Source organism: Chinchilla lanigera, unplaced genomic scaffold, assembly GCF_000276665.1.
Source record: "Chinchilla lanigera isolate Chin_1 unplaced genomic scaffold, ChiLan1.0 scaffold00069, whole genome shotgun sequence".
Lineage (NCBI taxonomy): Eukaryota > Metazoa > Chordata > Mammalia > Rodentia > Chinchillidae > Chinchilla > Chinchilla lanigera.
The window spans coordinates 6,504,714-6,576,053 of NW_004955470.1; the positions used below are offsets into that span (position 1 = coordinate 6,504,714).

The 71,340-nt window shown below is 44.8% G+C and overlaps 2 protein-coding genes and 1 pseudogene across 2 annotated transcripts; all 3 read left to right on the plus strand.

Moving 5' to 3' along the window:
• The first annotated feature begins 631 nt into the window (after positions 1–631).
• Positions 632–12,251, plus strand: Nms (neuromedin S). The gene is made up of 10 exons (XM_005400757.2): positions 632–909; positions 2,908–2,963; positions 3,273–3,320; positions 6,454–6,477; positions 6,573–6,626; positions 7,853–7,927; positions 8,961–8,996; positions 9,613–9,654; positions 10,672–10,720; positions 12,109–12,251. Exons 1-10 carry the CDS (start codon positions 837–839, stop codon positions 12,186–12,188), a joined length of 537 nt encoding a protein of 178 aa, XP_005400814.1. The 5' UTR covers positions 632–836; the 3' UTR covers positions 12,189–12,251.
• Positions 12,252–48,736: 36,485 nt separating this feature from the next.
• On the plus strand, positions 48,737–59,101 carry Pdcl3 (phosducin-like 3). The gene is made up of 6 exons (XM_005400758.1): positions 48,737–48,970; positions 50,966–51,095; positions 52,918–53,008; positions 53,300–53,443; positions 54,519–54,727; positions 58,727–59,101. The coding sequence occupies exons 1-6, from the start codon at positions 48,761–48,763 to the stop codon at positions 58,870–58,872; spliced, it is 930 nt and encodes a 309-aa protein (XP_005400815.1). The 5' UTR covers positions 48,737–48,760; the 3' UTR covers positions 58,873–59,101.
• A 2,459-nt stretch (positions 59,102–61,560) lies between these two features.
• On the plus strand, positions 61,561–64,369 carry LOC102016371 (annotated as a pseudogene).
• Positions 64,370–71,340: the final 6,971 nt, after the last annotated feature.

Below are 71,340 nucleotides of genomic sequence, written 5' to 3' on the forward strand. Positions count from 1 at the left end.
TCATAAAATTAAGGTAATAGCACTTCCAGTGTGTGTTTTCTTTGAGAACTGCATGGATAACCCACGTGAAATGACTAAAACAGACTCAACATGTAGGAGCTCAGTAGATGAAGCTTATTTATTTTTAACTATTATTATTAAGCAACAACATTGTCATGCATTCTTGACTGCTGACTTAACTTGAAATATTTAATTTGTTCATAGAACTGAATTTGGAAAAGCCTCAAGGAGGCTGATTTCCATCCATCATAAGAAAAATAACAGAACTCTACTTGAATTTTGGGTTTCTTGTCATGTTATATCTAGGACTCCAAATTTTGTTCTTCCCAAACTGCACCACAGGCTAAAATATATCTTTTGTTAACGGTGGAAAAGAACCAGGTTCTTAGGAAGCAAGACATCATCATGCAAGATTTATGTCCAATTCTTTGATTAAAATAGATTTACACCCCATTTTTTGATTAAAAAAGAGAAAAGGTCTTTCCTGAGTCAGAAGTGTTCCTCACACCATTATAGAATAACAATTATGACTCTCCACTTTTATTGTTATTGCTGGATTGAAAAAGATGACTTTCTATAATGCTTACACCAGGAAGATATTATTCTACAAATAAGGGCCCAGCATGACATTTATGAGAAAGCCAGGGGCGTCCTGCGCAAAGGTGATTGGTGCTCCGCCATGGACTCAAGGACGCTGCCAATAAAAGCACCTACTGCTCTGGGCTGGCCAGACACAGAGCTGAGGGTTGCCTTTGCCTGTGGGACTTGGGGAAATGCTCAACCCTACTCCTCGCAACACACATCTGTGAGCAGCAAAGAGAAACCAGACTCTGAGGATGAAACATCTTCCCCAATTTCCTTCCGTCTTGGCCATGTGCTGCTTCTGCACGATACAGATTCCCTCCTCAGGTAAGGCGGCTGAGGTGTATCCCTCCATCTACCCATTTCTACCCTCTTGCTTTCTGGCTTCTCATTAGTTTCTAACCCATTAAGGAAGAGTGGACGCAGCTGGGTACTGCAGACGCTTACGAAGTGAGACTTTCCCCGGTGGGACTGTCTTTAAACACCAGTTGCACCAGAAATGCCCTGTTTTGCTGAAATTGTGAAGGGCGAGGCACGGCCCTGGTGTGAGTCCCAGCCGTTTGTGGTTCAGGACTCTCAAGAAAAGGGAACAGAGTTGATAAAACTGGGCGTCCCGAAGCAGGCTGCAGAGCACAGTGTGGCCTGGAGGGTCAATCTTCAGGGTCCGGGTACTGTCCGCGGTGCTGACCTCGCTAGACTTTCCCTTCGGCAATTTCAGAGAACCAGCGCGGTCTGAAGAAACCCGAAGGTTTGGCAAGGGTCAGCAGTTCAAATCCATCCTCATCAATAGAAGTAATTTACCCTAAGATGCGGGGAAGGGTGCCATAGCAGAAAAACTATGATTGGAAACCGAGTATTTCAAAATTTGAATTTTTCCCATTAGAATTTTTTTCCATTAGGAAATTTTTGAGAAATTTTTCAAAGAGAAATTATTCCAAACAGTATGTGTGTTTTGTCACATCATTACAAAACCTGGGAATTGCAAGAAGCTGTGGAGATCATCGAACTTAAACTCACAGAGTGCAGGGTTCTCTGGATTCTCGCAGGTCTTTGAGATGCTGGGTACTTTCAGTGACCTCCAACTCACTGACAGCCGAAGATAGCCAGCGGCTGTCTCTTCTGGGCTACTAGAGAATCCTATTTATTTTACATGTTTGGAAACTTGTTAATACTTTGTATTTAACTGTGTATATAGTCATATGCAACCTTTCTTTTTCCTATTTGATTTTATGTTCTCTGAGGTTAAGGTCACTATAGTCTTCACCTTTGTATGCTCACGGAACCTCTCAGTACATCCTTGTGGGACTGGCTTGTGTTACTTGATGGGACTGGCTTGTGTTACTCTGCATTATTGAATGACTGCAATCATCGGAGGAAACTTCTTTACACTGAGTTGAAATCTGATCACATGTAACTTCTGGCCGTAAGCCTTAGTCGTGTTCTTGGGGATGCATAGAATAAGACTAATATTCCTTACTTGAGATTGTTCTTAAAGTAATTCAAGGCAATTAACATGCACTTCCTAATTTTGCTCTTTTCAGAGAAAACTATGGTCAGTGACTTTAACTCAACCTATCAAACTATTAAAAGAAAGAATGCAGGAAATATAATTCTGCTCAAGTCTATGTTTAAAAACTGTAACTACCCTTGAGCCATATTTTCCCTGCCTCAGATTGCAAAAAATCCAGATGCAGGGTTTTGTATTTATCCCTGAACTATAGGTTGCTCCTTCAAGTGTTGCATCACATGTAAATGAGAGGATGGGCTCATTTAAATCAGAAAAGGGTTGGCAAGGTCCAGCTGCATGCTGGGACACCTTTGCCTTGAACTTCACCCCTGGAGTCTCTAGAGGGGCAGAGACAGGTGGCTGCATATCTTAAAAGTGCCAAGGGTGATTCTGGTGCACAAATTTTTTGACACCAGTATGATATCACATTTGTTACCTAGATAATATTCTCTTCTTTCCTGATTTGCAAACATCTGTGCTGGAAACTCCTGGTAAATTAAAAACATATTTTTTTGGTAGTTCTGGGAATTGAACCAGGGCCTTTGCCCTGAGCTGCATCCCCAACTGTTTTTTTAAAAACATTTTTTATAATTAATTTTAGTATAAATTTCAGTCAGGTCGCAGTAGGTAGATGTGTGCTTTCTTTGCAAATTCTCTTAACAGCATTGCATCTATCTTACTGTCTCATTGGCCTCTTCATATGGCTCGTGGATGGTTCATAGTTCTACTAGAATCTCTATGCTTTTCCCAGTAAAGATAGGAAGAGAGTGTTATGACCTCTTTTCTCTAATTGATGCTTTTCTACTTTCTCGCTGTAGGATTCCCTCAACCTTTAGTCCATCCTCCAGATGGCTCAGACATTGTGCAGCTTGAGGTAAGTTATTGCTCAGTCCTGTGAGATTTTTATTTAGCCTAGGCCTTGAAAATATCATGTGGATGATGCTCACTTAAAACTATTTTAAGATCAGAGTTTTGGCTGCAGTAGATATTCGCTGTTGCCATGTTCATGGCCTCATTTAAGGCATCCTCAGAGCTGTGCTGAAAGCCACTGACATTGTGTAAAGAGATAATTCAAGGTTCACAAATGGAACAATTTTAGAATTTTAAATATGTTATTATGGAATTCTATTGACTGAGGAATTTATTCTTATCTTTGAGTTATTTTCCTTATTCTCTTTTTCAGCAGCTGGCATACTGCCTGAATAAGTGGATGCTTTCTAAACAACCTAAGGTAAAAAAAAAAAAATGTATATATGGCCATTCTTGTTGGTGGAACAGTGCAATGTTAACAGCATAATTTATGCATTTAATAAATATGCTCTTTTGCTACATGTAGAAGAATACTGTATGTGAAAATGTGTGTATGTGTGTATTTCTGTGTGTGTGTGTAGGGAGTAGACATTTAGGAAATATCTAGTTTCTCTGTTAAGTGTAAATTATCATAAAATATTAGAGGTTCATGTGTTTCCTTAGAAATATCATTGTCATATAGCTATATCATCATAAAATTAATGACGCGTCATGATATATCATATTGTACATTATAGCTTTTCTGCTATGATATAGAAGTTCTGCAGATCAACAAATCTCATATGAAAGACCTAACAGTAGCTACAGTAACCAGAGAAGAAACAGTTCCACAGATTTAAAGTGAACGTGAGTGTAATTGCCAGGACATGGGGTGGTCTCAGGATATTCCATGATCTTGGCAGAGCCCCCTGCTTTCACCTGGAGCCACATCTCCGCCTGCTTGCTCACATTCCCTGTCCAAAGCACGCTGGGTTCCATCCACACTGAACCTCTCACTGTTCCTCTGGTATCTTTTCACAATCTTTCCCTTAGTCAGAAATGCCTTTGCCTTCTTCTCAGACAGAGGTAGTAGCCCAAATTCTAAAACCACACTACCTGAGTTCATATCCAGCTCTATTCACCTTGGGCAGTTTCTTAATGACCCTCAGTTTTCTCATCTGTACACTGGGGATAATAGCTATACTAGCCCCATAATGAAAGTTGATGGGTTTAATATTTGGGAAGTGCTTTCAATGTTGTGTAGAGCATGGTAAACAGCAGCCATTAAGTATTAGCTGTTACTATTGCCTCTTGATGCAAATAATTCTCAAACTTCTAGACTGAACTGTAACTTTCTTTCTCAAACTTAAGCATAGCATTCCTGTTTCTTCTCCTTTTCAGTTTACTATCATGCATATATTTTTTACTTAATTGTCATAATAATCTTTCATAGACTGGGTCCCTAGGGCAAAAATCTAAGGTAAAACCCTAAGTTCTTTATTTCTCCCTACTGTCTCCCCACCTTTCCCTAAAGGGGCTGTGAGGACAGGAAGGGGGACTGTCCCATGTGCCACCTGCAATATGAATTGCATTGTGGGGGTACCAAGTACAAGGACCCACTGGGAATGAATTCCCTTCCACCTTGTCCATTTCCCCAAAGCCAATTTCATCCAATGTTTCCAATTGCAGAAGACTAAGATGTTGTTCAGTCAGTGCTGGTATCAATGTTTTCAAGCTACAAATAGAATGGCTCTTCCCAGCCTTATGGCTGCTCCCAAATGTGACCTTCAGCCTTTCACTTCCTCTCCGGGGCCTTTGGTTCTCTCAGCCGCCCAAAGATCACAGGGTTCACTGAGCACTACATCCATTCTCTTCTGGTCTCCAGAAGAGGCCAGGTCTGTGACTCCAGGGGACTTTTATTCTAAGGTCATTCATAAAACAGTTACATTGTCTGCAGATACATGTCATCTGCAGAAACTCTTCATATTTCAGGTTTTTGCTTACTTCACGGGATCTGAAGAAGTTCAGATGGGAAAGGCCAATGGATCCTTGTGAACAGAGCTCTACTATACATTCATTCATTCATTCACTAAAATATATTTTTTAAAAAAGATATTTCTTTCGAGCTTGCCACATGTCAGGTGTCAGGAATACAGAAGTGGCCCAAACAAGCAAAACCACCAGCTCTCATGGAATGTGTGTTTTAGTAGAGCAAATGTGTAAGAAATAAGATATATGAGTAAAATTGTGTATATTTTTTCATGAAAAGACAAAAATAAAGCAAGAAATGTGCATATGAAGTATGGAGAGGGCTGATTAGCACCAGGAAAAAACATCTTCCTACATAACTTTTTGACCTGAAAAGTAAAAGTAGCAGTATAAAGCTTATAGATGTGGTAAAAAAAAAAATTCATTTGCTTAATGAGGGCCTCTGCCCCTCACTGCTGTGGATGGAGGTTGACAAGAAGACCAAAAACTGTGTTTCCTGTGGGTTTAGAGATGGTGACTATAAGGAAATGGAGAGTTAATTCCCACAGGGCCTCTGCTCTTAGTAATGTTGAATGATTAAGGTATGTTTTAGGGGCTGGGGATTTAGCTCAGCAGCACAGTGCCTGCCTGGCAAGCGCAAGGTCGTGAATTCAGTTCCCGGTACTGGAAAAAAACAAAAACAAAAAAAAGGTTTATTTTGTGTGCCTACATCCATGTGCACATGGGCACACATTCGTCTGTGGCAGGGGAGGGAGAGAAAGGATGCATTGGCATCACCTGCTTCCACCCAAGAAAGTCTCCACAGAGTTTGCGGGAGGACATGATTGTATTCACTGCAGTAAAATCAGAAATGTTACTAGCAGGTTTAATTTCTGTTTTGATTGAGGTTTAAGCTGATTCAAGAATGTTTAAATGTGAATGGAACAATCCACTCCCGTATTTAAGACAGTTCACAGTAATCATCTCTAGCAATTTAATAAATATGGATGTGAAAACTTACCCTTTTTTGTTTAGTAAGGTGCCGTCTTTCCCAGCATCTCCTTGATCAGATGTGCTTTGTGTCCAGCTGCCAGCCCTGTAGACAAGGGTGGGCTGGAGCGCTAACGAGGATTCAAAAATAAAAAGCTGTGCTTTCTGGAAGAACAGTGGATTCATGTAGGAAGCTTTCGAAAGAAAAAAAAAAAAGTTTGGTTAATCTGAATCAACCCTAAAAAACTGCTACTAGGATACACCCAGCAGCAGATGAAGTATTGCCATAGTTATTTTACTCCAACGCTTAGTCAAATGGTTGTCAGGGACTTGGTCAGGGTATTGCTTCTATGCATTAGAAAGGAGTATTTTCTCCCAAAGATGGAAAACATGAAAAGAAATCTAATTTTAAAATGATTATGGTAACTATTTCATTGTAAGATTCTGTATCAGCTGTAACCTTATTAAGTTTATGTAATGGAGGAACAGCTTCTGAGGTTGCCAATTGACTTCATAATAGTTGAATAAGTCTAGTAAGGTGTACAATACACAGCAATCTCAACCACTGTCTGCCTCAGTCAAATTTTCATGACTTACCTTCATCCTTCTCTTTTCAGGATAATCACAACATATACAAAAGGGTGAGTACCAGTCAGCCCAGGTACACGAGCAAGAGCTTTCACATTTAGAGCAAGTGATATTTGGTACTAATACCACTTTTTTTCTTTTTCTTTAGTTTTTATTTCACTATTCCAGAACTCAGGAGCCAACACACCCAGTTAAAACCAGGGTCAGTGTTTCTTCTAATCATCTTTCTATAAAAGTGACCTCTGCAACCCTTTTACTCCTTCTATATTGACAATGTATGTACAGAGAAGCAGGAAGCCTCCAGATACCCTCTGCCCCAGAAGCAGTTCCCCAGGTCTCTTTCCTTTCTGGGATGGAGGTGGTGGAGAGTGGGCAGATCCGAAAAGTTAGAAAATAAAATAAAAAGAAAACTTTCTATTGTGTACTTATACAGATGTACAAGAAAAGCCTGGTAAATACTGTACTCTATTTCTCTTATTCCTTAAGATGTTATTTAAATTTTGAAAAGGTTTTTGTGACATGTAAAATACTATCCCTTCAATAGCGTCCCACAGGTACACATCTTCTGCAGCTATCAAGGTGTGTAAATACATTATCTCTAACTTTTTTATTATAAGTTTGAGTTCACTTTGGAGCAGCCTGAGTAGGTGAATTTCTGTGGCCTATGATTTGAAGGATATAGGGAAGGTCATAAAATGCAACTCAGTTCAGGTGTCCTCTCCCTACCACTGAAATTATACTATTAGAAACTCACCTACTTGCATATTTAAGGTTTTCCAAGTCTTCAAGAGTATCTTTTAAAGTGAAATACTCAGCAAAGTATTATTTTTTTCCTAAAAGGCAAAGGCTGATCAGTACGATAGGGCTAGGAAGGAAGATAGGTAAGGAAGGGATGCTATCAGCAGAGGTCATTCTACAAAAAAGTGAGAAAAAAAACAATGGAAAGAAAAAGGTAAGTTCTGTCTGTGACACAAATTAGCTTTTACGCTACAAGCATGCAGGTAGTGTTAATGAGGACTAAGCAAGTCAGGTGCCTTTGCCTGAGTGTGTGTGGGTAGACGCACTCATCTCTGGAATAGAAGATCACCCCTCAGAAGGAACCTTCCTGTAGCTGCCCCTTTAAGACAACGCTAGGAAAACAGAGTGCTTGGGTTAAAGTAGACAAAGTCTGAGTCACTCTAAGGGAATACTTGTGACTTGTTGAAACTGAAACCTGCTATCAAGGCAAGCGTTCTTTATTGAAAACATAAAATTTCAGGCTCAGACTCCAAAATGGATTTTACTCAGGAAATTAAATCCATTTGTAAGGGAAGGGAGTCAAAGGGAATGTGTGTAGCCCCAGCTCTGCGAAGGCTGCTCTGGGAAGCCTCCTCTGGCTCAGAGAGTTGCAGCCTCCTGTCTGACCCGCTTTGCACCTCTTTCTTGCAGTTTCCTCCTGTGCATCCGTTAATGCGCCTGGCTGCCAAGCTCGCCAGCAGGAGGATGAAGAGATTTCTGCAGCGAGTATGTGCTTTCCCTTCCACCGTACCTTTATGCTGCGAAGTTCAGCTAATACTGTGGCAACGCACACCTCTGCTTTGTGGCTCCTTTGCATTCTCCCTTCCTGTCTCAGGGTCCACGTTGGGAGGACGCTGTGGCCAGGACTGCTGGTCCTTTGACCTTGATCTCTCTCCCTGGAACCCCAGGAGAGAGGGAGACTCCATAGCCCAATCTGGTTCCATCCTCTCCTCTTTTGCTCTTCTCATCCAGGAGTTTTGTGAATGTGTGTCCACACGTACTCATGCTTGTGTGTGTGTGTATGTTGTGTATGATTTTGCCCTTGTAGCATGACATTTCCCTTGGTGATATCCTTTGCTTCACATAACCCATTTGTTCTTTTTGCATATCTCAGGGTTCCCCCCTTTTAAAGCTTTTTTTAAAGCTTAGAAATGGTCAATTTCAGCAAGAGCTGAACTCATTCAAATTATTTATGAAGATTTTGCTGTATGGTTGAAAGTTTTGGACCCCCCTGGGCCCAGGTAGGATGACAAATTCACTTTGGTTTGCCCAGGGCTTGCCTGGATTTAACTCAGAAAGCCTCAAGATCCTCCTGGAAACTGCTCCACCCCTGGAAAACTGGTTGTTCATCCTAAGCACAGCAACACACAGCAACAGCTGGTCTGTTCCCCACTGACTTCACACAAGTTTCCAGGTCTCACTAACTCCATTCTTACATCAGCCTAACGGACAAAGAGCAGGCTGCAGATGCCGAAATGGATTCTCCTTGGAAGCTGCCTACACCAGGGGTGCATTTCAAAGATGAGGCTGTTAAGAGGCATGAGCAAATAAAACATTCCTGGACAAACCCTGTGTCTCAAACTGATCCAAGAATCTTGAGCAGGAATGTTCCCTTGGCCCCCTGGGTAGCCCTTCCCACCCACTGTTTTCTTGCTTTGTCCTCCAGCCACTATAGAACACAAGCTAGAAGGAAAGCACAGCACACAGACAGCTGCAAGGTCTTGAATGTGAACTCACCTGCACCATCCTTGTCTTCCAGGATTCAAGACTTGCTGCTGTGGACTTGACCAAGAAGGTGTGTGAGTGCTGGGGAAGTCACTGCCTGAAGAGTGGTCCACAGGGAAGGGGGAAGAAGGACTTGGAGCCCACCTGCCTGCAGCCCCTCTAGGCTCTCCTGGAAGGGTGGCCTTTACAACACAACCCAAACACCTTCTCTGAGTTGGGGTCACTGAAGTTGAGGTCTTCCTGGGCTTGTCTTGGGACAGAACGAAATTGAAGGAGATATTGGGGCAATCATTGCCTGTGGCTGTTAAAATTACATCTCCAGTTTCACAAATGAGTCCCCTGGAGCTGTCTGCTTCTGAGGATTTGCTCTTTGTGGTTCAGGGTGCAAAGTAACATTGTACAAACTTAGAGGGGAGCTGGTAGTGGTATCTACACCATACTCCAGAGACTCTCAAACCTGACCATGATGCATTAGACTCACCGGGTAAAGATTCAGATGCCCAGGCCCCACTCCTGAGATACGCTGGGTCTGAATTGGGGGTGAGATCGGCATTTCTAGCAAATTCCCATTTGTTGCTGAGTCTGCAGATCTGGAACACCTTCCCTGAAATCTGTCCCCATATGCATTTTTTGGAGGACCTTTGTTGCAATGTGGCTGCATAACAGTTTATATTTTTGTGTTGCAGGATGCCACTGCCACCTTCGGACAGCCATTCTTCCTTTTCAGGGTATACCAGGTTTTCTCATTTCTGTTTTTAAAGTCAAACTGGCAGCATTCAGTCTACTTAAGGAGTTACTGCAGGACCCAAAGGTGAACTGGGGCTCTCTCTGCCTGTATTTAGGGCATGACTTGGTCAAACTCTCTTACAAACCTGTTAAGGGAAGGATCCAACTGGACTGAGGCCAGGAGGGTCAGAGCTCTAGAAGCACAGGAAACAGAGGGAGGTTCAGCTGAGGGACAGACACAGGGCAAACCAGAGCACATGTTCCTGAATACTAGGATCCAGAACACACAGGCAGGGAGAGTCCAGGTGCCATCCTTTCCTCCTATTCAGGTGACACAGAGTTCCCTGTAAAGGTCATACACTCTTAAGTTTTAACCAACACTTACTAACTTCATGTCACCCTTAGACCTGCAGTGTTTGCATCAGGAAAATAAGTAAATCAGACTGGATCCAACACCCCCCAAACTACGTGCTGGGGATCACTGATGCTAAGATTGGAAGATGCTGCCCTCAACACTCATGAAGATTCACAGTGTATCCTCAAGGCCATCGAGGGCTCTGAGCAGTCCCACAGGAAGCCCTTGCTCCCCTTGGCTTAATCTTTTGTTTCTCTAACTTACTTGATCATAGGAACAGTTCCTGCCCCTCCATATTGCCACCATATGCATACCTGTTTTGGTTTGCATGACCTATTAGTGCATTGTTCCCTGGAAGGTACTTTGAGAGCAGTAAGTGTCTGTGATGTCTCCAGGCTGAGAAGTTCCATAATGAGTGTTTGTGGGTTCTTTTACCACATAAGCAAAGGTTAAGGAGGAAGGTGAGGTGGGAATCAGTGTCAAGGTCCCGGAGCCCTGACCAGAGGACCTATGAAGCTTACCAGGTGAGTGCATAAGGACAGGATGTGAGGTCCCAGTTAGAAGAGCCAGCCTTAGGGGGCTCAGCAGAGAGAAGATCTAAACCAAGATACAAGAACCAGGCAACTCTGTCTCAGCATCTGAAAGTCACCTCATTTTCTTGCAGCCAAGGAATGGAAGAAACACTGAAGTCAAGGCCCAGTGGAGTGTCCAAGGTCAGCTCTGTTGCAGCATTGTTTTTCTGAGCAAGCTTTATGTGTCTGACTCAGGGGAGTGGGAGGCAGCCAAGGCTGACTGTTCACAGAAGGAACCTTCCCCATGCTGCTCATAACAGAGACCCCCAAACCCAGTCTGGCAGCAGCAGGCTGATCCAGTCAGCAGTACAGTCCTTGCTCCCGTGTCTAGTTCTGGAAGAGGGAGTTGAGATGAGGATGAAGGCCACATGCATCCCCTCTGGGTCCCTGTGACTCCTCACCTGGCCTCTCTGATGAGGAACCCACCACCCTGATGTGTTGGGGTATATTGAGCTCAGTCTCCTAATCTTATAGATGAGCATACAGCAAAGGATAAAAAAAAAAGAGACAATGCAATATGGCTTGTGGGGGTGCAGGAATGTCAGAGATCTGTGGCTAAATAAAGACTTCTCTGGATTGCCAGTGTTTATTGGGTCCATAACATACCAGGGGAGTGCAGGAAAGTACAGAGAATAACTGAGGCAAATTGGGTACAAAAAGGAGCAAGGCCTTGTGAAAGTAGAACAAAGGCATTCCAAACAGTAAATCTTTGCTTAGTGAGAGAACTGTTTGATCTCTAAGGTTGGCAGTATTGCCCTTGAAAATTTGAAGGATAATCAGTGCCTGCAGCTGCCATGTTATCTTGCCTTCACAGACCACTACAGGTCTCTACTGTGACCATTGGTGTGAAGAGTTTTATTTCTTCATGCCAGCCACCGGTTCTTCAGGCAAATCACTTAGGCCTAGGACAGACTCATAAGTTAATATAGAAAAGCTAACTGCTTAACTCTGAAGCCTGCTCCACCCTGCCTCATGTGGTCTCTGTCAGAGGTGGTGCTTTAAGGAGCCCCTGGAGAACACCAGGCTTCCTGCTGTGGAACATTTCTGAGGACAGCCAGGCAAGACTGTTCCGTCTCTTTGGTGGTGCTCTGAGACCCTCAATCTAGCAGATTCCTTGGCCTTCAGGGCTGTGGAAGAAGAAGTCCACTCACTGGGCAGCTCTGTCTTCCTCTATTGTACAGAAGGATATGGCCAAGAACATGTGGCCATTTTTCTGAGGATGGGTCCCAGCATGTCTGACCCCCTGCCAGCATTGGTGGCCCCAGCATCCCAGGTAAGCTGTTCCATGCTGTGGGACAGAAGCACCTGGCAAAGACAGGGAGAGGGCATTTCCTGGGCCATAACACTTTCAGGAACCCAATGCCTAATTAGACAAAGTGAAACCAAATCTTACAAGTACAGATGATGGGAAAGACAAACCAGGTATTTAGGACATGTCGGGTGGATGTGTAACTATAAAATACATTTCTAGTACCTCATTGTGATTCTGAGAATGATTTGGCTATAGCTGTACATCTTTTCTTTTTCAGGATCCAATAATAAAGGAGAACTGGATCCAAGGAGGTCATGTGATGATTATTTTGAGCAAATGTCAAGTTTCTTCCTGTGAAAAATATTGAAAGCTATTTCTCTTGCTCTATAGCCTTTAGAATATTTAGTTGTATGAAAATAAAGTAACACTGACACAACAGTTTCATTTCTTATTAGAAAGTCTTGAATAATTCAGTATGAATTTTTTAAATAATAGGAATTCTAAAAGATTTACCATTGGAGGTACAGAGTAGCATGCCCTGACTATCATGTCATTATTGAGAATCAAGGGTTGGATCCAGCAGATCATACTATTTAGCTGGATAACTTTGCTGTGTTAGTCAAATTTCCACTGCTGTGACAAAAACCTGATATAAACAATTTAAAAGAAGGAAAAGCTAATCTTGGCTCTGGCTCATGGTCTCAGAGATTTCAGTTCATGTCCCCTGGCCCTGAGCCATTAGGCCTGTGACCTTACAGGGCACTGTGGCAGGAGCACATGTGACTGGGAAACAAAGAGAGGAAAGGATAAGGACCCAACATCTCTCTTGAGGCCACACCCACAATGACCTCACTTCTTCCCACTAGCCCTGCCCCTAGTGACTTCACTTCCTCCCATAAGGCCTTGCCTCATAAAGGCCCATCACTTCCCAATAGTGCCACAGGGTGAGGCAAAGCCTTCAGCACCTGACCTATGAGGGACATTCCAGATCCAAACTGGAGTACCTGGGTAGGTCATTTTCATCTGCATGCCTCAGTTTCCCAACCATTAATGTGAGTGCATTAACAGTAACTAGCCTGTCAAGGCTATTTAGAGTATTTAATGGGTTAATTCATATAAGGAGTTTAGACAGTGGCTGATGAGTTGTCAGTGCTTGTTAGTTACCTTCATTATCATTATGACAGCACAAGCAAAGGATTCTACCCCGTGAGGACTCTCCAAGACCATACTGTGAAGGATACTGTGGAGTGGGCTCTGAAATCTCTCCCTCACTAGCATTAAATTAGTGATTAGCTTTTGAAAATGCTATAGATTTCTCCTTTGTGATTGTTTTTTAGATACAGTGGCGTGGTGCATGCCTGCAATCCCAGCACCTTGCAAGGTGAAGGCAAGAGAAATGCAAGTTTGAGCAGAGCCCTGGGCAACTTAGCAATTTAATGAGACCCTGTCTCAAAACAATTTTTTAAAAAAGCATTGTGGTTGTAGCTCAGTGAGAAGGCCCTGGGTTCAATACTTAACGCAGAAAACAAAAACAAAACCCCAAAACCCAGGGGCTAAGAGAGCTGGCTTAGGGCCTCAGCTCCATCATCAACTATTACCTGTGTGATACGGAAAATTCATATAACTTCTCTGAGTCTGTTTATACATCTAAAATATGGGGCAAATAACGACTCTACCACAGGAGTGCTATTATGATTAAACAAGCAAATGAAAGCAAACTCTCAGGAATTGTGCTGTACACACATTTACAACACATACCAGCATCACATTTTGCTGTGAATTTCCATCTCTGGGGCCTGAGAAAGTTCTGTTTCCTAAGTACAAACTCTTTTAGGCATCACCAAGTTTGTTATATTAAATATCACAGTCCTGCAAACTAGTACGTTAGACTAACACTAACAGACAAATCCCAGGATCTCAGAAACTTAACCTTGTAGAACTTTATCTCCAGCTCTCACAGAATCCACTGCAAGTTTCTGGCTATACATAGTTCAGGCTTCTTTTGCCTGTAAATTCTGCCCAGGATGGGCTCAAGGGCCCAAATTCTGTTTCTGTTTAGTGAGTGGATGGGGAAAGATGAGAGGAAGCCAGCAGAGAGGATCACCATGGGTCCAAGCATTTCACAGGATCAGAACCAGTCATGTGACCACACCCAAAAACAGAGGAGTCTGGGAACACAGAGGACACTAGGACTGTAACCCACTGTGTGGTCTAGAAGAAGACAGGTGGATGTGGTGAGCTGCTAGTCAGTCTCTACTATAGACAGATTATCCCCTTGGGAAGAGAAGAGAGACATAAATTAAACACTTGCCCAAGGTCTTCCACTATATGGTAGAGGCAGAACTCAAATGCAGGTCCAGCTAACTCCAAAGTCCTTAGCTCTCATGATCCACGCAGTCAGGGCCGTGGGATTGTCCTTGGATTGTGTGCAGCAGTGATGTGAGAGGAGGTCACAGAGTTGACTTAGATACAGAGTCACAGACACGGGGTATCCCTGTCACCCCAGCCCGGGGCTCATGGGATACATTTGGTGACAGTGAGGCAAGTAATGCCCATGCCATGTCTGACGTGGGCCTAGAAGAGATCTGAGGGCAGCAAAATCAGAGGGCAGCTAAGCTGGCATTTCCCATTCTCTTTCCCCCCAACATTTTAAACAACCTTGGCTCCCTTGTCTGTACAAAGGTATTTATCTTTATAATAAGAAGGAAAATACGGCACCAGAAAAAAGCCAAAAATAAATAAATAAATAAATAAAAGAAGGAAAATAAATGCGTATGGCCAGAACCAACCCCTCTGGAGAACTGGAAAAATGCCACTTCTGGACCATTTTATTGTTTTGTTCGGTTCTCTGATCTTTTTGCTAACTCTTGGTATTTCTGTTTAATATTAAACCCATCAATTTGCCTCAAGAGATTAAGTCACAACCAATAGAAACCCTGAAGGAGAACACAGTGGGACTTATTTTATTTATGCTGTTAGTCTTTGTCCTTCGGGTGGCAGTGCCTCGGCAAATAGGGAATTGCTTTAATAAAGTAAAGCCAAGGAGAAGAAACTTTCTGCGCACTGCAGCTATGAGGATGTTGGGGTGCTGGGCAGTCCTGGGACAGATGGACCCAGAGGCTGCAGATTTAGCCTAGAAGGTGGCCAAGGCAAGTTCTCCCACTCATACCTCTAACTTCAGGCAGGTAAGGAAGAGTGAGGAGTGTCTGAGGGAAAGAAAGTCACAGGAGAGATATTTTGTGCTTGATTGACATTTAAGTGATAGACAGAAATGCAAAATGTATCTTTTCATCAATGTCGGTTGCCTGCTCATGGGGTAGAAAATAGGGACATTTTGGAAATGAGACTTGTGTTAAGGTAAAAGTCCCTACACTGTTGTGGTTTAAAGAACAAGCAAGTCTTTTCTCTCTATGCTGTTGTCTGGGTGTGGATGACCCGTTTCAGTGGAAAAACTCTGTTCTTTGCACTGTTCTGAAGTGTAGGACCTTGTAAATCATCGCCCACTCCACCCTATGTGTCAAAGCTGGGTGGCCACCAGCCTGGCTCTAGTTCGGTGACACACAGGCACAGTATTTTACAGGCAGGAAAGGGCAAACACCTCCTCCTTCCCATGGAGAGAAGTCAGCAATAGGACCCCTCTCAGGAAATCTAGTTCGCACCTGGGGGCCATGACCAAGTACAGCCCTGCTGCCTTAAACTTAGAGGAGGAGGAAGGGACTTGGTGGGCAACCAGCCAACGCACAAAGGTCTCATCACTGGGGAGGGGAAGGGGCTTCATTAGCAGAGTAATGATGCTCTGATCCTCGAGGAGGAGGAGGATGTGGATAGCGCCAGCACCTGCCAAAGGGCTGGAAAGTACGCTTGAACAGTCAAGTCCAGACTTCCCTTCCACTGCATCTGAGTGGAGTGCAACAAATGCCTAGTGACACAGGGCGCCACGGAGAACAGATGAGATCTTACGGACCAGACCACTCCGAGGGAAGAAGAGTGGGTGGAGGCAGAGGGTTTGGGGACCCAGTGACTGCAAGAACGGCTAGAGATGTGGAGCTGCCCAGGAAGCTAGAGTGAGAACCCATGTCTGTAGAAGAAGTCCTGGGTGAGGGAAGACAAGCTGAGAGAAAGAACCTCCATTCGTGCGCATTCCTGTGACTCTTCTCTGGAACCTGGAGTAAAGAACTGTCTCAAGAATCTCCGGGATCCTGAGTGAGGTTTTTGAGAATGAACTGCTCTGTCCCCTCCCACCACGGTGAGAGGATAGAGCTGGCGGCTGGAGTTACTCGCTTCAACCCCAGCCTAGTGAGGAGCAGATTCTCAGCAGGGACTCTGCGACCCACAAGAGTAGTTTCCCTCTGGCAACCTGTACGCCATGTCCCCCCATTTCTCCTCTAATTCCCACACATTAGGACACCATGAGAACAGTGTCCCTGCTGTCAGTGCTATGGGTTAGCACCTGCTTATCTAGTTTAAATCAGTGAACTGAATTCCTTTGAGCGCTATCGATTGCCATCAAATGGAATGGCTGGAGGTGGCACTCAGAAGAGGCTGAGCTGCGATGCAGGGCAGCCAGAGCACTCTGGGGAGTTGGAGCCACCTCTGGCCTCTGCCTGTGTGAGCCTTCGACAGGGCGTCCAGTACCAAGGCCCTTCCTGTTGCAGATACTCCCCCACACCCAGGCCACCCATGACTGGGTGTCCAGGGTGACAGCCCAACCTAGTGCCACCATCTGTAGGATTCCTCAGAACAGACAGACGCCATGGACCTGAGAATTCTTCATGTACACAGGTACCACACACAGTGTCGGTTGCTATATCTTCCACTGAAGGGGGTGAACACCCTGCTGCTCTAGAATCGTCTCCTTCTACCTTTTCTCCCATTGCCCCCCTCTGCTCCAACACCTCCCCTTCCTGCAGCCCTTGTAGATTTTTAGACTGGAATAAAGTCCCTCCTTGCTATGGTTTATAGCTACATATACATTTCTCCAAAGCTTCATGTGGTCATAGGTGAGACTTTTGGAAGAGAATTGCATTATGAAAGCTTACAACTGACTTCCTATTAGAAGCCCCTGGAAAGGGGCTCCTGTGGGCGTGGCCTGAAAGAGTTCATCTTCCGCAGCTCCTCCCTCCACTCTTTGCTTCCTGTCAGTCACACCACTCCATCCTGCCCGGGAGGCAGTGGACCATGGACTGAAACCTCTACAACTGTGAGCCAAAGTAAACCTCTCCTCCTTTTAGCTGTGAATGTGGGGTTTTGTCCCAGATGCGAGGAAAGGTACTAAGATATTCTTCATCCACACTCTTGTCTCCAAATGTGTATCTCATTTTCTTCTCCAAGAAGGAAGGAGGAATGGGAATGGCTGCTCAGTTGCCAGCATCCCAGGCTCCCTGGATACCTGAAGAGAGAACCTTCTCATTACCTTAAGTGTGTGCGGACCAACTGTCCTTCCTCCTTGCTGAAAGTGCCAGACTTCTTGAAGATGCATTTCTTCTATGAAGCTACCTACCTACTCTCAGTCCAGTCATCTTTAGTCATCCTGGTTGCACTTCCCTCTTCCTTGAGGGATGAGCTCATAGTTCTCTACCTCAGGTCCTGTGCCACCCCAACTGGCCTCCGTGACCTGGTGGGTGTCTGTCTGACTCTGCCTTTGGTGTTGTCCTCATTGAGAGAGCCTTTCCTCATCCCATCGAGGCCACCTGTCAGATCTCTCCATGACCTCAGATTCTTGAAGACAAGACTGTGTCTAATTTATCTTAAATTCTGAGTACCTAGGACAGTGCTCACCTTTCAGCAGGCTCTCAATAAATGTTTGAGTCAATGGATGAATACATGGATTTGTAAAAGATGGGACCTAATCCATATTTGACATACTGAAGTAATAGACTAGCTTAGTAATTTGCACAGACCACATTAATTGAATCACAAAGCTTTAAACTCCAGTTTGCTTTAGTTATCTGCACAAATTCCTTGGGTGAAATGTTCTAGTACTATTAATAACTGCAGAGGTGGTGATTTTACTAAATGAAAGACATCTGTGCTTGATTCATGACTGAGAATATGAGATCATTGTGTGTGTTTGTTACAAGAAGATGAGATGGGAAATTGGAGATAGGGACTGATGTGAAATGTAGAAAGAAACAATCGAGGGCAAGTTTATTATCAGAACAGAGCTGCAAATTCTGTCACACCTGGTCTGGTTTGAGGATATGTTGTTGTATCTCATACGTGTACGGATCAAGAATGAAGTCATGCGAGTTCTTTTTAGTGACCTGGGATCTGAAATTCGCAATCAAATCAAGTGTATTAAAAACAAACAAATAATTGCCAGTATCCCCTCCTCCAAAGACAGTCAAAGGACCATTTTTAACAGTTAAAACTTAAAGAATGACCACCGTGGATAAGTCATTAGTCAAACAAAATTTTTTTATTGACTTGACAAAGTAAGGGTGAAAGCCTATTCAATAAGTCCTGAGTTTCCACTGAAGATTTTGAGAAGGGTTGAAAGGCAATGAGATCAGTCCTGTTCTGGTTGCTGTTTCCAGGAACAGGACTAGAAGTGGGATTATATAGGGTTGAGCAAGTGCTATCATAAGCAACAGTGGCTTAGCACTGTATGTCCCTAGTAAAAGATCGGTGTGGCAAGCAGGTCTGCGGAGTGACTGAGAAGAGAGCAGTGGTCATTCTGGAATTTTCCAGGGCAACATGACCTTGAGAGCCATGATGTGCTCAGGATGCTGCAGCAGGCTTCAACTGAGTCTGTCCTTCCAGATGGGTCAATAGCAGGCCTGGCTTTACTCTTTTTCAGTCCGAGCTGATCTTCTTTCCTTCAACCTTGGATAACGTTTAACTCTTTCATTTCACTAGGCTTAGCCAAATGTTAAAGATTCCATTTTAAATCATACTAAAGCCAAACACCCATCTCTCTCTCTCCACCCTATGACAATGAATGACACACAAGACTGATGGTTCTGCAAAGCCTGATTAGGTGGAGTGTGGAGAAACTGCAAGATGGTTCGTTAAAGCATTCAGAAACAAATAAAATTCAGGATAAAACTGGAGGTGACTTATGCCCAGTTAAAGTAGAGCGTCTGCCAGAGGAGCATGACCAGCTTCACCTGCCCAGTTCTAGGGAACTGTGCTCTCCACTACGGCTCTAAAGCATCCACTAAGGGAAAGTATTCACTTTGCTCTTCAGCTCTCATTTATCAAAAAGCAGACAAGGTGGAAAATCATTGAATTCAGGCACGTGAGGAGCCCAGCTATCGTACCTGATGAAAAACGTCCTTCCATCCCAGGAACTTTCAAAGTTTAATATTCTTCTGAGGCTTCAGTAGGTCCACTGAACCCCAGATGGCTGCCCACCTCTGTAGATATTATGATGCAGTAGATCTGGCACAGGGGCTGAGGATTTGTACTACAGACAAATTTGAGACCATGCTTTGAAAATCATTTCTCTAACTCAAATCCACCAAAGGATGTCCACCTTTCATAATTTTGCACTATTTCTTCTGCCTGAAATGTCCCTCTGTTGTCCAAGCACTTTATGTTCCAAGGCCTTTGTCAGAAATAACAGAGAAGCAAGCTAGCAATGATGGATCTTAACATCTGAGCCTGACGTTAATGGAAACAGGCTCACTAGAAGCTCGATGGGAAGGCTGGGGAAGGAGACAGTGAAAGAGATCCCATTAGACACCACGGTCACCCCTGGTGGTCATGAAGACTGTGGGTGCCATGGCAGCACCATGTGGGAATCAGAGAGCACACTGTGGGGAAAACAGATTCCGCTGAACCATGCCAGCCAAGTCACTAAATAAGGATACAAGCAAACAGCTGGAGGGGGCAATATCGAGATTTGGATCAAAGTGTTATCTAAACCATCGAATTTTCAATAAAAGTTGTAGGAAATGCAAAGAAATGGAAAGTGTGACACACACACAGGAAAAAAAAGCAGGCACTAGAAAATGTCTTTGAGGGGGCTCGGCTGTGAAAATTGGTACATAAAGACTTTAAAATAAATGTTTAAAAAGATACAAAAGAAAGCATGCTTAAAGATTAAAGGAAGGTATGATGACACTGTCTTATCAAAGGATATCAATAAGGTGATAGAAATTTTTTCAAATTATAATTGGATTTAAAAGTAGTGTTGAAAACTGTAATAATCGAAATTAAAAGTTGAGAAATGGATTTAAGATATTCGAGAGGTAGAACAAAGACTTGGTGTACTATAAGATTGAAATTATGCAATAGGATGAAAAAGAAATAAAAGAATGATGAAAAATTAACAGACTCGGAGAAATACGGGAAATCATTACACACATTAACATCCATGAAATGAAAGTGCCAATCAAAACACAAGCAAGGGGAATGCACAGACACTTCACTGAAGAAGTATAAATAGTTACTAAATACGTGAAGAAGTGTTCCATATCTCTAGACACTAGAGAAATTAAAATAAAACAACACTAAGATCCGATCTTACTCCAGAAAAAATGGCCGTCATCGAGAAATCAAATAATAACAAATGCTAGTGAGGCTGCAAGTGAAAGGGAGCCCTTCTACATTGTTGGTGGGAATGTACACTGGCACAGCCAATATGGAAGTCATTATGGAGCTTCCTCAGAAAACTAAAATTAGAAATTCCATATAACCCAGCTATTCCCCTTCTAGTTATCTTTCCAAAAGAGTTAAAGACATCACATTACAGGGCTACCTGCATACTCATGTTTATAGCAGCACAATTCAAACAGATAAATCTTGGAAGCAGCCTATATGTGCACCAACAAATAAACAGATAAAGAAAATGTGTCACGTATATACAATGGAGCACTACTTAGCCATAAAAAGGATAAATGAATCATCTGTAGGAAAATAGATCCATCTGGACACAATAACCTTAAGGGAAATGAGTCAGACATCCATGCCTAAATATCTCCTGGTTTCTCTTATATGAGAAACCCAAAGTATAAATAAATTAAGGAGCAGAGTAAAGAGAGATAAAAGAAAATAGGGAGACAAACCTTTTGCAAATGGGAAAGAGACCAAGAAATGGAGGGAGAGGAGAGGGAGGGGATGAGAACAGAATAAAGAGGTGTATGTCCACACACCAAGTCCCCACAAGGAATGTGACAGTTATATAATACAAACCTGGACTCATTAAAAAAAAAAAAAAAACAGAAAAAAACAGAACTAAGTACATTCTAAATGTTAGTATTTACAGGCCAAGTTTTTAAAAATAAATGTAAGTTTCAAAAAAAATTTTAAAAGACTAAGAAATGACAAGAAAGTTAACATAAACTTTCTCTACAGGCCATATTGTAAACTGGAGCTATGGCGGGTTCGGGTTCAGACCACTGTAGTAAAGCAAAATTCTCTAACAAAGTGAGTTGCACAAATACTTTTGGTTTCCCACTGCACATAAAAGTTATGTTTGCATAATACTCTGGCCTGTCAAGTTTGTAATAGCAGCACGTCTAAAAAACATTCTTTTTCTAATAAGGTAACAGTGAAAGTTGCCACGCTGATTGACTCTTCCTTTCAGCAGAGATTTCTCAACTGCAGATCTCCAATTAATAATTTAGGTTTCTATTGCAAGAAACAAGATAAGGAAGAGAAAGAAGTCCAAATCTGCAGAAGAAAGGAAATAATAAGGGGCAGAAATACATGGAATTGAAAACATAAAACCAGAGAAAAATCAATGGGGAAAAAACTGGTTCTTTTTTTTTAATCATTAAAATTAATGAGTTTCTGGCAATATTGAAACAATTGCAGACTGAGAATTGGGTTTTTTAAATAACTTCTCAGGGGTGAGAGCCACTGGTGAATGATTTCAGCTCAACCTTTCTAGTTCTACGGTCTGTCAGGGGAAGAGATCAGTATGCAGAGGAAATACTGCGTACCCGGCAGTTTGCTATTGCTAAGACACGGGACCTTCCCCATCAACACGAGATCAGCCGAACTGTGTAATAAATGCTATGCAAGCATCCCTCTCTGGCCTGCATTTCTTTACTGTAAAGTGGAGATTGTAGTTCTTTCCTTGAAAAATTAGTGTGATGGTTAATTTAAATGATATATACAACTTGTCCATCTCAGTGCTTGACAGATAAATGATTTGGTTGCTAATTAGCAGGAAAATCAAAATGGAAGACAGTTGTCTCACAGAAAAGCAGTCCTAAAGGCAAACCTCAAAGACCCAGCCTTGAGATCTTCCACCTTCAGCGTGCTGACTTTATAGCAGGGCATCAAAAGCAGGTGGGACAACAGGGAAACTGAAGCAGTCTTTCTTCCTGTGCGGCCCACCCAGAGTATTTGGCACATTGAGTCCTATTGGCCAGAATGGAATCTCCACCTGCCGTCTAAACCATCCATGCTAGGAGGACGATGTCATCATAAATATCTTCAACAGAGGAAGACTTTTAAAAATATGGCAGCCTCAGAGATTATGAGTACATCGGTGCCTGAGCATAAGTGAGTGTTTAAAACTCCAACTAGAGTTTAATGTGCACCATGGCTGAGAACCACTCTGCTACGGCTCAGGTAATGAAAGTGTCCTGCACTGGCCACCATAGTCACTTCCTGTTGGACCCTCCAGTCCTGGAAGATGGCAGCCTGGGTCCAAGGTGCACTACTCCAAGAGATGTCTATGGACTGTGCCATCAGCAGCACGTTCGGGTTTGTTAGATAGGCAGAATCTGAGTCCCCTCCCCAAGCTGTGAAATCAGAGCCTACCTTACAAGGTCCCCAAATGCTTCTCATGGCCTTTTAAGGGTGAAAAGTGCCGGCAGAAAAGACTCTTCTGCAGGATTTTGGTGTTGCACGTTGCCGTCTGGACCTCTCAGCCACATCATGAACTCTTTCTACCGTCTAACCTCCTACAATGCCCTGGGCTCGTCTGACCACGGTGACTCCTAACAACTTGCTGCCTGGGGCAGGCGGCCCAACACCTCTCAGGCCGTTTGCCCCTGTGTTGGTTTTCCAGTTTGACTGGGCTGACCCTTATGGGCATCCAGGGTGAGGGAATGGATTTCATGAGCTATTACTGAAATAAAGGGGATACTTCAGGAAACGGATTTCATGTGCTATTATTGAAATAAATGGGATACTTCTTAGTACAGGTCGAGGCTCCTATGGGTGTTTTAAGTGACAAAAATGAGTGACATGTGGCCTTTCTCTCCAGCTTATAAGCTGAAGAGATAGGTAACAAAAACAGAAAAATGACAAATACTTATATGGCATTTTATGCCTACAAGTTGCCCTTATATCTGCTTGGTCCATGTAAGAATAAGCTCAGGGTGGATATCAATTGTAGAGCATGTGCTGAGCATGCATAGAGCCTTGGGTTCAATCCAGAGCACCAAATAAATAAAAATCAAAAAGAAAAAAACAAGTAAAAATCATATGCACATACATGCGCACATGCATGCACACATGAATACACACACAGACATCAAAACAAAATCACAAGAACACCAACAAAACCAAGACCAGCCAACCAAACAAACAAACGAACAAGAAAACAATGCTCAGAGGAGTTCCTTGTTTGCTCAGGGCCAGGCAGCCCTACATCAATGCAGCCTCACGACCGAATTCAGATGCTTCTCTGGCTCACACTGGGGAAGAACGTTCCATGTCAGCAGTTATGAACAGCAGTGCTGCTTTACAAGGCCATTTGCTTGAACTGAATCGAAGCACCTCCTGAAATATGTGGCAGCTGCCTAAAAAATGCTTCTACTATTTCAGAAAATGTGTTGCAATAAAATAAACTTTCCTCATTACTGTACACCATTGCTTTGCAGATGTTAAACGGGAGCACTGGGCCTGTGCTTTGAACAAATTTTTTAAGAAATCAAAATCTTCCCACCAGAAGGTCAAGTTCCCCCAAAAAATCATTATTTTTTCATAAGACTAATCATTACAATTTTCTGCACAATCCTGAGAAACTCTGACACAATGGGGATGTGAGTTTGCCAGGAAGACAGAAACAAAGCCTACAATTCTTCAGGGCTTAAAATTGAGCAGTGTGTAATTGTAAAATGCTGTTTGATCAATATGAATTAAATAAATGTATTTCTGGGCCCCTAGTACCTTTAGACACTAAGGGAAACATAGGGCAGTACTGTGGTTAGCATATATATATAGCATATGTATATATGCTATATATAAGTGCCATATATATATATATATATAAAATCTTCTGAGGACTTGGATTAGAACCCATCTCAGAAGACTTGGATTAGAACCCAGGTCTGGCAGCAATGGTGTGGTCCTCAGGGATGACACCTGTGCCTCGGTTCCTTCGTAGATCAAGGAGTGACAATAGTGTATTTTTTTGTAGAATAACTGCAAAGACTGATTAGTGCTTTAAAGTCATGGCACGCTCTGTTGCACTAAGGAGCTTTATTTCTGTGGAGAAAAGGTGAAGGAATTCAGCAATCATTACTTTGGCATGATTTTCTAATTCTAGTGTATGGATCTCTGTGGTACCTTAGGCAGAATTCTTCATATAAATTTCTTGACTTGGTGCAGATCTCCAAAGTCTGCTTTCTTCTGGAGATGGATAATACCTCAGCCCTATTCCTAGGCTTGCTGGGAGGAAAACATCCCCTGGGTTAAACTTTGCCCCTAAAAACATAAAAGCTCCTAGAAGGTAATCAACCTCGCCACACACATATAACTGGTAAAAGCAACTTTATTTGGGGTGGATTCCAAACATGAGAATACAAAGGACCAATGATAAAAGTCACATGAATGGACCACTGGGAGGTTCCAAAAGTCCAGAGGTAAAGGAAGTCAGAGTTTATGCCACTGCACACCTTGTATGGCTGGAACATAAATATGATGATATTATGATTCCTGCCTGTCACCCACAGACCACTATGCAGATTCAACCTTCCTAAACTGCTCCATGGTATTTGGGGTGCAGCATTGGAGGGAAATGGAGATGAGAAGCCAAGACGTGTTAAAAAGGGTAAAAACTGTTAATTCTGTGTTCTATACTGCACATTTTATCACAAGCCACCTTTTTTAAAACTGGAGAAAGTAAGAAAGAAAACATTTTTAAAAAAAGAAAAAAGGAAGACAAAGAATATATGCAATTAATAGGAACAAGTTATAAACATGGTAGATATTAATTCAACATCAGTAATCTCTTTAAATATGAGTCATATAAACAGCAATTAAAAGACAGTTTGTCAGATTGAATAAAACAAAGCAAGACACAACTGGATGCTACCTTTAAGGCACCCACTTTAATTAAACTACACAAACAGCTTTAAAATAAAGAAATACAGAGAAATAAACCATGGCAGCACTAATCAAATAAAAACTGCAGTGTGTTATATTCATTTCAGACAAAGCAGACTTCAGAACAAGTTAAAACATCAGATAAAGAGGGAGACTGCATAGCAGTTACATACTGACAAATACTCCAAGAAGACAACAGTGCTGACAATTTGCCCAACAGCAGGATATCAAAATAGATGACATAAAAATGGATGAACTGAAAAAAAGGAATAAACAAATGCGTTACCATTGGAGATTTCAACACTCATGTTGAAGCAATTAATAGATGAGCTAAATAATCAGTAAAGATGTGGTTTGCCTAACAGTATCAATCTATGGCAAAAATGTGTAGATGCAGGTAACATAGTATACCTGCATTGGGGTATATTGGTCAGCTTTCTGTCACTGTGACAAAACACCTGAGACAGACAACTTAAAAAGAGCAATGGTTTATTTTGGTTCACAGTTCAAAGGATTCAGTCTCTAATTTTTGCCCCTGATGCTCTGGGCCTATGGTAGGCAGAATAACCAATGTCACCTCTCAGGTTTTGTCATTTTTAAGCCCCCACATCTCCCAAGACCTAATTCCTTTGGCACATGGCTTTGGGAGAGATTTCAGGTCAAAACTATAGGGAAAGAAGCATGTTGTTTAATGTACGTGTATTTTAGAGATACCTGAGATCATAAAAAATAAAGGAAGCCTGAGAGGCTGTCATTCAACAGGAGCACAAGGAGACAGAATGTGAGGGAGACCAGAGGAGAACTGAGACCTAATTGACCTCTTCTCTGAGCACAAAGGAGAAAAGAAACACACAGAGATGATGGGATGTTGCAGGTTCTAGAGAGAAGTTTACACGGCGGAGATTAAGTTGTTTACCTGTGCATGTATTAATGGCTATTGGAAGGCAGATGAATCTTCTGTTATTTTAACTGCTTGTGCCCATGTCTGGATGTATTCAAGGGAGTAAACCAAAGACTCAGGGCTCCTCTGCCTACTAGAGGCAAGAGCCCCCAGCTACCACATGTTAAACCAACTCTGTCACTATTAACTAGAGCTCTTCCTCATTCATCCTTGTTTGCCCCTGGATCAGAGGAACAAACTAGTAGTAGGACTAGGTCCCTGCAAGTGGCACCCTGGGTGAGGAAAGCCCGGAGGAGTGGGCTGATTCCCCACAGGTGCTGTCTGGACAGGGAAAGGGACCTCAGACCTGCAAGTAGAATGGCCGGTTCTCTACAAGGATGACTAACTGTAGCATCAGATCCTGAGAGAGAAAAAAGGAAATCTGATAAAATTTCAGTTTTGACACATGAGCTCTAGTTAATAGTGACAAATCAATATTATCCATCCATTGTAACAAATGTACCTTGCTAATGTAAGATAGTACACACTAAGGAATAATAATAGGGGAGCTGGGTGTGGAGTTTTCCAGTGCTGTATTATCTCCACGGTGCTCCTGGTAATCTAAAACTGCTTCATACAACATACTTCACTTAATGTCAAGAAGACAATATTCTCAGAGCTTCAGAATGTGGAAAGAGCCAGCATCAATGAGGGGACATTTGGAGAGGATTAAATGACATATATTTAATAACAGCATTAAGAATATCATCAAGCTCTTTTAAAATAAAACAGATAAAAACTGCAGTTACTCAGATTCTTCAAATAGTATCTGAAGTAAGGGAAATGCAGAGAGGTTCATTAAGGTTAAGTGGATGAGTTAAGAAACGCTACATTTTGTAATAAAAATTATATTGTAATACTAGTCTTTGCATTAGCTGTAAGTGCTACACTTTAAAATTGTACAGTAAAGTTAGGTTACAGCTGTATCAAGATGACAAGGGGAGAAAGGAAGGGATGAGAAAAGAGGGAAGACACTGCTGTGTAAGCTAAGAACACCTTTAGTTAATTGAACTACAGGGTCCGCCAAAAAGTATATACATCAGGAAAGAAAAACTTGCAGAAGTATTTTAATACTGACTTTATTGAGACATCATGAGATTACTACAATTTACTTTTCGTCTCTACAATTACAAGAAATACTCAAAGTAGGCATTGTTTCCAGGCATTTATTAGTATGCGGAACTGCTGAAGTGTGTGTGCATGTTTTTGTATATATGGGTAGGAGTGAATGGATTCACATAACGTAGTGTAGGCTTAACTAAGTAATCTTGGGAACTAAGTAATCTTAGGAATAAAGTAGAGTATTTCTTAGATCTCAAACCAGAAAAACAAAAAATCACTACAATTGATATGCATGAAACAAGAATATTAAAGAAAAATGCAAAATGGTCAAGGATTAATAGGTGTAGTAATAATTTTTAAAATATCCAAAGAATGACCACAAATTACATTAAAAAGCAAAAATTGTTCTGTTCTATTTTAAAGAAAAGAGATAGAGACTTCTATGCCTGTAAGCATAAAAATTTATTATAAAAGCTCTGAATGATAATATTCTCTTTTCCATTCTCTCTTCTTGCTGCCTACCTGGTACCTGGCTTTCTCTGATTCTCAGATTTCACTGCTTTGCTGCTTTCATTCACTTGGCCCATTTTTGAGCATGTCACCATTCATTAGTACATTCCTAAGAGTTCAGGCCAGGTCAAGAAATCAGTGCCTCAAATGCTTGTGTTTGCTATTTGCCGGCACAAACACACACCCCTATCAAGGAAAAATGTTTCATGATGCAACACCCTTGTAATGTTAGATTTATAATGTGGTTTTATGCCCCTCAATAAGTGTGCAAGTCTTTTGAGTGTGAGTTACCCCCATGATGCATTTGAAATCGTGAGCAAGTGTACAGTAAGGACTTGAAGTTTGGTTCAAACTCTTACAGATTTGGGTCAAACGATGTTGTACATAAACTGGCCACACAGTGTGCGTCTTGGGAACCTTTCCTCATGAAATCATCATCAGTCTCCCAGACAACACAGCACTTTCACTATGCTACCATAATTCTTTGACTATGGTAATACGACACTTGTGGGCAGAATGGAGGTTGACCAGTTAGCTGTATTTGTAAATGTTTTTTTTGCTTAGCCTGGAAGTTCCTTGAATGTACCAATTATGTTTTATTTGTCAAATTTTGATTAAGTGGAGATTTGGCATTAAGAGAAAAATCGGAGCAAAGTGGGTTTAGTTGGATACCCAAAGTCTTTCAGTCTCCTGCACATGCACTGATACTGAATAAATATAGACAATGTTTCTCTAGAGTATTTCACACAGAGGTAGACAGAGCAATCCTTGGGGATATGAATTGACCTGTGAACTTTGTTACCTCTTGACTTTATGAGTCGAAATAAAAGACATGTGACAAAGAAAAACTAAATCTGAAATATGAGAGTATGATCTTGCTTATAAAGTTTTGTAAAGGAATTCAGACTTCAGAAAGTTGGGCACATGAAATAGCACAACATGAAAAGAAATACACAATTAACCAGGACCCAGTTCTGGGAAAAGAACAGTACTTTTCTCACAAAATGACCATACCTACAAAGGCCATCATGTATCTGCAGCCATCAGCACCATGGAAGTCAAGGACGACATCACCACTTACAAGAAAGAATTAAGGTTCAATCTCATTCAGAGACTGGTGCTACGGGAAGTGATGTGGGGTGTCAGTGTCAGATGCAAAGCTTCTGTCTGTGTTGTGTGGCTGCTTAGGCTGGTGTGAAGGGTGTCAGCTGCCTTCTCCCATGTCTCCAGATGACTGGCCTGAAGATCCAAAAGCCAGAGGACAGAGGACAGTGGCAGAGGACAGTCCTACAGCACCCCCAAACTCTGCACTCTTGGCAGCATTGACAGTCTGCTGGCTGAGCATCCTCCAGACTCTGACACCAGCCCCGCAAGGACATCTGTGCCCTGTCACAACAGTGCTGGCAGAGAACACTAGACCCAGTTTCCCGTCAGCCTTAACGAGAGCAGCATTAGCTTTAAGTCACAGGAGGGAACCCGGCTTGGGGTCAGGAGGAAGCAGCCTAAACTCAGTAGGAGACTGAAAATTCAAACCGTGTCATACCAATTCCCCGTGGTAACAGCGCTCTCTCTGATCCCCCTTTCCTGTCTCTGCCAGAGCAGCCACATCCATTTTCTAGGCAAGTTCAGATATTCAAGTACAGTCTGGTTTAAACTCTTAGCCTCCCTCATTTCAATCTCATGCTCTCTGTATTCGTTTTCTGGGTCCATCAAAGCAAAGTATCACAGACTGGGGGACTGAAGCAAGAAAAATTCATCTTCTCACAATTCTGGAGGTCAGAAGTCTAAGAGAAAGGTGCCTCCAAGGATGGGTCCTTTGGAGCCCTCAGTCCTTGCCTTTTTAGGGGGCCAGCTGCTCCTTCGGTGTGTGTTTGCATCCTAGTAGATTAGAGTGTGCCCTGATGACCTCACTTAACTTGAACTCTTTAAAGACCATGTCTCCCGATGCAGTCACATGTTGAGGTCCTAGGGGTCAAAACTCGAACATACAAATTTTAGGAGGGTACAGTTCAGCTCATAATACCCTCCCCTTCCCAGTGAGGGTTTAAAAGGTGTTTGGGAAAGGGGAGAAGGTGATCTGGCTCTGGGGCACCACTGCCTCCAATGTTGGGGACCAGCAATGGAAGCAGACATGTGTTGCCTAAGGACTAGCTGTGGTTGGTTTCTTCTGTTGAGTTTGTTTGGGTTTTATCTTTTCTTTTTTCTTTTCTTTTCTTTTCTCTTTGTTTCTCTTCCCTTCCCTTCCCTTCCCTTCCCTTCCCTTCCTTTCCCTTCCCCTCCCCTCTTCTCTCCTCTCTTCTCTTCTCCTGTCTTCTTCTCTCTCTCTGTCTCTCTCTGTCTCTCTCTGTCCCTCTCTGTCTCTCTCTGACTCTCTCTGTCTCTGTCTCTCTCTCTCTCTCTCTCTTTCTTTCTCTTTCCAGTATCTCCCAACCTTGCCCTGACCCTTTTCAAGAAGGGGGCCCTGGGAGTCCTGGGAGGTGTGGTAAACACCCATCCTCTCTATCCCCTGTCCTAGAGCTGGATCCCCTACTTTCTCCACCAACCTTTTCACCTCAGCAAAGCCTCAGAGCTGCTCCAGTGCAAGGACTCCTACCCATCCCAGACATGCAGCCCTCTTTGGATGCACCACCGGGCAGAGGGACTCAAGCCTCTCTACTTCCAGGCTCCTCAAAACTTCTATTTCCTAGCCAACCTTACCATGCTCACTCCCTTGTAGAGGGTGCTCTTGCTGTGGGCCCAGGGCAGACATTTAGGTAATAGAATAGGAAGAGTTAACCCAGATTTTAAAGGGGCCAAGAGAAATGTCTGACCCCAACAGATCACCTCTTTAGAACATACAGACTTGATTTTACTTCTGAACTTTGGGCTTTGAAAGCAAACCCCAAGAACAAGGGCAAGGCTCCACTCTACCTCCCCTCACCCCAAAATCATCACAGCTTGGGGCACAGTCAGCCTAGCATTGTTCATTCTTGCTGTGAGGAATATGATCCCTGGAAATCCAGAGGAGTTGATGAAGAAGAGATCCCTGCTGGGGATGGGCAGTGGCCTTCGGTAAGAACCATCAAGCCTGCCCTCCAGCCACGATTGCAGACTCTTTCCCCTTCCTTCTACCAGATCTCTGCTTGGTGTTTTCAGTTATAACAAATGCTTTGTGCCCATTTGGTAGGACTCAGTAGTGAAATATTAAGCACTTGGGAGGTTCTGGTGCCATTTGACATGACAAAGGAACACACACGTTCATTATTAAAAATGGGTTCTAAATCCTCAAGAAAACCCAAATAAGCCTTGTTTCTGTTCTCATGAAAACTGGAGCCAGTAATGGATTTCAGAAGGAACTTTGGTGACAGAATCAAATGGGGAGAAAAGTCCTGCATTGGGTTTTGGAAGACCTTAACACCCCACCCTCACCTCGGTCTTTTGTCCTCAACTGTGGGATAGCTAGCAGGAACCCAGTAAGATAAAAATGTCTGCTGTTTACCCATTTGCTATGAGCTGTGTCATGCCCATTGTCTATTTGAAGAGGATTTAAGAGCCAAGTGCCAGACAGCGCTGGAAATGGCCATGTGTCCTAGATTAGAGGCTTCAGAGCAGTCTCTCATGGAGGGACTGGGAGGTTCTTTGCCGGCGCGTCTGCAGTGTGATGAAGCAGTGAGTGCTTGCGTGATTTCCTAGGTCAAGGCGTCCATTTATTCTTGGTTCTGCATGCATGACAGTGGCCTTTCTGCTCTGAAAGGAACACAAAATTCAAAAGAGAAAGCTTCCCATGTATTGTCTCACAGGACAAGCCACACACACCTCAGATTTAAGTCTACAAATATTTACCAATAAAATACAGCCTAAAGTCTGAAAGCTCTTTCACAGCATAATATATACCCTACATTGAGACGGAGGCTGTGTCACACTGAACACAGCCAGGGGCTTGATCGTTACCAAATCAGACTCCTAGGACAGGGCCTTGGCTTTCTTGCCCACTTTTGGGGGATGAATGCATCTGGATCTTAAGGCGCAGGCAGTAAAGCCTTGCGCCCCAGGAGGTGGTAGTGGGAAGTGGTGGGACCTTTAAAAGCTGGAGCCAAAGGGCAGATCTCCTGGTCAACGGGTCTTTGAAGGCAACTGTAGGACCTGGCAACTTTCCCTGTACTTGTGCTTTCTTTCACTGTCTCTTTCTCTCTCTCTCTCCCTCCCCCAATCTCTCTGTCCCCCCAATTTCTCTCTCCCCCCAATTTCTCTCTCTCAATCTCTCCCCCCATCTCTCTCTCTCCCTCCCTCTCCCCCTTCCCTTCTCTCTCAATTTCTCCCCTCTCTCTCTCCCAGAGTCTGGAGGCCAAGTCCAGGTGGCCTTTGATGGAGGATGCTTTAGAGCAGCCTCTCACAGAGGGCCTTCACGGAGCAGAGGGAGAAGGAGGGAGGGAGGGGCTCCTCAAACTTGCTGTGCAATCAGAATCCCCTAAAGGGCTGCTTAAAATACAGCTTCTGCTCCAGTTGGGGTGGAGCCTGAGAACTTGCCCTCCTCATATGCTCCCAGACTATGTAGATGCTTCTGGCTGGGGACTCATTCTTCAAAAGCCTGCTGTCATAAACATTTCTGCCTAGGATTTGGGGTTGCTGCTATGAGCTAGACCAAGAAGGTTTGTGAACACTGGAGAAGACACAGCCCCCCAGAGAGCTCTAGAGAGCAGGGCAGGGAAAGGCTCAGGGGGTGACCACCCTACAGCCCCTCTAGACCCTTCTGATCTTGCAACACAACACTGGATATCTTCTTTAAGGCTGGCCACTGAAGTTGGGGTTTCCTTGGGCTTGTCCTGAGGCAGAAAGGAATCATAGGGGGATATTGGGACAATCAATGCCTCTGGCTACGGGTATTTCACCTCTAATTTCACAAATGAGTCTTGTGGGGGAGTGTGCCTGCTCGTTTGGATTTGCTGTGTAGCTTAGGAGCTCTCATGCCAGTTGCAAAATTCAAGGAGAGGCACCACTAGTGGCACCAAACCCTTGCACCAGTGGATCTCAGACTTGACCACACCTGAGAATCAGCTGGTTAAAATTCAGATGCCTGGACCCCACCCCAGAAATTTGGCCTCAGTAGGTCTTAGGTGGGGTCTGTGAATTTGCATTTTTAGTAACTCTCAGGTGCTATCACTGCCATTTCTCCAGGGACCACACTTTTTATTCTAAATGTTAGTGAAACCTCTGAGAAGATCTCAAGATTAAAATGAATCAGATTTCAGTTTTTTAGAAAACTGAAATAGTAATAGTGTATTATTAAAATGACCAGTATTTCTATGCTTACAAATAACCATGACTTAATTTCTAAATTCATCTTGCAATCTCTGTGAACCCATTCACCCAGCGTTTGGAATTCAGCTCTGCAAATTGCCTATCACCTTTCATCTTGACTAAACTTTTGGTTTTTTTTGTGCTATGCAGTGGTGTAAATAATGATCCAAAGAGCAATTTCACTCATCACACAGCGATTGTCATCCAAAAAATTTGTTCTTAGGTTCACAATGCTAAAGAAGGGTAGAATAACATGAAGACATCTTATAGTGAACACATTCAAAAGAGGAGATACACTAACCAAAGAGTGAGTTCTAAAATTATGAAAGTTCAACTGATTGGTTAGGATGGAAGCAGGTCTCTGAGGAAAGGGAAATTGAATTAAAGCTTGCAGAGGACTGTTAATGAACATTCACAGGAGAAGGTGGGCTGACCACCTTGGAGATCCCAGATGATATGTGAGGTCCCACCATGCTGGAGATAATCCAATGTTGAGAAGATGGCTTCAAAGCGCCCAAGCTAATAGGGTCACCTGCCATGTTATGAACTCTTGACGTGTTGGTTGGTCATATTCTTGAGCTGACCTATATTTTTAAGTCCAGGAGTCAAGGTCAGTAACTCATATGTGGGGAAAGGAGGGCTGGTAAGGGGTGTGGAAGTTTCCCCTAAATGCTCACTGGGTCTGATTTTTAATCTCAAAGAAGGAAGGAATTCACTTTTACATAGAGATTATTATTCACATAGCAAACCATGGAATCGTGGTTTTAGAATCACTATAAAGCTGCATAAGTTTGGTTGCTGCATTAATTTGTAAGTCTGTGGTCATATGATTAGATTAGATGTTTTAAGCCCTAGATTTGATGCATATCCAGCCTCAGGTATCTCCCATCTGTGCCTTCAGTAGCTCATCTTCTGTCCCAGTTCTTCAGCCATGGTCAACCCTGAATCCCTCACACCCAACACATCTGGGTGTGATTGAAGGGTACCTACTGGCCAGGTATGGTGGCACACAGCTGTAGTCCCCAATATTGGGGAGGCCAAGGCAGGAGCATTATAACTCCAAAGCCAGTGTGGACAATTTAGCAACACTTTGTCTGCATCAAAATAAAATTTAAAAGGGGCTGGAAATGTATCTCCATGATAGAGCCTTGCTTAGTATGCACAAGGCCCTAGGTCTGATCCCTGGCACTCAATAAAATAAAATGAAAATGACATGCTTTCCACCTTGATGCAGTGGTTCACTCGTCCTCTCTCCCTGGACTCCAGTGTCTGCCCCGCTGACACTGCACTTGTTCAACCTCTGCTATGGCAGCACTTCCTCTAGAAAGTCTTTCTGTCCCCTACCCTTGCTGCCCCAACAAGAAAAGTTGCCCTTTCTTTTCTGTCCCCTACAGTTTTTTCTAACATCCCATGTGTGGAATACCAGTATGGTCCCCAAATAATTCTCTTCCCAGCAGGCAGTATCTCCCTCCTTTCCTCTCACATACCTCACATTGATTCCAGGCAGGCCCGTGACTCATTCTGACTGGTGCCAAATCAGCAAACAGGGCACAGAAGTTCACAGGGCATGAGCCCTAGGCTTCATATCTCTGGATTTTTGGAGAGATGTGCCTCCCCTGTGGAGAGGTCCAGGCCAGGGGGCTGGACTCAGAGCATCATGTCTATTTTACATTGGTAGTACAAGGACATTGGGAGCCTCCAAGCAGGCAGAGCTCAGAGATAGAACCATCCATAACAGAAGTTTATCCTCAAGACTGGAGGGTGAGCACAGCCAGGGATGGTGACTGGAGTGAGTCCAGGGTTGGCTTCTCTTTGTTTTCTTAGCATTTTGGGAATGGTCAGAGGTGGTAACTAACATGGCACAGTAAATCTCCACCCTCACATGAGATAGGGTACATTTTGATTTTTTATGGGCCTGGATGGAACTAGCATGACTGTCAAAGTCCATGGGGGGGGTGTCAAAACTGCAAAGTTAGTGACATAATGATGGTGTAGTTACCCTGGGTTGCTCTGAAACATTTAGAGCGCATGTTTCTCTGGCTCCTGCCTGAGGTCAAGGAAGGATGACGAAGACAAGGGCATCTTTTTGAGGCTCATGTCAAAATGTTGAGGAAATATGGTCAGAGCAGGATGCCCTTGTGGTCTTCAAGAACCAGAAGACATCCTATCTATTATGAACCTAAGGCCAAACTGTCTCCCACACTCTATCTCCTGTGTCAGTAAAAGTGGCTTTGTTTTAAAAGAGCGCTCTTTCCACCTTATCTGCCCTGTGTTGCCATGCAATGCCTTCTCTGTGCCATGACTCAGCAGGAAAACCCTCATCAAATGCTAAGCAGAAGCAGGCACCTTGCACTTGGACTTCCTGGCCTCCAGAACTGTAAGCCAAATGAACTTTTATTCTTTATAAATCACCTAGTCTCAAGTATTCCGTTAAAGCAGCAGAAAACTGACTAAGGTGTGGGTCACAGGTGGTAGCCCACCAACCAGCCTGATACACATGAGACACATGTGAGATCTCAGCAGAGATCAGTCAGGTTGACCCAGTACAACCCAGAGGGTCCTGACTCATGAGTTACATAAAAGCAGTGGTTTCTTAAGCCACTAAGTTTTGGAGGTGTTTGTTACATGTCCAACTGCCAATTGATACAACTAACACAACATTTGATTAAATTTACTTATTTGTATGTCTGCCTTTTCAATGAAGAGTACCATAAAGGTAGGGATCATAATTTATTTTATTCATCTTTGGACACTTTGCATAGCCCCTGGGAATAGGACATGGAAGAAACTCAATAAATTCAGTAGATGTCTAAATGAGTGAACATAAAGATATTTGAATTCATTAGCTTTCTACTGATGAGATTGGTTTATTATTGCAAAAAATGCAAGACAGCACTTAGTACTATAGATTTTCCTCCTCAATATCCACATTCTACTTTATTTCTCACAAAAGATCCAAGAATTTGAAAAAGAATGGTTTGGGTTTAATTTTGGCCACCCTTCCAACATTTTATTGAGGACTCTGACATGAGCAGCAAGGGCTGTCACAGAAAAAGCTGTGCTATCATTGGCTAAAGAAGCATATTCCTCTACTTACCTGCTTTGAACCGTGGGACACTTCCCAACCTGAATGAGCTCTTCCTCCTTAGCTCACAAACCCTTACACAGGGGACCACTGATCTTGACTCAGACCAAGCCACCCTGCGGATCCCTGCTGTCCTGTGTACGACAGACTGGAGTGGACTTCATACAGCAAATCACAACACCAAGCTCCAGCTCCTACTATGACCCAAACCAAGCCCTTGGTTGCTGTTAAGGATAAAGCAGTGGGACATCCTATTTATGGCTTTCTCAGGCTCACTAACTTAAACAGCAGAAGTCCAAGTGACAAACCCTTGTTTCGAAAGAGTCATTTTTATCTTAAACCCTTAGGAGAAACACTTTATTTTGATTCATACACAAATTAGATTTAAGAATATTGAGAAAAGCTCCCAATTTTGATGTGATTATTTCAAGTATTTTCTCCCCTCACAAAGGTGGCTAAACACATTTTCTTATTCAGTCTTCACAATGCTAGAACAAATGAATAGAGAACATTAAAGTAATTTTCCTAGCAAAATGGGAACATACAGCAAAGCAGTGGATGTGGTTTACTGCGAATGTTTGGAGTGAGTGTGTCTGTGCATTGATTTACATGCCTTGTCTTCCATGGTTGATGTGGGGAGACTGCTAGGCTACATTCATCTCAAACACTGAGTGTGTGTGGCAGCCAAAGCGCTACCATAGTTAACTACCTCTTCCTTGCTCTTACCTTCACACATCAGACCTCCCTCAGCCTCCCAGTCACAAATGCTCACACTGTCAACCACATATTTCACCTTTTCAAAGAGCTTCTATGTTCACCTCTTTAATTCCTAGCCCTTTCTTCCAACCAGTGGCACAGATATTAAGGGCTAGGTGGCTTTCTGGGCTAGGGATCACGTGCAGTCATCCCACAGGTCTTTCAACAGAAGCTTTAGTTTCGAGTGCAAGAAGTAGGACCCTGAGATGTGCAGGATCCAGAGCTAAAAGCACGCCAGGAAATCGGATCTAGGAGGGTTTGGAAAGATTCGTTAGGATTCTCATCTTCATTTACAGATACTTGCTGTCTAGGTGATAGTACATATCTTCTCCTTTTAGCTTGTAGAAGTCCCCTGACTCCAGAACAAAACCTTTCTGTCCTCTGTAACTTCATACAATCATAACACACCAATACCCATGTTTAATTAAAACCGTGCTGTCCAATCCAGGAACCACCAGCCATGTACTGTCATCTAAATTCAGTTTTAAGTTAAATGGAACAAAAAGTTCACAGGCCATATCTCAAGGATTCCATGGCTATCAGTCATGATAGTGACAGGGCAGGACATCAGCGATATAGAATAGTTCCCTCACTATACAAAGTTCCAGTAGCACTGCTCTGCATCTTCTAAGCAAATAAGGATTTACATGGAGCTGTTCACAAAGTATTGACAGAAAAGAAGAGGAGAAGACACAGTGCAGTGTTAGCCACTGACCAGGATTTCCCACAGGTGCTGCCGACACTGACAGGACCCAGTGCTCCAGTTCAGCAGAGGCAACACTAGAGGCAAAATGGCTCCTCTACCCTCCACACTTTAGCTGTTAAGAAGCTAACAAGAATCCAGCTGGCAGGGGGGTTTGGGAAATGTGAAATGTAGTTTTTAGTCTTCCAGCCCAAATGGTAAAAGCAAGATCATAAGAGGACAGATGGAGAGCCCGAGTAGGAACAGAGTATAGAGAACTTTTCCCAGTCCTCATTGCAGTCCAGGAAGTTTATATTTGTAATCCCATGGAAAAGTTATTGGAATTATAGCCAGTTAATTCCAATCTACCACTGCCACTGTGACACTTGGCGAGAATAAAGACACTAAGGTGTATTTGTAGTTGTGGGGAGCAAAGGGGTCCTAAGTCAAGCTAGGGTGATGGCTAACTGGAACAAAGGCCTTGATCCAGGGCCAAACTTGGGTTTTATTCATTCATGAAGAGGGGAGTGGCTCAGGGAAGAGTGACTGTAGTTGTAGTGGGAAGTATGTGAGTGTGGTGAGCTGGGCTAGGTCAGATCACCTCTGCAATATGCAGAAAAAGGATATGTAGAAAGAGCAATCTGCATAGCATGATTCAAGGTAGTATGTTTTGGGGAACAGTATGTGTGGAGTACAGCTCTCCTTCCTGCCCTGCTCACACATACTTTTTGGGAGCTATACGGTGGGGCAACACTGACTTGTCACCTTGCTTCAAAGACTATAGATCAGCACCTGGCTAGACCGATCTGCATCGCTTAAAGCCAATTGAAGGAATAAGGAAAAGTCCTAGCCAGCTTTGCACAAATTAGTACATGGAAATAGGGCCAAAATGGAGATGATTGCTCTTCTTTCGAGGAGAGTCATCCAGGTGGTCCTCCATAACAGAGAATGTCAAGCACATTCGTGTTTTGTAGTTTACTACCGTATCTGTGTGTTTATTTTTGTTTGTCCTGCTCAGCATTTACTGTGCCTCCAAAGTTTGAGTATTTGGGCCCAATTTGGACAATTGTCAGCATCGTCTCTTTGAATCTTTTTTTTCCTCCTCTGAAATAAAGACCTAACCACATTTTTTATACTTAGTGGCTAGCTGCTTTTAAGCCACAGCTTTCCTTCTTCCCCTCCTGCTCCACACCAAGACAGCTGGTGGGAAGGCCTGGCTGCTCCCTTCCTAAGAGCAGCAGGAGGCTCACACCTGTCCACATGAATCCTCACCTTACCCCACACTCCAAGCACCCTCAGATCCCAAGTTAGCCTCCTTTCCTTGTTCTTATAAATCATTTTGTTTCCCAGACCCGCTGGGGAATCCTGCCCTGCTGGCCCCAGAATACCTCATTATGTCAGTTCAAACCTTTCATACCAACCTTTCATACCAGCCTCATTGTTAGAACCAAAGTTTGGGTCAGGATCCATCCTACTTCTGTGGGTGGCCATGACACCCCTCTTTCTATTTTCCCTTGAAATATGTGTGAGATATATGTTTGACCTTTTCATTCTTTTCTCTATGGTTCTTAATTTTTTTTATGCTTCTTTGTGTTGTCCTTGACAACTTCTCAGCTCTTCTGATTTGCAAACCCTCTCCTCATCTATCTAAGGTAATATACTTAATATTTTCAGAGAGTTTTTAATTTTTCAAAATTATATTTTTACTCCAAGAAGTTTGATTCTTTTTCAAGTATATCTGATCAAGATTAGAATTACTCTTACTTTGAAATTTTCATGTTTTTATTTGAAGCACTTATCTTGTCATCAGTGTCTTAATGAGCTGAAATTTTCAAAGCCTATTCTTGTTATTCTGTGTGGAAGGCTAAGAGGAAAACTCTTTTATCTTTCAGTAAAATTCTCTACGTCTGCAGACTGTGATTTAGGTAAACTGCATGTATTAGAGACAAAATTTTAAACAGTCAATGTGAACCATTTAATGTGAGATTTTAGGGTAAAACTTAATTTATTCAATTCCCTTACATCAAATGGCAAATACACATATACACATTCTACTGTACTTCAAAGCACCTCTAGAGGACTTACAATACCTAATACAGTGTAAAAGCTACGTAAATAGTTGTGTCAATCAGTTCAAACTCAGAAATTACAAGAGTGAAAGAACTTTGTATGAGGTCTGAGAATTGTAATTTAGGAAAACACAGATTTAGACAGCTCGGAATGAGAGCTCGTAAGAAACTGTTCAGATTACACAGGACTGTTAGAAAGAGAACCCTAGGAGCATACGAAAAATAAAGGTGACTAGAACAGAGACCCCAGCCTTCCACTGGGCTGGGCATGGCTGGGTGAACATGACCGATCACCAGGACTATCTCTGGGTATAGGGTTCATTTGTCACTTGTGACAGTTACAGCTGCAACCTCCAATAAAAGGTGTGAATGGCTCTGCAGGCCTTGACCCTGTTTAAAGTTTCTCATTCCTGGGTTATATTCGTGTGCTCCCTGCAAGAGTTCTCTTAGGACACAAGCCTAGTACACAGCAATGCCTCGGTTTGTGAATGTTCCTGTTTGTGAGCCATTCAGGTTGGCAAACAAACGTTCAGCAAGATTTTGCTTCTGTTGGCAAACTCTGCATCAGGTGATGAACACTAATGCAGCTGAGGTCTCCAGAACTGTAGAAGGAATTAAGTTTGTGAACCAAAGAGTTACTATGCCCACATGCCCTGGACTCCGAAGGTCCTCCACCTCCATTCTGAAATGCTCCCTGAAAGCTGCCGTGCACCATGATTTTCTTCCCTATTTCATGCTTGTTATTCATTTTTTTCCAAAATATTATATATTTATCATTGGCTGAATCTAGGGACACAAAGTCCTGACTCTATGTCCCAATTTTTTCTACATGATTGTTCACATTACCTTTCCATTGATGACCCCTCTGTTTCTGAGAGGATGTTTTCCAACCAAAGAGACCGCCTCAGTCGTTCACTCCTCCAAACGATGTTCGTCTGAAACATTGTTGGTGGACCCTGAAGAACAGTTCATATCCTGTTAGAGAACTGTAGCATTTTAGTGAACGTCAAAAGCATTTTCTGCCAGGCTGAAATACTGATACCAGCTTGTGAGGATGGAGTCCCTAGGGAGAGAGTAAGTATTCTCATGGGACTCCAGTTATGTAGTTTCCCTAGGAGAGAGTTGTAAAACACCGAGCCTGGCCTCATCCTGCTCTTTTTGGTTTCCTTTCTCCATGTGAGCTCTTCCTCTTACTTGTATTCCCAGCATGATACCATCCATGCCCAGCAGACACACTCCAGAGCCTCCAAAACTGTAAGCCAAATAAACTTCTTTTCTCTATAAAATACCTAGCTTCAAGGATTTTATCACAGCAGTAGAAAACAGGCTACTATAGCCAGGGAGCACATTGTCTTGTTTTCTGCTAGAACAAGTCTTTGGAGCCACTGGAAGTACCCAGCCCACCCTGGATCAGTGGTGTCCTTCACGAAGCACTTGCCTTCAGTAAAGACTGTGGGGTCAGTGTTAAGCATCTAGCATAATTTTATTTATTTATGTTATGGTACTAGGGTTGGAATCCAGGGCCTTTGAACTGAACTGTATCTCCAGCTCTTTTTATCTTTTATTTCAAGACAAGGTTTCACTAAGTTGCCCAGGCAGGATTCAAATTTGCAGTCCTCCTGCCACAGCCTCCCAAGTGCAGGGATTATATGCATGTGCCACCAAACTGGGTTCTAACATAATTTGATATCAAGCACTTGGGCCTTAAACTCAGCTTAAGACTGGCCTTCTTTTCTCAGATTTATGATCTGTTACATAGTTTTACTTTAAACAGCAGGAAATGGGTATGGCTTAAATCAATGTGGAACTCACTCTCTCTGATTCTCTTTGAGCCACCTTCTCCCAAAACCTACCTGAGAGCAAACTGGAAATTTAAACGATGTAGTAATTTTTCTTAGGTCTCAAACAAAGGAAAGCTGTGCTACCCTGATCCAATAGCTTGTTTTTGCCTTCAAGACGTTGTGACTGAAAATGCATGGAAAGTCCCCTGATTTCCAGGGAGCTCAGAGCCAAGTGTTCGCCCTTCTGACAATTAAGCAAGACACTGCTACATGTCTTTGAATAATGACAGCACTCCTGGCTTCTTTGTATCGCCCTACCTCTTGTAGTCTCCTAGTTATTCTGTTTGATGTATATATTTTTGTATCCTATATTTTAAGGAGAGGGGGAGTGTAGACTAGGATTCAAATAATAACAGCCAACATTTATTGAATATTCAAGTGCCAGTGACTGTGTCAACTCATTCAGGGCTCAATAGTGCCCCTTGAGGTAGGTACTATTACTGTCATCCCTATATTTAAAGTGGGGAAGCTGGGGGGACTAGAGAAGATAAGCAGCTTGTTCAAGATTGCAGTACTAGTAAGCGTTTAAGCCAAAATATGAGCCCATGTGTCCTGGCCTCAGAACCAGGGGTAGAATCATGAACCCGTTCGGGTAGGACAGATGGCTGCTGAGTGGACAATGAAACCCTGGACTTCTAAAAGAACCTCATTCAGTTGTTTTTCGTCTATTGCAAGAGAGCCCTAGAGCATGTGTGTGTTGTAAAAGCACGTAAGCGTGATTATATGTATGCTTCTATATAGAGTAAATGCTCTGGAAGGTATACAAGAAATTGCTATTGCAGTTATGTCTAGGAAATAGGAGAGAAGGAAAGAAACTTGCTTTTTCTGTTTTTCTGTATCATTTTTATTTTTAACTCCAACCATTCTTTTAAAGTGTGACAAGTACTGTTGGCAGTAAGTTCTGCCTTTCCCTTAGAAATATGCCTCAGATGCATATCCCACGCCTGCCTACCCCACTAGAACTAATGTCCAAGGGAAGATACCAGTAGAAAAATTTTCTAAACCCAAGGAATACAAAGCAACCACAGGAATGCTCTGTGGATGTTCTTTCTTGTTTGAATGTGAAAAATTTTGTTCTTCTGTCCATTATAAGATTCTGAGCAGTTTGAAATATGTTTTCTACTTTTAACTGACTATAGCTACATAGAGGTAGCTTCAGAGCTTATTTTAGTAAAATTATATTGCATTTAGTAAAATGTTCCTTGATATACATTTCTATAGTAAATATAAGGCTGTAAATGGCTCATTTATAGATGTCCCTCCAAAGCCTCATGTGCTTATGGGGGGGGGGGTTTGGGGGAGGTAATTGGATCATGGGTATGTTACACTGGATTAGTCCACTGGTCACTTTGGCATAGTTCTGGGTGTGGGTAATGGACTTACTGAAGAGGGAAGACCCCTCCACCAGCGTGGGTGACACCAACCAAAAGGCTTGTAGCCTTGATGGAATAAAAAGGGTTAGAAGGAAGTTTGCTGCTTCCTGCCTACCATTCCAAGGACCGTTTCTCCTCTGTTATGCCCCTGTACGATGTAGCGCTGGTTTGAAGCTAGCTGACTATGGACTGAAAACTCTACAAACTGTGAGCTAACATAGACTTTTTCCTCTTTTAACTAATGGGTGTGAGACACTCTGTCCCAGCAACAAGGAAGTAACAAAAACAAAGGCCATGTTGTTTGCTTAAATCAAACCCGCTGCCAGACAGAAACATTATGTATTTTTAATGCAATTTCTAATGAAGGATATATAGGACAATTAATACACACTTATAAATTGATTCCAGTCATGCCTTTTATGACATTTTTCTATCTATAAAGTATGGAAGCCTATGAAACATTCGATGAACATGTATAATTTTATAATACAAAAACACAGAGGTAGAATATTAATGGATGAAGAATCACAGGAAGCATTTTGACCCCAGTGAACCAACCAGGTTGCTGAGTCCATGCTGGCCAGATGGGAGAGAGGCATGGAGGTCATATGATCTGAGCTGGGCAGGAGATTTGTGAAAAGGGCTCCACGAACAGTATCAGAAGCTGGAGGGAAATGTGGGTCAAGAAAGTGTTTTTGTCCACACATTGGAGGTACGGTACCGTCCTGTGCAGTTGAGATTGGATAAATTCTGATAAACATATCACTAGACAATTTCGTTGTTTGGCTAACATTATACAGGGTGTTTATAAACATCAAGAGGGTGTGGGTCAGTCACTATGCTTGTCATCAACAGACAGGTGCCACCAACAGCCAGATAAACAGGACATGCACAAGGCTTCCACAAGCTAACACAGCATAAGGTGAGGCATGGTATAATAAATACATAAATAAATGGGCATTTATTATCATTATCAAGGCTTATGGGGCCAGGGATATAGTTCAGTGGCACAAGTGCCTGCTTAGCAAGTGCAAGGTCCTGAGTTTGATTCTTGACACCAAAAAAAAAAGAAAGAAAAAGACTTACATACTGTACGTAATTGTATGTACTACACGTTTACACGCCTGGCCACACGGTAGGTTTGTGCACGTCAGCATCATCACAAGCACGTGAGCAATGGTTATAATGTCACTATGTCACAGACATTTTTCAGCTCCATTATCATCTCTTAGGACCACCACCACAAATCCATCTGTCTTTGGCCAAAACACTAAGCAGGCAATGACTGTATTCCAGTATGCTCACTTGTTGAGCAGAGGGGAGAACCTATAGCAGGCACAGGAGAAATGATTGCTACAGTCCATCCAACCATGAACAAAGGAGATGGGTAGAGGTCTCCAGTGCACAAAGTGGGTGTTGCCCTTTCTCAGGAGCCCAAACGGGACAGTTACAGAGCTGGAAGGCCACGGCATCGACAGGTTACTGGAGTCGATGGTGGGAGCTTGATTAGGGCTCCTTCTGGTTGCTTTTCCTGTCTCCACTACAATTTAAGAGCATCTTCTGAAAATGAGGAGAGAGAGAAACCAGTTGGACTTTGGGAAGAAAGGAGAAGGTGTGAAATAATTCTCTAGGGCAAACAGAATGAATAGAACAGGGAAATGGAGCTTGGGGAACCCACTGGAGGCATGTAATCTGAAATTTAAAGATGACTAGTCAAAGGAATTACTTATATTTCTGTGGCAGTGCAGGTCTGGCACGGGCAAGGGACAGGATGTGGCTATTATCTATCTGTGACAGTACTTCAACAGTTTAGTTAGCAAGGAACAAGTCAGTGAATCAGGCAGTCCCCAGAACTAAGACAGATTCAGAGCAACTCTGGGTCTGCCACGTGGTAGTAGGAGGGGCGTGCGTGGTGCGGGCTCCTAAGGGGCTTGAGATTTGGTAGTGTGGAAAACAGAAGAGATGATTATCCCCCTGGGGTTGAAGGCAGAGCATTCTGGGAGCTATGCGTGTGCTTTAGAGCAAAAGCGGGTCCTCCACTAAGGAGGCACTGTGAAAGATGGGCAAGGTGGCTGGAATGTAGCGTTGAGGATGCCATGGAAGCTATGACAACACAGTTAAAGGCTGCCACCATAGGGCACTAAAGGGTTGTTAATAGGTTGGTGCCCCATTCAAAGTCAGTGAGAATCCACTGGCAGCTTTAAACAGGAGAAAGATCGAATTTTTACTATTAGTGAGTGCTCAGAACGCGGTTGCAGCAATTCCTAGGGTTGGGGGTGTGCAGGAACCTGGGAATGAGATGATGGTTTGGGTTAGGGTACAAGTAGTAGAGATGCTGAAATGTACACATTTAGCACAGGTGCAAGTTTTCCCTAAATATTTTCCATCCACGGCTAGTTGATGTAAAGCCATCTGTACGTCCTAATAATACCTGCCTTTTTTCTACTTGACATTATATAATGTCATGCTAAATGCTTACAATAGCCGTCACGACCATTTATAAAGACGATACAGAATTCCAGTGAAACAAAATATGGCCTAAAGACCATCAGTGCTGGAACCACCTGACAGCTATCCAAGAGGTGAGGAGTGAGCTCCACTCTGCACCTGCAGGACCACAGGCTCTGGGAGTTGGATCCACAATCTGCATTCTAAACTATTTCCAAGTAATTGTGATATTTTGTGATCCCGCTCCTTATGAAACCTAGAAAACCTTGACTACAAAGCCATCATCGAAATCAAGTGTTGTCTGCTTTCCTAGGAAACGATTGCTGAATTCCAGTAGTCAGGGTGCCTTCTGGGAGAGCAGCCTCTGCACAATTACGGTTCAGCAAACGTTCTCCTAGATGTTTCTTTCCCAGTGTTTGTCTCCCGGGGAGTGTTCAATGGCGCTCGAGCTCCCAAAAGTCCCAGATGTTTTCACGCCAGACATCACCTGTGCCTCTTGTCTTCACCTGCCCACCTCTTAACGACTAACTTCCAGCTGGTCTCCAACTGGGGAGAAGCACACCGCGCAGCGCACAATCACCCCTAATCGTACACCAGCACTTTCATCTCCGTTCACTGCATTTGTTTAATGACAAGTAAACCAGGGCTGCGAGGCACTGAGACGAAAAGCAGGGCAGAGGGACACACTTTTTCACTAACTGAAGAAACACAAACAAATCTTGGGATGATGGTGCCTTAGGAGCACACACAAACACATCTGGAATATGAATTGTGGTTTCCCTGGCAGCAGCCGTGGAGCCCCCCCTTTAATGATGGCTCATTTAAAGAGCACACATTGAAACTGCTCTTTTAAACACTGCCACTCCACTGCATCTTCACATACGGGCTTTCTGTCTTATGACAGTTTGAGATCAGCTGGCTAAGAGAATCTGCTGTCTGCTTTCCCCTTGAGAAGGAACCTGGGCTAATGGCATCATTTTTCTACACAGGATCCTGTAATGCGAAGGCTCACAGTCACTAAATTTTAATGCCAGCTGCAGCAGTTTTCCAGCAATTTGTGCAGGAGTCATTAACAGGAGGCATTGCTAGAAAATTGCTAGTATAAAGAAACAATAATGTCCTATCTGGTCATGCATCACAGGAGCGTCCTGGTACAGCACATCTGAGCCACATTTCCACAGATGCTTGAGCTAAATGGAGCACAGTTTCTACTACCTCCCTGTTAAGAAATCTACACACTGTGTGTAACTTCAGACTTTGTCTTCTTTAGTTTTATTAAATCCATTCATCCTTTATAAGGGGTCGTGAACACCTGTCCCAGAAGGGAGAAAGGGAGTAAGTGGGCACTGCTAGGAAGGGCCAGTAGGCCAAACCGGCCTTCCATCTCTGTCAGGAGCAAATGTGTGCAAAAATACCAGGAAATTTTACCTTGTTATGGAGACATCCGGAGGTACAGAGATGGAAATAAAGTCTGGTGAAAGCCAACCCAAAGCTTTGCACAAGGAAGCTATTACTTAGCAGGAATGAAGTTACAAATACTAAAGTGGTTTACAACCAATATGAAAACCACTAACATTAAGGGAAGGTTGAGTTGGGGGCGCGGTGTATTTACTGACACATTTTTGCGGCTTGGAGCTATTTCTGTGTGTGGTAATCTCGGGTCATCCCCGGTCAGAAATGCCTTGCAGGAGTACTGCTACCACCCCCACCCAGGGATATGACCAGAAGTTGCAGGGCCTGAGAGCATAAGGTCGTTAAGAATGTAACTGGGGGGCTCTGTCTGCGGGATGAGGTATTTCAGTAGTCTAAAAGAAACAGGGCTTGGCTTGTACTGGGGGAAGTTAGTCTACAGAAACACACAATTAAGGATAGTATTTTTCTGGGTTTGTGCTATCTGTGGAATTTGTCAGCTTTTACACACTGGAAATTTGTAACTCTCTCAGCTTAAACATTCATGCCTAATTTTACATGCATGGTTTTGCGTTCTTTTCTTAAAGAGGACCTTCAAGATTGAATTTGCTTCAGGCCCCAGAAAATTGTCCTTGCTACTAAATAAAATTTATTAGCGGATTCTCATTCCCATCTCTGCCTCTACAACTTTACCCCTCTCCATTTGTTTCCTTTTTCCTGGGATTCTTCTTGCAAAATTAAGCAAACATGAATATACACATAAATGTATTTTTTATTTTAACTTTTTATGTTATACCAAAGGCACTAGGCTTTTCAGCATTATTCCTATGCAATAAAAGTAGGCGAACCTATTATTTTTAAAAATTTGTCTTCTGGATGTGAATAATAGTCAGTGAAGTCTTTTTCCATTTTTAACTTTAAAATTAGCCCATATTTTTTCTTGTTTTGTCTTTTTAAGACAGCATATTGCTCTGCATTTCAGGCTGTCCTTGAGCTCACTTTGTAGCCCAGGCTGGTCTCGAACTCACAACGATCCTCCTGCCTCAGTCTCCCAAGCGCTCGGATCACAGGCGTGTGCCACCACGCCCGACTATAGCCCATATTTTTTTCTGCCACTTTTAGTTCTCTTTTGAAACTCTGATATACAGCTGGGGGTGGTGGCACACGCCTGTAATCCCAACACTTGAGAGGCTGAGGCTGGAGGGCCGCCGCTAGTTTTGAGGCCAGCTTGACTACATAGTGAGCTCAAGGCCAGCCTGCACTACACAGAGACTCTGTCTCCAAAAAAAAAAAAAAAAAGTATAAATTCTTCACATTGTGAAGTATGTATCCAATTTTCTCTACTTTCCAATGCTCTTCCAAATGTCCCAACAGACTGGGAAGCTGACTCGCGCACACACTAATCGCAATGCTTCTGTGTACTCGGTCCCGTTCCTGGAGCTGCTCTGGAGTTGCTGCACTGTCCCTTCGACCCTTTTGTCTATTCTGCCTCAGTACCACGTTGTTTTACCATCTGGAGGGATAGCTCCTCCTCCCCCGCTGCTATCCTTTGCTTCTCGGAGGTCATCCCAATATGCCTTGTCAAAGCGGGGCGCCCAGCGCCCACCTACAGGTGCGTGGCCTCTAGGGTCAGCGCCCGCTTTACCGCCTGGAGACGGGAGCCGGCGCGGGCGTACCCCAGCCCTTCCACTGATGCCGGCGGGGCCCGGCAGCTGCACGCTACAGTCAGGCAGCCGATGCCTACTCCGGGTCGCAGATCTGCGCACTGTGCGTGTGACTCTGCCGAGGCGGAGCGAGGTGAAACGGCGTTCGCCTGTCCTGCTCTGTCCTGCCGGCGGTGCCGAGGGTTAGGCGTGGGCAAGCGCTGCCCGCCGAGCTGCACCCCAGCCCGTCGGCCCCTCCCGACCCGCCGAGTCCGCAGAGCCCAGAGCGGAGGCCGGCACTCAAGGCTCTCAGGAAGTCTGTCTCGCACGAGCGGTCACCCCGACAGTGACAGGTTGGTGGTTAAAGTCCCGGGGACCCCCGATCGTTTTTAATCGCGGCGCCGGAGGGCCGAAACACATTTCTGTTTCTAACTTCCAGGTCAGGCGGGCCCGGGCCGGCGGCCGGGAAGCCGTGTCACTCCGGGCGCCGCCCCCGCCAGCCCCGCCCCTCCCCAGCCGCGGCTGTGCCCGTATAAGGCCGCGCCGGGAGCAGCCTCGGCCCCGAGAACTCCGCGGCCGCCCGAGCAGCCAGCCTGGCGCATGCGCAAGGCGTCGCCGACGGGTGTTGAGGCAAGGGCGCGGAGCCCGGCTTCCGCCTTGGTTCCACCCAGCTCGCGCTTGTGGGCGGAGCGAAGGGCTGGTTGGGGGGGGGAAAGGCGGAGCTTCGGCTGCGCGCGTGCGTGGAAGCGAGTTGAGCGGGTCGGGGTAGCGCGGTGGGGCTGGCTCGAGCGATCTAAAGTCAAGATGCAGGTGAGCGAGGCGAGGTGCGCGGGGGCCTAAGGCACGGCCGCTCATTGGACCTGGTGGGCTTGCTCCGGCCGCGGGCGCCTGCCCTGCCAGAGTTGCCGGGTGCCGCGGTTCCGAGGCCACGCGAGTCGAGACGCGCGCAGGCGCAGTGCGGGAGGGCGGGCGTGCCCTCCCCACCGGGTGCCCCAGTCTCAGCAGGGACCCCTGGGGGCTGGCCCGCCTTGAGGTGGTCCCCCTTTGAGGCCTCTGAAGGACTTGCCCGATCGCGGGTGACGTAAGCGGCGTGCTACTTACTAACTTGCACAGTGAGCACCTGGGCGGGCGCGCGGCGGGGGAGCTGGCGCGGGGAGCGGCGGCCCCGCCCCTGAGCCCGGCCGGAGCCCCGCGTGTCCTGGCGTCCGGCACCCGCCCGAGGGCTCGGAGGCTGTGTCCGCAGCAGCGCCGGTGCTCAGCCCGGGTGCCTCCTTTAAGGGCTCCCTGGGTTCCAAGCTCGGCCTCACAGTCTGCTCAGCGTCAGTTTCCTAATATCAATGCAGTCAGCATCCCCTAGTTGTGTTCTCTGTCCCTGTTCCTCCCTCCTCTGCCCTCCTCGGGCTTTACTAATGGAATTTGACAAAAGCCTAAAGGAATTGAAAGAAAAAAGCCTAAAGGAAGTGAAAGAAGACTCCAAAGAAATGGCCTTTATGCACAGGCATCAGTGACAGCCAGATTCTGTTACTGGCCATTGAGCCTGACCTCCCTGAGCTCGGGGAGGAGTTTTGAACCGGGGTCTGCGCTCCAAGGCAGACGGGAAGTGCGGACGGTGTGGCCTCGGTTGGAGAGGGCGGGGTGACCAGCTGCAGTTGCAGCACATGGGCCGCGCCCCTCTGTGAGGGCCGGAAGGACCAGGGCTGCCCCGACCACCTGCTGGCAGGCTTCTGGTCACTTCCCTTTCCATACCTCTCAGCACGGCTGGGTGTCCCACATCCCTTCCACAGTGCTCCCTGAGCTCGTTTTCCCGGCCAAGGCTGAGCTCCACGGCCCTGCTCCTGCCGAGCCGTGCCGTGCCCGCCCACGCTTGTAGGGCTGAGTTCTGGATCCGAGAGCCCGCTTTGACATCGTGTTTGTGACACCGGCTCTGGTCAGTTTGGCCCCGTTTGGCATGGCAGTGTCTTCCTGAACTCCCTGGCTCACCTCCGCGTTGGAGGATGGAGTAGACGCAGGGGAAGGGCTTAGGGTCCCGCTGCTTTGTTTAACGAACATCAGCTCTTAAGAGCTGCTCCCAGGGGTCTCAGCTCTTCCTTCCTGATTGGACCTTGGAACTCTGTCAGCTTAACCTCAGTCTTCCTCCGTCCCTCTCTCACCACCAAGGCTGTGAGATGCTCAAACTGTGACGGTCTGTTTATTTTGAGGCCTTTCACTTATGCTGGTCCCTCTGCCTGGGAAGTTATTTCCTAATTCGCCATTCTCACATGGCTGGCTCTCCCCCCACCATTAGGTGATGGTCAGTGTTACCTCCTCTAGAGAACGTCTCCGTCCACCTTGTGAAGATCCCCTTTGACTCTAGACCAGCAGCCACAATTGGTCTGTAGATAGATAATATAATGTATGTATACTTGTTCACTGCTGCCTTCCCCACTCTACCAGGTGATGGCTTCACCATGCTTCCAGTTTGCCTAATTTATAGTAATTTACATACAGGAGGTACTTAAATATCTGTTGAATGAATGAATCGCTCTAGGTTATTAATAAGTGCAATGCTCAGAAGCCAGGGCAGAACCTAGTGTCAACATCCATGCTGAGCTGTACATCGTGCCCTGGTTTTTACCCCAAGCCTAGCTCCTGTTTCTGGGGAGGGAGGAAGAACAGAACAGAGGCAGTGGGTCTTTTGACACTTTTCTCAGCAGTGGGCCATAGAGCAGTTTGGCTAGCATTCCCTTCATCCCCACATTGCCCGTTTGACGAGGTGCCCTCTGTACCGGACTTGGCATTCACGCATCCTCATCCCTGCTGTTCAAGGACCCCAATGCAGACACTGAGTGGAATGACATCTTACGCAAAAAGGGCATCCTGCCCTCCAAGGAAAACCTGAAGGACTTGGAAAAGGAGGCGGAAGAAGAGGAGCAGAGTGTCCTCCAGCAGTCAGTCGGTGAGGTTGCTGACTTTCTTGTTCTGTGGCTACTTAGGCCTGGAAGCAACTTTCTGAGCCTCCAGGTGCTGTGGCAGAAGGAATCTCTGAGCTCCGGCGTGTACTTACAGCCAGTGCTCCCGATCGGGGGCCATGGATGTCCTGAGGACCTGAGGAGTGAGAGCTGGGACAAGGATGACTACTTGCCCTGGGAGGGGAAAGGCTGGAAGGGGAGCAGCTTCGGAGGGAGACATCGAACCCTGTCCAGGACCTGTCCCCTTTATTCTTGCTGGACAAGTCGAGATGCTGAGCAGGCACTGGGTCTGATTTTCTCCAGTTAGAGAAGTCAGCAGGAGGCATAACTTTGGGAGTTGTCAGCATAGGCACCGTGTTTAAAGCCGTGAGACTTGATGCATTCACCAAAGGAGCAAGTACAGGTAAAGAGGAAAGGACTCGAGGGACTGAGCCTTACTGGATATGGTGGTGTATACCTGTAATCTTAGCACTCGGGAGGATGACTGTGAGTCTGCGGGCAGCCTGAGCTGCGTAGGGAGTTCAAGGCTAGTCTGGGCTCCATAAAGCGACCCTGTCTCAAAACACAAAAACAAATGAAAGAACCAAGCCCTGAGGAATTTTTGTCACCAGGGGCTCACAGGGGAGGGACATAGGGATAAGGGGAAGGAGCATCTGGAAGCCAAAGGAGGACCAACTTCAGTTCTTGGGTCAGTGGCCACCCAGCATCAAAGCATGGCCATAATCCATGATGAGAGTAAAGAGACGCAGGGCACAGCCTGACTTGATATCAAGAAGCAGGAGTTTTTTAAGCAATGAAAAGGGGACACAGATTCCATAGCAGTGGGTAACAAGAAAAGGTGGAGCTGCGGACCACTAGTAAGAAAAGGTGGAGAAGGCTGTGATGATCACTTCAGGAACTGTGGGCTGGGGGAGGGCCCTCATACCCACCCCACCTCCTGTGGATGGGAGAGCTGTTGGTACCCCACCCATGACTGTATACACACGCTCAGATCCGGAGATTTCAAGCAAATACAAGAGGTGTGATCAAAAAGCACAGTATTTTTTGTTTTTTTGTTTTTAATTTACTACAGTAAAAGACAGATTGCCAAATCCTCTCCCCTTCTCTTCGAACGTACCCATCCCGTGGTTCCTGCCATTTCCTGCAGCATTTCCGGAAGTCCTCTTTCCTGAGTGTCTTCAGTTGCAGTCATGGCTGCCTCGATGTCCTGAATGTATTCAAAATGTTTTCCTTTCACGGTCGTTTTGACTTTGGGGAAGAGCCAGAAGCCTCCAGTACTAGATCTGGTGGATGAGGTGGAGGAGGACGCACTGTCATGTGTTTAGGAGCCTGCCTTTCCGTTGGATGGCACTCAGTGGCAGCAGTCACCGTATTTTTATCACACTGCATGCACAAAGGAGGACTCCAGGACTGCTTTAGAAAGTCGCAATAATGATGGGATAAGTGTGTTCAAAGAGAAGGGTATATTTTGAGGGGAATTAATGACCATGTGCCTTTTACCTTAATTTTTTTTTACTTAAGCATACCGTATTTTTTGATCAGCCCATATAACTGCCTTATTTTATAAACCTGGGAAAGTGCTTATTCATACCCTTGCTACCGTGTAGAGGTAAGCTGGGCAGACTAGCAGATAGATACCATCGTAAATCTCTTTAAAAACACCCTCAGCTTTTTATTACGAGTGAAATACCTTGACATCTGTCTTAGTGTTGTGTGCATAGCTTTAGGAGAGAAAAGAAGAGGGAAACCTGAAGTAGTTGTTTGTTAATCTTCTGAATTTTTTCCTTTTGCCAATTTAACTATATTTAGTGAAAACATACGAAGATATGACTTTGGAAGAACTAGAGGACAATGAAGATGAATTCAATGAGGAAGACGAACGGGCTGTTGAAATGTACAGGTTCGTGTCGCTTAGAGGGACACTTCGGGGCCTTGCAGGGTAACACAGTGTGTCTCCTGAGAAATTAATTTTTGGCTGAGATAATATTTGAAAAGGACTACTACTGAACAGTAATACTGCAGATTTCAGTGGCATGGTCTTAGACTCTTGCTATGAGGTAAATAAGTAAGACGAGGTGGTTAACAGGCGTTGCCTTCTGGACTGTGTGTGTGTGTGTGTGTGTATGCGTGTGTGCACGTGCATGTGAAGACTTACATGTGTGTAAGGCGTTTCTTTCCTCCCCACGTGCAGGCAGCAAAGACTGGCTGAGTGGAAAGCAACTCAACTGAAGAATAAATTTGGAGAAGTTTTGGAGATCTCCGGCAAGGACTATGTTCAGGAAGTTACCAAAGCCGGTGAGGGCTTATGGGTGGTCTTGCACCTTTACAAGCAAGGGTGAGCTCCTCTTCCACACAGTCTACCAGATGCTCGTTTGAATTTACGTCTTGAACCTGTATCAAGTGTAACCCATGTTGAAGGTTACTTTTTCTTTCACTTGCTGCACTATTGCTCTGTGTTTTTGTTGCCAATTTACCCAAACTTTTAAGGCCTAATTTCATCTTAAGACTTGCAAGCAGAACCTATAACTTAAGCTAAAAATTTTGAGTCACTCGTCTCTTATAGGCACGACCAACCTTTCAGCTTGTCTGGGCCACGCTGAGTGATGAAGAATTATCTTGGCTACATATAAAATTTATAATGTAGTTAATATATATAAGTAACTACTTCCTTTTTAAAATTTATATTTATTATAGCGTTAAAACAGAGAGTAAGCCACAGGTTGGACACATTTACAAGAAACTCTACCATTTCAAAAGTACATGTAATTTATTGCTGTTGGAGGTGGCCAAGAGTGAACTTAATAGTACTTACGTTTACTGACGCTTTGGATGTCCAGTATTCCCATCAGCTAAGTGTTGTTCTTAAATTATGGTGTCCAGTGCTTGTTGAGGGATAGGTCAGAGAAGAGATACATTCTGACCGAATTCGCAATTCTGAATCTTCAGCGTCCTCATTCACCCGCTAGAGGGAGATAGCATAGCTGTTGCCTTTTACATTGAGGCTGTCCTTCGGAGTTACTGTTGGGTTCGGTTACATGGTACTTCGCATTTTGAGATTGTCACATTCCCTGAACATTTTGGAAAGTTTTTTGAAAACATGGCTCCATCTTTCTAGGCCAGTGGTGGTGAACCTATGGCACACATGTCGTGTAAGACAAAAGATGTTAATATATGAGTTGTTTTTTAGACCTAAACCCTCAGTATTCAGGTTTAATTGCAGTGCTGGCACTTGGCAGTGAATAAATGGGTTTTGGGTTGCACTTTGGCCACTTGTCTCTAGCAGGTTTGCCATCCCATTCTAGGCCACACCGCTTGGGCAGCCCTCAGGAGGCCTTACGGTAGGTGGCAGGGCAGCTGGGCTTGGTTCTGTAAACGTGGGATCACAGCTGCTTTTCCTTCTGTTTCTGTAGGATTCCCCTCTGTGCCCTGATCAATCAGCACTTCAGTGGACTGGCCAGGAAGTTTCCTGATGTCAAATTTATCAAGGCCATTTCAACAACCTGCATTCCCGATTACCCTGATCGGAACCTGCCCACAGTATTCGTCTACCTTGAAGGGGACATCAAGGCTCAGTTCATCGGTCCTCTGGTGTTCGGTGGCATGAACCTGACAAGAGATGGTGAGGGGCTCCCGGGGCTGGGCAAGGGAAGGCAGCCTGCTTGCTGGGGCCTGGGCTGTGGTCATGCGGACAAGTCACGTCCGCCTTTGCCCCTGTCTGGCCGATGCTGAGCGGGACGAGACACATTGAATCTCTCCTCTTAGACGATCGTGTTTTGTTTAAGTTGTAGTGTAGCTCAAGGTCATTGCCTTCATTTTTTATTTTCATTTAATTTCCATCATATTAGTGCCCCTGGCTTATATGTAAATGTGTCTCAGTTGAGTACCTTAGTAGCTTTTGCATTTGATTTTTGTTAACTCTGCTTCTGTGGAGGGTGCTTTTTGTTCCTTTCCACCTGCTGGGCGGGGAAGTGTCACAGTGTACATCCACATGTGAAAGGCAGCCTGAGGCCAGAGATGTCTCTGCTGAGTAGAATCCTTTCTCTCTTTACTGTAGTGATATATCAGCTATACTAGCCCTCAGAAATGTAGTTTTGAACATTACCACTAAGATGGCAGTTGGAGAAAGTATAAACATAAAGACACATAAGAGATACATCAGCTAGGCAGTATTCCATTGTTCATTCACTTTTTTTTTTCTTTTGACTTTGAGATAGCGTCTTGCTATGCAGTTCAGGCTGGCCTTGACCTCACTTTGTAGCCCAGGATAGTCTCGAACTCACAACAGTCCTCCTGCTTCGACTTCCCAAGTGCTGGGATTACAGGTGTGCGCCACCACACTCGGCTATTCCATTGTTCAAAGATAAAAACAGTATTTCAAAGTGATGGATAGCTTATGTTGACGTTTTTTGATCAGATCATGAGGTATAGTCTGAGTCCCATTTTCTGTTGCTGTAACAGAACACTGGAGGGCTGAGTATGTTATGGAGAAAAGAGGTTTGTTTGTCTCATGTAGCCTGGCACCAGCTTCTGGTGAGGCCTCATGCTGCGTCAGTCTCATCGGTGTGGAGAAGTGGAGGGGAAGCAGGCACTTGTGCAAGGAGAGACCAAGAGCTGCCAGGCTCACTTTATAACACCCACTCTTAAGAACCACCCATGCCCATGAGAACCAGCCCAGTCTTGGGAGACCTACATGAATCCCTCTTACAGGTCCCACCTGCTGCCATCCACTGTGTCAGCAGCAGATAGCATCTAAACCATAGCCATGTCTTGTTATATCTGGTCTTTATTTCTAAAAAGTCTTGAGGATTAGTAAACTTACATACTCGTACATGTATGTATATGTGGCTATGTAGATATATTTTTGAATCAGAATCAGAAATCTTCATTTTTTAACAGAAATTTGTTGCTTTTTTTTTATTTTAAAGAGTAAAAGAAGGATAACAATAATGGGGGGGGCTTACCAAATTACAGACAAAGTAGTAGGAAATTATCAATGGTTATTGTTTTACATATTGTTATGTACAAGATAGTTTCTCAGGAAAACAAATAGACAAATAATATTGAGTTACAGACAAAAGATGTAGGAGATTATCAATAGTTGTACTACACTTTGGTATCTTCAGAGTGGCTTCTAAAGAAAATAAATAGAGCTATACATGAGTGACCTATTGAATAATCATTAACTATTCTCAATGGTTGTTGTAGGAAGCACATAATAATAGACATGCATCCATTTATGAAATAGGATAGGAACAATACAAACATTACAGAGATGGATAGATTAGTAGGAAAATATCAATGGCTGCTGTAATACATGGTGGTATCTTCGAAGTGATTTCTCAGGAAGACAGAGATACGCAAGAAGGATCTAACAAGTAGTTACAGCCTAAGGGTTGTCAAAAATCAAGTGAGCCGTCTGGAGCAAAAGCCATTTTTTGTAGCGTTTTCTCTCCAGCCTCCCATCGCATTGGGAGCCCACAACCAGTTAGTGTCCTCTCCCCAACTGTCAGCACAGGCAGCAGGAATCCTGCTGCAGACTTCTCTGGAGCTCCACCACAGCCTGTACTATCAGGGGAAGAATGGCTTCCAGGGAGTCTCTGCAGGTATTGTGCAAGGTCCTCCTGGTTTACAGCTTCCGAACGGCTCTCATGACCCCAGTCCACAGGGCCTCTGACTCCTTGGGCTTAGTCTGCATTCTCACGTTCCTTGAGTCCTTGTTCAGCAGCTGCTCCTCCACTGACTCTGGACCTTTCTGGTTCTCAATGGCAGGAGCAAGAGTGGCGCATTGTATGGCATGTATTCCCAGGGGTTTCTCTATGTTTGAATGATTAACACATGTCCGTGGGTGGGCATCTGCAGCTGGTGCATGGTGGGCCAATTGTGTCATTGTTTCTCTGTGTTATGGATGTTCTCAATTGAGCGGCCTTGGCCGGCCTGAGGGCCAGCGCGCAATAGCGCTTGTTGCTGCGTGGCTCCCCCTGCACCAAAGGCCCTCCTTCCGGAGGCCTACAAGGCAGGGAGCGAGCCAGTCCAAAGACCAGTGCTCCCTGCCCGTGGCTCCCCGTGTGCCTGGGCCCCTCCTTCCAGGTGCCTACGAGACAGGAAGCGAGCTGGCCAGAAGACCGGCGCTTCCTGCGCGTGGCTCCCCGTGTGCCGGAGGCCCTCCCTCCAGGGGCCTACGAGGCAGGGAGCGAGCCAGTCCAAAGACCGGCATTCCCCGCCCTTGGCTCCCCGTCCGTGGCTCCCCGTGTGCCTGGGCCCCTCATTCTGGGCGCCTACGAGGCAGGAAGCGAGCCAGAAATTTGTTGCTTTATCGCAACATCCAGCCAATGTACATAAAGCAAAAATATTAGGATAATGATCATCTTCATGGAGCACCACCCCAGCACCACTGAGATGTAACTGACAGAAAAGAAATGTTTATATTTAAGGTGTGCAGCATGATGATTTGGTTGTGCAACATGAAACAGTTACCATAGTCAAGCTAATTAGTACATCCATCACCTCATGGAATTCTCTCTTTCCTTTTTTCGTTTGGCGAGAATACTTAACATATTTGCTACAAGCAAATGTCCAGCATTTAATGCGTTATTAATGGTGATCACTGTGCTGTATATTAAATCCCCAGAACTTACTCATTTTATAACTGGAACTTTGTGCCCTTTGACTGGCATCTCCTCATTTAACCCCAAACCCTGGTACCTGCTGTTCTACTCACTGCCCCGTGGAGCATGTTAATATGACTTCAGGAAACATGGCAGACTGTAGTGGAAGCACCTAGTTAGCACTGACCTGCCTGTAATCCAGGTTTTCAATTTTAGAATCTCTTGGGATGTCGTTTGGTAATGCCTGGGTTCTTTGATGAAAAGTGCGTCTCCTGATTTTACTTCACAAGGTCTTACCCCGTATACAATTGCACTAACTATAAGAGGGTGAAATACAGGAACCGTGTTGTTGGTCTCTGATTGCTTAGTCTCCGGTACTTTATTTTTAATTATTTGATATCACTTGGAACAAATGTATTAGCTCTAGGGTGTCACCCAGCAGTTATCCTTTGACCCTAGTAGATGAGATATTGGACATGGCCTGAAATTTTCCGTTAATTAACTAAAATTAGATTTGATGAGGTTGCCATGTGACCTAGGGAGGTTATTTCCTCTAAATGTTTCCTGCCTGTTTCTTTCCTAGGAAATTTTCCAAGCTAGGGAGCTGTGGTAGCTAGAGGAAAGGCTTATTCTTTGTATCTTACTGTAGTTTTCATATAGGTTCAAGTGTGTGTAATACCGCATCTGAAAAAGTGAAAGTTTTTACAATTTTCCTTCTTATAGGTCCTGTTTTTTTCCTCTCTTTCTCAGCACTGTAACACTAGGGCACGAAGATTATCACCCAATTTTGATGGTCGTGTTTTCTGTTTCATGTATTTATATGGCTTGAGGGTGTGAGAAAAGGTTGCGTGGGGGCTGGGGATTTACCTCAGCGGCACAGCACCTGCCTGGCAAGCAGAAGGTCATGAGTTTGATTCCCGGTACCAGAAAAAGAAGAAAAAAGAAGCAAAGGAAAAAAAAAGAAAAGGCTGTGTGCCGTGGTGCCGTGTGTGATTTACTTTTTCCTTTTGCAGAGTTGGAGTGGAAACTGTCCAGATCCGGAGCAGTCAAGACAGACCTGGAGGAGAACCCCAAGAAGTCTGTTGAAGACGTGCTGCTGTCCTCGGTGCGGGGCTCCATTCCCATGAGGAGGAGGGACAGTGACTCAGAGGGCGACTAAGGCTGCCGCCGCCAGAACTTTTCAAACTTTCTTAATGTGACAAGTCACCTGAATATTTTTAAAAAGAAAAAACCAAGAACGAATCCTTTTGATTTTTAGCCTTTTTATAATTATACCTCACATCTCATACATTGGAGAAATAATCACTGCTCAGAATTGTATTAACTTTCTTGGAACTCTCTTTTTAAATAACATTTCTTTAAAAGAAAGTTTAAATCATTTATTGGTATGGCAGATGTCTATATTTTCGCATTTATGGTTTAAGCAAATGGTAAAACTAGTCACTGTTTTGAAATATCACTACCGTATAGAAAGGAATGTGGAGTTTTATATTTTACACAGATTTACAATTGTAGTTTTTTTTTTTTTTTTTTTTTTTTGGTTTTTCTCCGGTACCAGGAACCAAACTCACGACCTTGCGCTTGCCAGGCAGGCGCTTTGCCGCTGAGCTAAATCCCCAGCCCCCTGGAATGTGGAGTTTTAAAAAACTGGATATTGGGAAGATTGTGAACAAAGCTTTATAGTTAAAGTTTTTATTTTATAAAGTTAGCAACAATCAACTCAGAAGTATATAAGAGTGCTCTATAGGGAAAACAGGTTAGTATTTATCCTGTTTAGAAGAAATGGATAGTTTTGGCGGGGGAAAAAAACCCTATTTCATCAAGGCCCTGACTAACAGACTTTAATTTATTATCATTTTTCTTTAAGTGTTTTTGTTACGGTTAAAGTAACATTAAGACACCAGTTCATTTTGACTTCTGTAAATGGCCACTTTAAATTCTTTTTTTGGAAATAAAGTATAAACACACACATAAACTCTCTCATTTAATAAGTAAAAAATATATGAAGATGTTTTGTGAACCAGGACCCTGTTACCCTTTATCACTTCTTGTCAAATTGATCCTGTTAACAAAAAACGGGAAATAATCACCAGTATTTGTGCAGTACTTAGCACTGATTTGAATCTTGCAAGAATCAGCACAAAATACTTTCAGATAACTCTGTAAAATATTTTTTGCCCTAATTTGCAGAACGACAAGTAGCCATGACCCATTTTACCTGTCAGAAGTTTCTGTCTTAATTTATTTTTCTATCATGACAGCCAGCACTGCTAAAACATTTCCTGTAATGGTTTTACCGTGAAGGGTGTTCATGAAATTTTAATTGCAGGGTTCAAAGAAGCTTGCCGAGTTCTGTCCCTGGTTCCGGGGGTTTGCAGGAAATCTGCCTCCTTAGATCTTCTGTTGTTCAGACAGTGAACAATGTGAAATGTAAGGGAGCACGGGTAGAAAGCCTCCTGAGAGCCTGAAGCACCCTTACTGGTCGATGCTGTGTTTGAATGCAGGGGGTGTCCGCCGTGTTGGAGAACAGAGAGCCCACTTCCACTGCAGAGCCAGCAGGCTTTGAGTGTCCACCATGCCACGTTGATCTGAATGTGAAAACCGACGTGTGATCTTGACCCCTGCAGAGAGGGCCCTTAGCTTGAGCGCAACAAGAGCTCGGTGCCCGCGGCCTTGGCTAATGAGCTCCTGTCTTCCCACACAGCATCGAGGATCCAGGCAACTGTCTGGCCGCGTGACTCAGAAAGCCCACCGTGTCTCCATCCTAAAATCAGGATTGTGCTTTGGAACCTGACCTGCTAGTGCCTGCAGGTTAGCTAATTCTGGGAGACAGCCCTACAGTTTTTACCATTATCTGCCTTCTGTTGCCTGTAGAGCACGTACTCTTGGACAAAAGTGATGGAACTTGGTTCTTAAGCACTGGGTATGTCTAATTCCACAGCAGAAACTAGTATTAGTCACTTTCCCATCACTGGGACGAAATACCCAACATTTAAAAGTGTAAAGATGGAGATTATGATTCAGGGGCTTCTGTCCGTGGTTGGCTGTCTCCCAGGCAATAGCATGGTGGGAGGGCATAGTGGAGGCTGCTTATCTCAAGGCAGCCAGGAAACGAGAGTGAAGGAAAGAGCCAAGGACAGAACATACCCTTCCAGGTCATACCCCCTGTGACCTACCTCCAACCTCCCAGATCCCACTTCCTGACTTCAGCTATGCAGTCACTCAGAACTCCACCTCTGAACATGCAAGACTTGGGTGACATTCTAAATCTAAACTCTTGTTAATGACCAGGGAAATGGACAAGAAATCTACCTGTAAGCTGTCCTCTGGTGCCTGGAGGGGAAGGATGTGGGGAAGGGTGTTAGGCACGTGCCAGGGTAACCCTTTCATAAGTGGTGGGGCTGGGGATTTAGCTCAGCGACACAGTGCCTGCCTGGCAAGTGCAAGGTCGTGAGTTCGAATTACGGTACCAGAAAAAAAATAAAATAAGTGATTGGTGACAGATGGTTCCAGAAAACTGGGGTCTTACGACAGGGAGAAATGAAATGGCTGAGTCTGTATCAAGCACCACTGACTGACATCCTTGCCTGTGAGAAGATAAGGGCTATTGGTGGATTGTACCCCACAGTGAGCCTCCATGCGCAGGCCTGGGTTGCTGATCAGCAGGGCCACTTCTTGTGCCCCGGAGGGACTTGAAAGCTGCGCAGGAAACAAAAAGAGGACAGGGCTATTAAAGGCTGCACTGTCACTAGTGTCTGAATTTTGTCATTCCTTCCAACTTTAATTCGGCTTTCTTATACAATGACCCCACATTTTGACAAAGCACTTTTCAAATATGACAGGCCAAATGTGTTACAACTGTGTCGCCTACTTTAGAAACACGCTCCCCAGGAAGGCGATTTTGTCCCAGTTCTGGAAACCCGCTGTCACTGGTGAATACAGCCTTCAGTCAGGTGTTTCCATCTGCCCTGCAGACAGGCTGGCCGACCTCAACCTACGCCCTGTTCCACCTTCAGCGCCACTTCCCAGGGGAGCTTGTGGAGAAGGTCAGTGGTTGTCAGCTGGGGGAGGACGGGAGGGTTGAGGCATGTGGGTGTGACACCAGACTTGATAACGGTGGAGATAGGACAGTGGGAATTTGTCAAACCCCATGGAGCTTTACAACACAGTGAATCTAATAAATTGAAACTTTAAAAAATTACTCTGGGAGCTGGGGGACCCGGGGATGGAATGCAGCATGTTACAGAGCAGTCAAACTGTATTGTAAATGTATGAAACACCCTGGCAGACAGAGGAGGTAGAAGAACAAGGAACCAACCAAAGCAGCTCCTGAAATGAGTGGAGCCTTCAAAGAGAAGGGCAAAGAAAGCATAAGTACTGTCTTCTAGCCGATAATGTTACTTCTCACGGGAGTACTGGTTAGGGTTACAACGCTGTTGCTCATGCACACTAAACTGAACAAGTAAAAAAGTTGCTAGGTGGTGAGAGCCAGATTTCTCACTGGGAGAGTGGGAGTTACAGATAAGCAAGGAGGCGAGAGGGATCCAGGGGGCACAGGTAAGAGTTGGAGATCTCAGAACTGACTCAGCTTTAGCATGCAGAAATATGTAAACAGTGTGTCCAGAGGTCCAGAGGTATCCACACACACTTCCTTGCTGTGTCAGTGGAGTGGGCCTTCAAAGCAATGACATCCTAGTAGCTGCCCCTCAGATCATGGTTACAATCCTCTTCTCCAAAGAAGGAACCAAGGCTCCTTGGAGAAATCCCTGATTCTGAAACTAGAATGGGAAATAGAGGTGGGCCTGGAGCATCTTGTGATGTCAGAAAGTATGGAAGCGCTCAATAGAAAACAAAAACCCCAAACCACAGTGCTGAGAGTGTGTCAGAGGGATCTAGAGTCAGTGACAGCTCTCCCGATGGCTGGAAGTGGAACAGTGTGAGCAACCCAGTAAATACAGAGTTGTAACTGAAGCATAACGTAAATACTCTTGAGTCCATGGTGAGGAAGAGATAACTGAGTAAGTGAGTGGAGAGAAGACTCCCACATAGGATTCCAAGTAACTTAGGTAGATTCTTGGCTAGTCAGAGATACCCCACTCTTGAATGGTAGGTTGCACGTATGACATTCTTCCAAATTATGCAATATGGAAAGGCAGGGGAGAGGGCAATTTTATAGTGCGCAAACCCAACAACTGTCTCAGCCAGGCGATCAAGGCCAAAGTCAACCACAAGTCACGCTGATAGTCTGGCCTCTGGATACAACATGAAAGTGATGTTCTGATCTTCCAAAACCCTAACTCAGGACAAAAATCGTCTGAACAATTCCTGCTGAGGAACATCCCACAACCTAGCCGTCCAGGACTCTTCAAATTGTTAAGGTCATCAAAACAAGGAAAGCCAGAGAAACGGCCACAGCAAAGACATGAAATGTGGAGTCCTGGATGGGATCCTAGAAGAAGAAGAGGACACCAGGCAAAAACAGAAGAACTCTGAACCGGATGGAGCTGATTATGCACCAGGAGTGACTCAGGAATTCTAAGCCGTGCAGCATGCTAATGGACCGCTTGTTTGTAGCGGAAACTGGCTGCTGTACTAGCTCCCTCATTTTTCAGAAAATCTAAAACTATATTAAAAAGTAAATTTATTTAAAAATAAAGTGGTTTGGCATGGAGGCAGCTGTATGTGTGACACCCCGAAGTCAGACTTTTCTTCACACGCCTGAGGCTGCCCCTGGGGCTGGCTCTGCAGCTGTCATCGGGCTACAAAAATGAATATATTGAATTACACTGCCAACGCTACGGGTATTGTTTGTATTATCATGAGAAAAAGAGAGAGAAGGAAAGTCAAGAGGCTCGTGAGCATTCAAAGAAGGCCAACAGTAAAATAAATGATCGGCCTGAAGGCTGAGCTCTACCGTGCTGAGAAAAAAACATGCAAAGGCTATCAAGATGCATGAAAAGAGAAACAGCAAACACAAGAACTGCAAAAAGACTGCAGTCCCTGCCCGCCTGCTGGACAGAGAGGGACAGTCTCGTGCACAAGTACTCTCCAGCACGATTAAACAAAAACCAAAAGAGAAGGCGGGACGATGGGAAGTCCCTTGCCCAAAGTTTGTGCCCAGGGAGAAACTTAAAGTTATGCGAACTGGAGAAGGCATGGGGGAGGATGGTCACTAAAGTCTCCTTTGTGGCTTTACAAGACAACCACCTAAATACGAAAGGTTCCTTAGGCCAATGGGCTTGCGGTTCAAGAAGGCCCATGTTACACATCCTGCCCTGAGAGCCACCTGTGAAAAAAAGTTCTCCATCACCATTGCATACAACTTTGAGTGTTATTACCAAAGGTACTGATTGAGGGGAGCAGGAGCGAGGTGGGCCTTGTGACACAGGAGGCAAGGTTGTTTGGGGTAAACACACCCGGGTAACCAACAGTCCTGAGAATGACGGACGGATCAGCACAGCCTTACTGGTTCCACAGACCCCTCCTACAACAGCTTCTTACAGTAGCTGAAGACCACAGGCCAATCTGGAAAATCATTACTATGAACACTACCGAACAACTCTCAGAGCTGTAGTCATCAGGAGAACTCTTTATTGAATTGTAAAAACATTAAAATGGCAAAAATATAATAATAATAATAATAAAGTGGTTCATGAATTGCACCAAAATGGAAATTGTAGTTTATTAAGAAAGGCTGTGCTCAGGTTTTGGCTGTTTGCTTGCTTGGTTGGTTGTTTTTTGCAGTGCTAGGGGTGGAAGCCAGTGCCCCTCAGAGGTCAGGCAGCCACTCTGTCCCCAAGCAATCCCCAGCCCCGGGGTTCCGGGCTCAGTTCCCGATTTTCCCGTGTCTGTAAGGAGGGGTCGGAATTAAAGGGCCACCTGGGTCTTATTTTGGTTCTGCGCAAAGGCAGGGGTTGAGCCAGGCTCTATCTAGGTGTAGGACTGACTGAAAGAAGATCCCAGGACGCAAGAGGGTGGGCTCTGAGAAGGGAGGCAGGGAAGCGGGAGGCCGATACGGGGTGAAGCGCTGAGGGCAGCCTTGGAGAGGTATCTGCCCCTGGACGCGAGCCGGGGCTCTGCATTCCCTGACGCTGGCCGGGCCAGGGCCGCTCCAGGGGAGTGAACTGCGGGGCGCTCCCGCACTGGGCTTGCGCAACAGCTGAGTCACGTGCCTGGGAGAGGACGAGGTGAGGAGGCCGCCAATGCTGCAGGAGCAATGTGGCTCCGAACAGCATGGGACGCAGCTCGGTTTTATGCATTTGAAAGACACGCTACTTAGATACATGCAAACGCAGATTTCTGTCATCTGTCCCTCTTGTGCATTCTAGAAAGGAAAGTAGAAGCAACATGAATTGGGTAAGGTGTTCCTGAGCTGTGCTGCTGCGTCCCACGTGGGGCCTTTCTTGCTAGTTTGGGTGCTGGTATCTTCTCGATCCTACCAGAAGGTGGCGCACGATGACCACGTGCTCAGAGTGGCTGCCCAGGAGGACAGACCTCAGAGGCGCCCTTGCCTGGCAGATACTAAAAACCGAGGAGAGGGTGAAATGGCATTGTTTCATCCCACCGTGGATAAAATGTGTCAGGCTTATCTTGACCATTCCAGGCTTTAATTTTGAAAGCGGACCATCAGTTTCCTAGAAAGAGCAAAGCTGTTACTGTCCCCTGAGTGTCTACTAAAGCGAATGCAGTCTTTCGCAGAAAAGTGGGACACCAGTACTTTTAGCTAAGTAACTCTCTTCAAGATGATTTGAAGAATTTAAGAGAAGTACACCATATCTATAATCAGTATGTATCGCCCTGTAGTGTATCTTTACCTGTCCACTATGTGACATAGTCCCAAGACCATAGTGACAGGAGTATGTCAAAGGGACTTGGGACCAATGGGCAGATTTCTCAATGGCCAAAACTGGAATAATTTGAGCAACACTATAAATACTGGATTATATCCTAGTGTACAGGTGTCATCTGTATATATTTGTATATGCACAAAAAATTGTATTCAGCAAAAAGCCATAGCTGGTAAATGAATCTTTTGCCTTTTATTTCTTTTTCTTTTTTCAAAATGCCTTATACATAATCTTATTTTCACACTGAGTTATTTTAGAACAAGTGTAAAAGGTCAGAAGATTGTCATAGATGCTTGAATATTCTGAGCCTTTTGCCTTTATTACCACATTTTGTTGTACCTGGGGTTTGGAGGACCTAGATGAGCAGTGCCTCACACACACACACACACACACACACACACACACACATGTCACACATAGACCTGTGGGCACACACGTGTGTATGTTATTTAACTGCTGTAACTAACCAAAGTCAAGTTGGATCTATCAGCTTTAGGTGACCTCCCTCTACCAACTCTGGGCCCCCCAAATTTCCTGATCCTAACCTGTTTTCCCTGTCCTACCTGGGGTGGGAAGTCCAGTGTACTTGCAATTATATGTCATAAACAATGTTTCCATTTCTTAGTGGAAATCCATGCCTCAGTTCTCAATTCGCACGCCGAGGTGCCCCAGCCCCTCCTGCGAGTCCCCAGGAGCAAACAGCCTAGGTTTTCAGGACAAACCCTGCATGCTCTCCCTGGTCCACGTAGCTGCATGAAGCTCCCAGCTTCAACATGCGCTTGTGCTGCCTCCCCTTCCATGACATCGCATCTTTCCAAGCCTGGGTTTCGGTAGTCACTGTGATAAAACCAGGAACAGCCGAACAGTCAGTGTGGACCAGGGAAAGGAGGGTCTTAGCCAATCAAATTTCAAGGTTGGAGAAACTGCCCGGTACCCCACAGGAGCTGGCATCTCATTACGAGTAATAAAGCAAGCAGCCTACTTTTCATCTGTTCTTTTTCAAACAGCTAAAATTTTTAAGAGGCAAAAGCTTGTGAAGTTGTTTGGCCATGACCACTTAATCAAGGAAATGCTGGGTATTTCTTTTGGCTCAGAACACAGTGGAAAACTACTGAGTCATGAGTCATGGAAGTTTAGGGACCTGTAAACTGAATAAGTCAGCGGTCTGGTTTGTAATCAAATCCGAAACTGTTGGATGACACTAATCCATCCCTGAGACTTGATTACCTCGGGGTCAGCTGCCGATGCTGTTGAGCACCTTAGGCTGAGGACTACACCCCGAAGCCTGGGGGTCTCCAAATAACCCTGAAAGGACCCATCTTCCTGAGCCAAAGAGTGTCACCTCTGTCCTTGCCTTTGCCTGCAGCACAGCATGGGCCACTCAGGGGATCACGAGCCTGATTTAACCTGCCTGGCCCCCAGTTCTCTCCTTCAGAATAAAGATCCAACACATATGATTGTGGTGAGAATTAAATGAGCTAAGATTTGTGGATTACAGTACTCAGAAGGATTTCTTGGTGTTTCACTGTTTTGCTGTTTCAGTAATAGTCATCATCATCATCATCATTATCATCACCGTTTTGAAAGCATTGAGGTTTTGTCATCAAGAAAGATTTGCAAGTTGAGATGAATTGCTTGGTCTAGTACTTGTGGTTCTCCACTGCACCTGACATGACCCAGAAACTCTTAAGGTAAGTTTGTGAGTTCAGTTTGGATGAGGACCTTAAATTATATCTTTTAATGTTCTCATTTAGGAGCTCCATATAGTTTTCTCCTCCTCCTCTTCCTCCCGCTCCTCCTCCTCTCCTCCCCCTCCTCCTCCTCTTCTCCTCCTCTTTTCCTCTCTTCCTCCTCCTCTTCTCCTCTCTTCCTCCTCCTCCTCTTCTCCCCCTCCTCTTCCTCCTCTTCTCCTCCTCCTCCTCCTCTTCTCTCTTCCTCCTCCTCCTGCTCTTCCTCTTCCTCCTCTTCTCCCCCTTCTCCTCCTCTTCTCCTCTCTTCTTCCTCTCTTCCTCCTCCTCTTCTCCTCTCTTCCTCCTCCTCTTCTCCTCCTCCTCTTTTCCTCTCTTCCTCCTCCTCTTCTCCTCTCTTCCTCCTCCTCCTCTTCTCCCCCTCCTCTTCCTCCTCTTCTCCTCCTCCTCCTCCTCCTCTTCTTCTTCATCCTCCTGCTCCTCCTCCTCCTCCTTCTTCTCTTCTCCTCTCTTCCTCCTCTTCTCCTCCTCCTCTTCTCCTCTCCTCCTCCTCCTCTTCTCTCTTCCTCCTCCTCCTCTTCTCCCCCTCCTCTTCCTCCTTCTCCTCTTCTCCCATACTACCATGCCACAATGCTTCTTCTATATTCTGGGTTTTTCCTATGCTCTTTCATCTTTTCCCAGTGTGTTAAGAGCTGCTACCCATCTCTCAGTCATCTTTAACTTCCTTGGTGCCCTGGAGGAGGCTTTGCAGCACAAAGCACGTGAGTCCTTTGTGTCCTCACCTGTGACATTTGTCACTTTCTAAGACAACTCCTGTCCACACAGATGAAATCTGGGTTGCTTTGCTGGTTTTGCATTGATTTTTCTTTGTCTGAAGCCTCTACCGCATCATGGTGTACTGGGTTATCTTGGACTATCCACCCATGTGAGCAGATTCAAATTCTAAATTCTTAGCGCGGCACAACACAGAAAGAGGTGCAGTTGAAGCAGTGTCAGGCCTACTGATAGGCTGGGTAGCATTTGGTCCTTCCTTTGACATTCGGGGACTCCAAGATGCGAATACCTCTAGGATGGTATACTGACCCTAGAGGCCTGTGCCCACATTCTGAGACCAGGAATTGGGGCACTGGGGTTCCAGGCACGCTCTCTAGATTTCATGCTCTTTGAGTATGTGGAGGAAGAACAGAGTCACGTGTGGGATGTGAGGCGGAAGAAAAGCTCTTGAACCTGAGCACTCCCTGCTCGGCGTCCTGCTCCACCCTTCCTAACGTGTCCCCCAGATCCTGCCGCCTGTGTTCTGTCCAGCATTTTCTGGGCTTCAGGGAGTCTTGGAAAAGGAACCTTTAGAGTCAGAGCTTCGTGTCTCTGATTCAATCAGTAACAATGGATGGGGAGGGCAGAGTCCCTAGGAAATGTTGTCTGGAGAAAATGGTCTCTGTGACTTCTTCCATGGTTTTTGGTTTTTGTTTGCTTGTTTGTTTGTTTGTTTGTTTTGTCTCATTGAGTCAGGGTCTCACTATGCAGCTCAGGCTGACAGTGAGCTCACTTTGTAGCCCAGGCTGGTCTTGAACTCGCAATGATCCTCCTGCCTCAGCTTCCTGAGTGCTGGGATTACAGGCGTGTGCCACCATACCCAGCTCTGTGGCTTCTTCTAAATAGACACACTTGCTCCCAGGACCCTCTCAGGGTCCACTTGTATTGGGAACCTGCCATCGTTCTGACAGTACACCCAATAAGCACATGATGTAAAGAAATAAAAGAGAGCTACAGTTGACATCTGGATGTAACCCCACAGTCCTGCGCACTCAGAGGTGACTGGATTGGGAGGTGCGACAGCGGCTTGGTGTTGGGAGGGGGCCTGGGTGGAAGAGGCTGGTCACCGGCAGCATCACCTGGAAGGCTGCATCCCCCTCGCGGATCCTTCCTGGCCGCCATGAGGTGAGCCGCTGTCCTCCGCCCAGACCCTTCCACCATGCGGCTCTGACCTGGAACCAGCTGACTGTGGACTTCAACTTCTCAAAGATCTGTGAGCCAGAATAAACCTGTCCTCTTTTAAGTTGTGGGTGTCAGGTATGATGTTCCAGCAACAAGAAAGTGATGAAGACAAGGAGCAAGGGAGGAAGGGAGAGAGGAAGGGAAAGAAGGAAGAATGGGAGGGAGGACAGAATCGCTGTCTGGGGCCTTGTGCTGCCGTTATTTGTAAGGTAATGAGTCTGTTGGTTTTGGTTTGTTTTTTCTTTTTTGTTTTTGTTTTTTCTTTTTTGGTATGAGGAATCAAATTCAGGACCTTCTGCCCGCTGGGAAGGTGCTGTGCCACTGAGCTACATCCCCAACCCCAGCCTGTCTGGTTTCCTCTGCAAATAGAGTAGTAGGTAGTAAAAAGCCAGGTCACTTTAAGTCAGGCCTTTATGTGTTTGAAAAAGATCAACCAGAGGTAAGGTTTTGTTCATTTTTGATTGATACCTAGAGTAGAGGAGACCTTTATGGGAAATTTTGCATGAATTCATGGCATCCCAATTGGCTCCAGGAAAGACTTCTACATGGCAAAAGTAGAGTTAGGAGAATGGGTTTTGCTCTAAGGTTTTGCACAAAGCTTTACCCTTTATTCATCAGGGTGAGCTAGTGGGTACACATAAATGTTTAAGGAAGCAGAGAAATCCAGCCCCAAAGAGCTCCTAAAGACCTATGAAGGCCATGATCACACCGTGGCCTCTTTTAGAGACAGCAGTCCTGCTGAGGAAGCGCGCAGAGTGCGGGGGACTCCATGTGTACCTGGAGAAAATGACTGTGAAGCGGGCTTGCAGGTGGAGAGACAATCTCTGTCTGAATGTGCGGCTGCAAAGATGTAAATTCCCCCCGCCTGGGGCTTGCAAGAAATCAGGTCAGGACCAGAAGTCGTTGTGAGACTGGTCTGAAAGACGCATAATGAACTTACCCTTTCCTAGGGAGACAGGACATTTGTGTCTGATTTTTCTTAAGGTATGCAAAATAGGTGGCTTTCCCTAGAGCCTCCAATCACAAGACAAGACAGAAAGAGGCAAAGGATGCTGAGTGGATGCCAGAGGCCACAGCGGGAGTCGGAGCACAAAGCTTTGATCAGAAAGATTAGAGTGGAAGCAAAATACCTCCTAGGTGGCTTAGGAGCACACATTCTGGAGCCCTATGATCTCAGTGTGAATGCTATCTTTGCTAGTTGGTAGCTGTGTGACCTTGGGCAAGTTACTTAACTTTTCTGAGCCTTGGTCTCCTCAACTGTACAGTCTAGACTGGGCTGTTATAGTAAAACATTGCGGAACAGGGTCTCACACGCGACAAGAACAAGTGAAATCACACATCTGACCTGGACTTCTGGTTACTCATGGTGCCCGGATGCCTGGCATGGACCTGGTGGCATGAACAACCACCCTTCATTATGCTGATGCATTCCATGGATCAAGATGCGTCCAGCACACAAGGCTTGTCTTTGCTCCATAATGTCTGGAGCCTCAGCCAGGAAGTCCCAGAAGCCTGGCGGGGACGAAGGTGGCGGGGGCTCTGTCATTTCACACCTGGCCTGTCTGGGGCTCGAGGGCAGCGAACACTGCAGGCTGGAACCCGCTGTACCAGCCTCCCTCCGGGCTCTGAGTCTGTGTGTCGTGGCAGCTTGGCTGTGAGAGGGGGTCCTAAGAACAAGTCAGGGATGAGAGCCCAGCCCCTGGCAGCCTGGCCTGCACATCCCAGAGCACGACCCCCACAGCATGCTGGGGTTTAAGCTGTCCCAAGTCAGCTGGGATCCCCAGAGAAAAGACATAGACCCACTCTCACCCTGCTCACTCTCTGAGAAGTGCTGCTCTGGGGCTTATCCCGGGTTAACTTGCTTTTGCAGTGCTAGGGATTAAGCTCAGGACCTTCACACTGAGGTAACCCCCAGCCCATTTTTTAGTGTTTATTTTGAGACAGGGCTTCATTAAGTTGCTAAGTTGCCCAGGCTGAGCTTGAACTTGCAATCCTCCTGCCTCAGCCTCCTAGAATGCTGGGATCGCAGGCGTGCACCATCACACCCTGCTCCAGGTTGACATTTTGCCCCTGTTTGCTGAAGGGCCATGCTGCAGG

Excerpts from the sequence above, each read along its gene's own strand:
- Nms (XM_005400757.2), top strand. The coding sequence starts at position 837 with ATGAAACATCTTCCCCAATTTCCTTCCGTCTTGGCCATGTGCTGCTTC. Across the intron at positions 3,321-6,453 it reads TGCTTTCTAAACAACCTAAG|GATAATCACAACATATACAA; the intron begins GTAAAAAAAAAA and ends TTCTCTTTTCAG. Across the intron at positions 7,928-8,960 it reads TGAAGAGATTTCTGCAGCGA|GATTCAAGACTTGCTGCTGT; the intron begins GTATGTGCTTTC and ends CTTGTCTTCCAG.
- Pdcl3 (XM_005400758.1), top strand. The coding sequence starts at position 48,761 with ATGCGCAAGGCGTCGCCGACGGGTGTTGAGGCAAGGGCGCGGAGCCCG. Across the intron at positions 51,096-52,917 it reads TGTCCTCCAGCAGTCAGTCG|TGAAAACATACGAAGATATG; the intron begins GTGAGGTTGCTG and ends AACTATATTTAG. Across the intron at positions 54,728-58,726 it reads CATGAACCTGACAAGAGATG|AGTTGGAGTGGAAACTGTCC; the intron begins GTGAGGGGCTCC and ends TTCCTTTTGCAG.